Genomic DNA, 72,089 nt, shown 5'->3' with positions numbered 1-72,089 from the left:
GTTCACGAGTACACAGAACTGAAATTTTTACGATTCTACACTACAAACACAATCCATTTTCGTAGGAAATTGGCAGTACAAATACCTGGGACATGCTGGATTCGTCAGCTAAATAAGAAGTATCAGAATATTTCTTTGTTCCGCTGAGCTTTTTATTTGAATGACTTGTTTCAATTCGTCACTATTGGTCAACTTAAACAACATGTTCATCATTAAATGAAAATAATTGTGACCACCCTTAAAGAAGAACACTGGTCTCATTATAGCATCATAGATAGAGTAAAACTGGATCGAGGCAGTCATGTGAGCAGCGCAAACGTAGGGATTGGCAGTGATGTGGTAGGTATGCAGCAGTCGGTTGTAAGGAGTGCATGTGGTAAGTTGAGTCATATGTGACAGAATGACAGAAAGGATCTGTCGTCTTTGGGCGTTCCCATGACCATATCGTGAATGAAATTGCCCGATGCGTTTATTCAGAAACGTGGCGTTTCCAACTTGTCTATAAGGTATAGCACTTGCAGGCATAAAACAGCCTGCGAACAGTAGTCGTAAAGAGATGCTGACTGACGGTGACCAGAGACCGGTGCCATAACTTGTCAATGACAGTCGGTTTTAAACCCGACAACAATGCAGATACGTTTATCAGTTTCCGAGTGAACACTCCGAAAGGAACGGCGTGCTTCGGGCATTTAGAATCAGGTACCTCACAAAAACCTATAACCCATGTTGCTGTTGTGGTCTTCACTCCAAAGACTGGTTTGATGTTCCTCTCTATGCTACTCTATCCTGTACAAGCCTCTTTATTTTTGAATAACTACTGCTTCATACATCCCTGTGAATCAGCTACTGTATTCATCTCTGGTCTTCCTTTACGATTTTTACTCCCCGCCCTCCCCACATTTCTCATAATACTAAAGCGAGTATCCTTTGATGTCTCAGAATCTGTCCTGTCATTCGATATCTTCTTCTAATCAGGGTATGGCCCATATTTCTTTTCTCCACAACTCTATTCAGTACCTCCTGATTAGTCATATGATCTATCCAACTAATCTTCAGCTCTCTTCTGTAGCACGTGGTAGTAGCTGAGCGGTCTAAGGCTCTGCAGTCATGGACTGTGCAGCTGGTCCCGGCGGAGGTTGGAGTCCTGCCTCGGGCTTGGATGTGTGTGTTTGTCTTTAGGATAATTTAGGTTAAGTTGTATGTAAGCTTACGGACTGATGACCTTAGCAGTTGAATCTACATCTACATCTACATCTACATGACTACTCTGCAATTCACATTTAAGTGCTTGGCAAAGGGTTCATCGAACCACAATCATACTATCTCTCTACTATTCCACTCCCGAACAGCGAGCGGGAAAAACGAACACCTAAACCTTTCTGTTCGAGCTTTGATTTCTCGTATTTTATTTTGATGATCATTCCTACCTATGTAGGTTGGGCCCAACAAAATATTTTCGCATTCGGCAGAGAAAGCTGGTGACTGAAATTTCGTAAAAAGGTCTCGCCGCGACGAAAAACGTCTATGCTATAATGACTTCCATCCCAACTCGTGTATCATATCTGCCACACTCTCTCCCCTATAACGTGATAATAAAAAACGAGCTGCCCTTTTTTGCACCCTTTCGATGTCCTCCGTCAATCCCACCTGGTAAGGATCCCCCACCGCGCAGAAATATTCTAACAAAGGACGAACGAGTGTAGTGTAAGCTGTCTCTTTAGTGGACTTGTTGCATCTTCTAAGTGTCCTGCCAATGAAACGCAACCTTTGGCTCGCCTTCCCGACAATATTATCTATGTGGTCCTTCCAACTGAAGTTGTTCGTAATTTTAACACCCAGGTACTTAGTTGAACTGACAGCCTTGAGAAATCGAATTCCAACGGATTTCTTTTGGAACTCATGTGGATCATCTCCCATAAGATTTCACACACATTTGAACATGTTTTGATGTTCTGTAGCACAACATTTTAAAAACTTGCGTTGCCTTCTTGTCTGAACTGTTTATCGTCCATGTTTCACTTTCATGCATGGGAACATTCCATACAAATACTTTTGAAAAAGGCTTCCTAATATTTAAATGTAATTCCACTCATAAATTTCTCTTCTTGTGAAAAACTTTTCTTGCCATTTCCACTCTACATTTTGTATTGTCTCTACTTCGGTCATCATCAGTTATTTTGATGCCCAAATAAGAAAAGCCATCTGCTATTTTAAGTGTCTCGTTTCCTTATCTAATCCCTCAGAGTCACCTAATTCCACTACATTATCCTGGTTTTGCTTTTGTTAATGCTGATCTTATATTCTCTTTTCAATATACTGTCCATTCCGCTCAACTGCTCATCCAGTCCTTGGCTGTCTCTGACAGAATTACGGCAAAGCTCAAAGTTTCTATTTCTCCTGCCTGGACTTTACTTCCATCTACAAATTTTTCTTCGGTTTCTTTTATTCCTTGCTCAATGTGCAGACTGAATAACATCGGGGATAGGTGACAAAACTATCTTACTCAATTCTCAATCAGTGACTCCCTATCATAACTATCGAATGTTACAGCTGCCGTATGGTCCCTGTACAAGTTGTAGATAATAACTTGACTTTCTATGTTGTTTAACATCTGAAATATGCACTCGCGACCGTTCTTTTAGAGCCGTCCCGGTTACTTGACTGTGCGTGTTGAGGAGCTCCTCGTGACTAATACTGTCTTCCCGAAGGACAAGAGAGAACAAGAGAGAACACCCCACCTTTCTCTCTCAGCCTATGAAGACACTTATCTCGTTTCAACACACACACGCACACGCACACACACACACACACACACACACACACACATATATATATATATATATATATATATATATATATATATATATATATATATATATATATCGTGACTAATACTGTCTTCCCGAAGGACAAGAGAGAACACCCCACCTTTCTCTCTCAGCCTATGAAGACACTTATCTCGTTTCCAACACACACACGCACACACACACACACACACACACACACACACACACACACACACATATATATATATATATATATATATATATATATATATATATATATATATATATCGTCTGAAGGTTTATATTATATATATATATATGTAAACCTTCACACGATGGCAGTTCAGAACGCTGTTGCTAAGCGGATCTGACGTCACGTTTGCGGACATTGTGATGGAAGTTTGTTTCGGAACTCTGTCCCAGATTGTAAGATCCTACACCCAAGTAGTCGGATCTTGTCCCTACTAAGGTTGCACAACATTGCCTCCTATTATATCATCACTAATGATCTTGCTGACGCTTGATTGTTAAATGTACATTTTGCCTAGCTGCTACTGAGCATTCCCGATCGCCTAAATGTGCGTAATACTTGGCTCAAGCACGTGAAGGGAATGCATATAGGCATTGCAAGCTGCTATATTCGTTGGTCATGACTGAGGAGATCTGATGAAATTACGACTAAATCGTAAGATGGTTCAGTTTGGGTGGTGATTCTCTGTCTAAGATTAATACACGTGCAGCACAAGAGGGTTCTGGCCAGTATACAATAACTTCTTTCTTGTTTGTTGTTTACAATCATGCGATTTGGAATGGTGCACGAGGTGAACACTCCGTCATCCAACACGATGGCCTCTGGCTGCTGACCCTGAGCCCTGCTGCCACTGCTGCTGCTTTGAACGGGGCTCATGTTCCACGGTCAAAGTGTAAGCCGTCAGGCGGCGGTAGCTGAGTGTACATTCAGCTGTGTCGGTGGCACTATGCTGTGCAGCACCGATTGGGCGGCACAGAAGTATCCTAGCATTTCGATGATAATGAGCTTGTTCAGGTGGGTTCAGATGTTGGATCTTTCAGCATACTTTGCGGTAGTCGCTGCTTCCGTGCGAGGGGCGTTCAATAAGTAATGCAACACATTTATCTGAAAAGAGGTTTCTTTTTCAGTATTCCAATGCACCATATTATTCCCCAATCTTTTGGCTTAGAAACACTGTTTTTCAGCATAATCACCTTTCAATGCGGCGACCTCACCTGCCATCCCACACACATAAACCAGCTGCTCGATGATAATGAGCTTGTTCAGGTGGGTTCAGATGTTGGTGCCTGCAAGGTACCGTTCTACTAACCGATGTTTTAGCTAACGTCTTGCTGCACCAATAATCTCCCCATCATCCGCGTACTCCTTCTCGCGGAGTGCATCCTTCATTGGGCCTAACAGATGGATCCGGGCTGTAGGGTGGCTGAGGAAAAACAGTCCAGTAAAGTTTCGTCAGCTTCTCTCGTGTGCCCAGACCTATATGAGGCCTTGCGTTGTCATGGAGAAGAGGAAATTCGTCTGCATTTTTGCGACGACGAACGCGCTGAAGTCGTTTCTTTAATTTCCTGAGGGTTGAACAATGCGCTTCAGATCTGGCTGTTGCACCATGAGTCCCAGATGACTATCACCATGATTTTATCGACAGCGCAGATCAAATTCAGTCATATTTTTGTAAATGTTAAATAATGAAAATGAGCGCTGTGAATGGGTAGAGAGCTCCCTCCATGTCTCCAAGTCAACGTGCACTCCCAAACATATTTAAACACATACGAAATAGTGGAGTTTATAACATTTCAGCTCCTCAACACCAAATTAAACCGTTCCACTTCAATTTGTTTGCACTTATAGCGATCCCAGCTTCCTCAACCAAATTAAAACGTTGCAGTAGGAGGTGTCTGCTTCGTGCAAAAGGTCTTGAGGTTATATAGACGCAAACAAGTAATTCTTCATTACAGACGCTTATTTGCAAACAGAACTGACAGACTTCACAGACTCAACAACTGACTCTCAGAACTAACCGCACTGCATATCCGAACTGGCAACTGACAACTCCTAGGTGTATTAATGTCTTTCCAAACAATGAGAGTCTTTGACAATGTTTTGTTTACAATACGATAGCAATTCACGACTTAAAACTAAATTAGACATTACAGACTTTTAGTACAGATTAAAGTAAGTAAAAGGATCAGTACATATAAATTCTTACAAGCATAATTTCCAAATAGATTTTATAACATTTTTCTACCAGCTTCTGGATAACCTTCACCAGATTTGTACCGATGTTTCCAGAAATATCTTGACATTTGATTCTGGATATTTCTTGAGTGATTTAGAACAACTATTTATATGTAAAATGATTTAAATCGTGTTTCAAAACGCAAATAAATCTTTTTAGCAATATTTCTTGATACAAATCGTCTTTCGAAATTAGGTTATGAAACAGATTTCACAAGTTTTCGTATTTTTGCGATCATAATATAGAATTTCTCCATAGAAAGTTCCAGAAGTGTGCATTAAACGTTCATTTACAGACTTTCTCTTTAGCTGGTGAGTTTTTAAAAGTATCTTGTCCATATTATACGAAATAATTTAGCTCAAAACTGATAATTTATACAATTAATCAGAGCTACAGCAAACAGTGAGTCTTTCTTTTACAAAATGAATTATAATTACAAAATTGAATGAAAATAGGTTACTAACACTAATATATATTTACATTAATTCTATTTTTGTTCTTTCTGTGCAAAATGTCCTAATATTGACACAGTACAATATTTAAACATCACCAAAGTTTCCCTTTACAATTTGCATATCTGTATCGACATCCCCTAAAAGTCTACAGTATCGAATACTTCAATATGTCCCAATATGTCCTGTAATGTTACAAGTTACATTTAAATAACTTTAAATTAAACAAATATTCCTATGGCTGGACCATAAACACGCTCTAACACACATTATTAGATACATGAACAAATTAAATGAACATATATCACAGGAATGGAGCACACGGTAGGCCAGCAGCCTAATGTCTTTGTGCTTTCTAAAACACAGTAAATATTTAACCAATTTCTTCAAGACTAGTAAATATCGGATATAAATAAAGACATAGATGAATAAATGTATTTACAAGCGTGCTGCTACCGTTTTCTCGTGTCACTGTGGAGTACTTATGGCCTGACGCGATCGATAGTAATCGGCCAGTTTGACCTCCAATTGCTTGTGTACTATTTACGTTACATGCCTGTAATTCATACCAATTTAGGTTTACTCTAATAGCTTTCTAAAGACACGTATATCGACGAAATCGGAAGAATTGTTTAGATTTTGGAATTTCGTTACTGTGTGTTACATGCATAATTTATCACCATATACTAACCTTTGAACTATTAAATATATAGAAAATCTGATTACACCATCAGAATCGTCGTTCAAGTAATACACTCCTGGAAATTGAAATAAGAACACCGTGAATTCATTGTCCCAGGAAGGGGAAACTTTATTGACACATTCCTGGGGTCAGATACATCACATGATCACACTGACAGAACCACAGGCACATAGACACAGGCAACAGAGCATGCACAATGTCGGCACTAGTACAGTGTATATCCACTTTTCGCAGCAATGCAGGCTGCTATTGTCCCATGGAGACGATCGTAGAGATGCTGGATGTAGTCCTGTGGTACGGCTTGCCATGCCATTTCCACCTGGCGCCTCAGTTGGACCCGCGTTCGTGCTGGACGTGCAGACCGCGTGAGACGACGCTTCGTCCAGTCCCAAACATGCTCAATGGGGGACAGATCCGGAGATCTTGCTGGTCAGGGTAGTTGACTTACACCTTCTAGAGCACGTTGGGTGGCACGGGATACATGCGGACGTGCATTGTCCTGTTGGAACAGCAAGTTCCCTTGCCGGTCTAGGAATGGTAGAACGATGGGTTCGATGACGGTTTGGATGTACCGTGCACTATTCAGTGTCCCCTCGATGATCACCAGAGGTGTACGGCCAGTGTAGGAGATCGCTCCCCACACCATGATGCCGGGTGTTGGCCCTGTGTGCCTCGGTCGTATGCAGTCCTAATTGTGGCGCTCACCTGCACGGCGCCAAACACGCATACGACCATCATTGGCACCAAGGCAGAAGCGACTCTCATCGCTGAAGACGACACGTCTCCATTCCTCCCTCCATTCACGCCTGTCGCGACACCACTGGAGGCGGGCTGCACGATGTTGGGGCGTGAGCGGAAGACGGCCTAACGGTGTGCGGGACCGTAGCCCAGCTTCATGGAGACGGTTGCGAATGGTCCTCGCCGATACCCCAGGAGCAACAGTGTCCCTAATTTGCTGGGAAGTGGCGGTGCGGTCCCCTACGGCACTGCGTAGTATCCTACGGTCTTGGCGTGCATTCGTGCGTCGCTGCGGTCCGATCCCAGGTCGACGGGCACGTGCACCTTCCGCCGACCACTGGCGACAACATCGATGTACTGTGGAGAGCTCTCGCCCCACGTGTTGAGCAATTCGGCGGTACGTCCACCCGGCCTCCCGCATGCCCACTATACGCCCTCGCTCAAAGTCCGTCAACTGCACATACGGTTCACGTCCACGCTGTCGCGGCATGCTACCAGTGTTAAAGACTGCGATGGAGCTCCGTATGCCTCGGCAAACTGGCTGACACTGACGGCGGCGGTGCACAAATGCTGCGCAGCTAGCGCCATTCGACGGCCAACATCGCGGTTCCTGGTGTGTCCGCTGTGCCGTGCGTGTGATCATTGCTTGTACAGCCCTCTCGCAGTGTCCGGAGCAAGTATGGTGGGTCTGACACACCGGTGTCAATGTGTTCTTTTTTCCATTTCCAGGAGTGTAGTAATGTACATTTTTCTTTCTGAGGTAGCATGATTCATGTGGCTGTTATTGATTTCTATATGAACTGTGAAATGTCTGCCATTAATGTTTCACAAAGTCCACCACCTTTGGCACTCCCGGCTTACACATCTTCATCGTCGACACAAAGCGCCGTCCTCGTCACAGCGGAATTCCCAGCCACGCGGCCGGACGATGTGCTGGGGCTACCCATCTCGTCCGCCTAACGCTCGGCACCATGTGTTGGCCGCCGGACCCCGGCTGGCCGAGCGACCCCTGCGGCCGCCCCAACTCCGAACATATAATATTTCCGGGGCGCCACAACTCGCCCGTTACCTCACAAGAGTAAACTGACGCTGAAAATGTGGAATGGCTGGCGCAGGAACTTTACTGAGATCCTGTTTCAATGCATCAAAAGCTGACTACTGGGTATCTGATCACTGTAGTCGCTCATAACGTCTAAGCTGTATAGGAAAGAAGGTGTATTTACTAATGCTTTTGTAAAGGGACTGTAATTGCAAAGTTTAAGATGTTGGCTAGTTGGGCAAAGTTCGGAATGAGCTTTCTAAAAAAGTTAACTACTCCAATGAACCGTTCAACTCCCTTCTTATTCTGTGGGCGGAAAAATATAAAAGGCCTTGGCTGAAACTAGAGGACCCAGAAAAGAAATTTCAGCATGTGCTAAATTAACCTTAGTAAATTTCGCGGTTCATCCTGCCTCTCTTAAAACAGTTCAACACCTGTCTAAGATGTTGAAGGTACTCATCAAAGGACTTGCTGCAAACAACCACATCAACATCGAGAAAACGTCATTTCATCCAAGACGGAATCTAGCAGATGAGACAGGATAGCTGCACCGAAAGAAACTCTATTGAAGTCAAGTTCCACTCCTTGCAAAAAGCAGGCTAAGGCTTAAATTCTTCAGCTAGCTGTATCTGGTGGTATGCTTGATTCAGATCCTAAACTGTGAAATAGAGTGTACTCCAGCAACCGAAGTAAAGGACGTGTGGAGATCACCTACAGAATTACTTTCTGGTTGAGCACTGAGTAGTCCACGAAGGGCTTAGTGACATTTCTATTCATCTCACTAAATATTTCTTTCAGTCACCATTCGTACAATAGTGCGGCAGTTGTTCGTACGTATGGTCCCAGTTTCATTAAGGTATCCTACTTGGTGGTTACACGTCATGTGAAAGCGACTTTCGTCTTCCATTTTGCAAACCATTGTACATTAGTGGAAGTGGAACAAAATAACTTACATTTCCGTGTCATGTGGTCAGTAAATACAGTCGAATGTGGTTTATACATTTAATCCGATCTTCGTTGTCGAGTCCTGTATGAATGTCAAATAATAACATCAGTAATAATTACAGAACTTACTTGATGTGGATAACGCAAGAGAAAATAACAAGATCTGTTTGTTCACATCCCAGGATTCAAATACTGTTTATGAGATTTGTGGAAGAATCATTTTCATCACCCATACCATATATAGCCAGCCAGTAATGGTTTTGTCCGATCACAAAAATTCCATCACTGTCGTCTCCAAGTGCTTTGTGTTCATGTTTTATTTTTCGAAATTGTGGCCCGTATTTCAGCAGTGTTCTTTTTCCTTTCTTGTCATTCTGTCCATTCATACTACAATTTTTCATTATTGTCTTCAGTTTTATAAGGAGAATTTTGTGTGTAGATGCTGAGTTGACAGAGCTTTTATGTATATTCAAGGTGTTTCAGACCTCGTGTTACACAATTCTAAAGGTTTAAGAGGTTACTTGGTAGACCAAGTTTTACACAACCAGCGACAAAGCTATAAGCGCCAGGGCGTGTAATTGTTTGTATGTACAGGCTGATTCCGTGGAGAATGATAAATGAATAAATCTGAGGTAAGAGACCCTATACCTTAAACGAATGTGTCTAAAGTTACAAGTAAAAACCTTTCTGATACCTCTGAGAGTGGAATACATGTACTGCTAAGATTGTAGGTTTGGCAACATTCAGAGGTGGGAGTATGGACCAAGGCAATAAAAAATATCTGGTAAACATAGGGTCTGAAATGTATACCTGAGGAGTTATGAGCAATTTTTCATCTTCGATACTATGCAAAACATCATCTCTACAGAACAAATGGCCATAGCTCTTAAGGTATGCATTTTAGAGCCCTTGTTTACTAAAAAAGTTTTCTTCTTTTAGTCCGTACAATCTTAGCAACAACAGTACCACTGCGTGAATTTCACTGTCAGAGATATCCTTTCGGATTTGGCGTATACCTTTGCACTGCCGGTCGGAGCAGCCGAGCGGTTCTAGGCGCTTCAGTCTGGAAACACGCGACCGCTACTGCTGCAGGTTCGAATCCTGCCTCGGGCATGGATGTGTGTGATGTTCTTAGGTTAGTTACATTTAAGTAATTGTAAGTTCTATGGGACTGATGACCTCAGATGTTAAGTTCCATAGTGCTCACATCCATTTGAATCATTTAACTTTCGACTCTTTCATTTCCGGTAGAGACACCCATACCTTAAATTGTTACATCTATCCTTGTCGATCGACATAGGACGTTTGAAACGTCACTACGGAATTACCCTGCATATACTGAACGTATATTTACAGGCGTCGACGCCTGTAAGTTTGACTCTCTGCAGTGTCGCTGGTTGACGTTTACGGATATAAGCTCCAAAACATCCTGTATATAACAGTTCCTTAGAGAGATTATATATATATTCATTTTTTCGCTACTAGATTCAAACTCTAAGTCTAGTTTCAAGTTCTCTTCCTGCTTGAAATTAGGCAAGCTGTCGTACTGAAACCTAGCTGTTTGGTATAAATGGCTCTAAGCACTATGGGACTTAACATCTGAGGTCATCAGTCCCCTAGACTTAGAACTACTTAAACCTAACTAACCTAAGGACATCAAACACATCAATGCCCGAGGAAGGATTCGAACCTGCTACAGAAGCAGCAGCGCGGTTCCGGATGAAACTAGAAGCGAATGTGTTACTGTCGACCAGTCTCTTTTTCGCAAAAATACATATTCTACTTGTTCCAGTATTTGTTATTTCATCTTTCCCGTTAAAAGTCTTCTACTTGTTTTCTTTCGTTCGTTGCGATGGAAATTTAGTGTTCTGGACATTGAGGGCATACTTTTTCTGGACAAGTATAGAAAAGGAAATCTGCTTTCTCTTTTCTAAATGTAAAATCTGGACATTTCTTTAATGGGGCTGGCTCTGAGCAGTATGCGACTTAACTTCTGAGGTCATCAGTCGCCTAGAACTTAGAACTAATTAAACCTAACTAACCTAAAGACATCACACACATCCATGCCCGAAGCAGGATTCGAACCTGCGACCGGAGCGGTCGTTCGGCTGCAGACTGTAGCCCATAGAACCGCACGGCCACTCCGGCCTTCTCTTTAATGGGGAAAATCAAGAAAAACCTAAATGTGGTTTGCTGCTCGGGGATTTGAACATCTCTGGTGACGAATGGGAGTCTCGTTTCCTGGTCATTGATCCACTTACCTATTTTTCCCTTGTCTTCTTATTTAGTACTGCGAACATCACTATCTATTTATGGAAACACATAAAGACGCTCTCTATTCGTGCGGTCTGTCGTTATGATAGTGTTAAACATGTCACATCCATTAAGCAATGTTGTCACTACAATTGCATTAAATATTTTTTGATGAGCATTTATATGGTCATTTCGTTATTTGCTAGATCCATAGTAAAATGGTGCCTTTTATTGTTGAAATATCAAGGAGAAATTATACAGGGGGCGTTCAATAAGCTACGCAACATTTTTTTCTCACCCAGTTTCGGCTGATAAAACGTTAAATTTATTGTGCAACATCGTGGAATATTTCCACTTCAGTTTCAATAGTTTGAGGAAGTTCAGATGGGTGATGGCGCTATCGCTGTGACGGAGTTGCGTTGCAAGCAGAGAGCTACCATTGAGCTTCTTTTGCTGGAAAACCAGAGCATCGCAGATAGTCACCTGCATAAATATCTACGGAGACCTGTCAGTGATTGGAAGATGGTGAGCCGTTGGGCGAGGGGCTGCCATCGTCACAACAAGGTCTCGCAATCCTGTCCTGCGGCTGAACACAGCTGTTACTCCGCAATGTGGGAACGTGTTGGTCGGGAACGGGGTGGTCAATGGATCAAATTCAAACTCCTCGCTTCACAAGTGCAGGTCACTGTTTGTAGTTCTGACACAGTCTTCGTCCAGATGGGGTAGTCCATCGTGTGTGCCCGCTGGATTCCTGGCATGATTTCCAGAGGGCTTTCGACACCGTTCCTGACATTCGTCTTCTAAGCAAACTGTGTGCCTATGGAAAATCGCCTCAGTTGTGCGACTGGATTCGTAATTCCTATCAGAAAGGTCACAGTTCTTAGTAATAGACGGAAAGCTATCGAGTAAAGCAGAAATAATATCGGGCGCGCGTCTTGCCATCCTGATTTAGGTTTTCCGTGATTTCCCTAAATCGCTCCAGGCAAATGCCGGGATGGTTCCTTTTAAAGGGCACGGCCGACTTCCTTCCCTGTCCTTCCCTAATCAGATAAGACCGATGACATCGCTGTCTGCTCTCCTTCCCTAAAAAATACCCAACAACAATATCTGGTGTTCCCCAAGGAAGTGTTACGGGACCTCAATTGTTTCTGTTCTACATTAACGACATAGGAGACAATTTCAGTGGCCGTCTTAATTGCTTGCAGATGATGCTGTCATTTACCCTGTTGTAAAATCACCAGATGAGCAAAACGAGTTGCAAAATGATTTACATGAGACGTCTGTATGATGCGAAAAGTGGCAATTGACCCTGAATAAAGAAAATTTGAAGTTATTCACATGAGTACTAAAAGAAATCTGATAAATTTCGACTGCGCGATAAGTCACACAAATCTGATCGCTGTAAATTCAACTAAATACTTAAGGATTACAATTACAAATACCCTAAATTGGAATGATCACATAGATAATGTTGTGGGTAGAGCAACCAAAGACTGAGATTCAATGGCAGAACACTTAGAAGGTGCAACAGGTCTACTAAATAGACTGCTTACTCCACGATTGTCCGCCCTATTCTGGAGTATTGATGTGCGGTGTGGGATCCGCATCAGATGGGACTGACGGATGACATCGAAAAACTACAAAGAAGGGCAGCTCGTTTTGTATTATCGCGAAGTAGGTGAGATAGTGTCACAGACATGATGCGTGAATTGGAGTGGTAATCACTAAAACAAAGGCGTTTTTCGTTGCGACGGGATCTTCTCATGAAATTTCAATCACCAGTTTTCTCCTCCGATTGCGAAAACATTCTGTTGGCGCCCGCCTACATAGAGAGAAATGATCATCACGATAAAGTAAGAGAAATGGGGGCTTGCACAGAAAAATTTAAGAGCTCGTTTTTCCCCGACGCCGTTCGAGAGCGTAACGGTGGAGACAACTTGAAGGTGGTTCATTCAAGCCTCTGCCAGGCACTTTTTTGTGAATAGCAGAGCAATCACGTAGTGTAGATGCAGATGTTCATGTAAGACTGTGTAGAATTGCTTGGGCGTTATGAGGCCGATGGAAACAATTTTTTTCTCGAAGATCCTCATGCGTTATGAAACTTGGGTTCATCTCTTCGAACGGGAAACAAACCAGCAGTTCATGAAGTGTTGCCACATCACTTCTCCTCCGAAGTAGAAGTTCAAAGGTGCCACCTCAGCCGGTGTAGTCATTGCGACGATCTTCTGAGACTCTGAATGGGTTATTCCGTTTGATGGTGCAACAATCAGCTCTGAAGCGTATTGTGTACCGTCAGGAAACTGAAGAAACCAATCTATCAAGTTCGTCGTCATAATAATGCAAACGAATTTCTCCTTACTCATAACAACGCAAGGCCTCACACACCGCTGCGAAACCGGGAGGAGTTCACATAACTTCATTGCACTGTTCTTACTTATCCACTACCTGGATCTCGCACCGTCGGATTTCCATCTGTTTGGACAGATGAAAGATGCACTTGCCATTAGGGTGACGAAAGGGTTTGGCATTGAACGGAGGTTATATTGAAAAATATGGTTTTGTAGCCAAAAGAGAATGGAAAATACGGTGTACTGGAGTCCTGAATAAAACCAGCCTGCTATCAGAACAAGAAGTGTTGCTTTACTTATTGAACGCCCCTAGTATTTCGGTGGTAAAAGATCGTTGCAATAATTCATATTGCACTGAGTGCACACCGTACTCCTTTATTCACAGTATGCAGGAGGATTTTTGATGTAGTGAATGAATACTTCCAAAACTCAAAACTCGGACTTCATCCGAGGCCACTCCTAATTCGTCCAGTTCACTTACTGGCTAAAACCGATATTACACCTGCCGCACACTCAGGGAAAAGGCTCGGAGTGTCATGTAGAGGCAGGGGCTACTGTTTTCCGGTTGACGTAGCAGACAACGCACATACCGTACCGGTACCCAGTATTTACAGAAGGAAATGGGGCGAAACAATAACGGCTTGAATCTCTGTGAATTCGTGATCTGTTTAGGAGAACCTAAATGGTAGCACGCTGGCTGCAAGAGCTGGTAGTATAATTACAGCTGTACAATTAAACTGTACTGTTTTAATAACTTTGTTACTTTGACATACGCATTTCTTTTGAAAACCACGAATAAAATGTGGGACCTTCTATCGACACAGTACCGTGTGACATTCAATCGAATAGTTGAAACGTAACCCAGTAACATCTTCCATTAATAATTTAAAATTAGCTAATTTAATCACGAGTGGACAACCTTTCGAAAAGGCATATTTAGTTACAAATGCCATAAATGCGGCATTCACTTTCACTTCTTCAATCCATATAGCCTACAGTACATTCATAGCACAGTAATAACATGTCAGCGCAGGGGCACTCGTGCGAAGCTGAGAACAGTAACGAGTAAAAATCGAATTAACGGCTACATTTCGCAGCGCTAAATATCTCTTAACAACACGAGACAGTGAATCTCTCGCTTTTAAATGCGTGTAATGAAAGCGTTTGACATTTATGAATGGTAATTGAAGAGTGCTAGTATTGGGGAGAGGAAAAAATTTAGCTAAATAATCGTACGCCAGCGTTGAAGAACAAAAAGGATGTGTTGTGTCCAGGTCCAAATTTCATGAGACTTAAACATACACAGTACCTTTTGATTAATTAGCGTGGAATTACTTCCCTATTCTCTAATCAAAACAATCAGTTAATGGTAACTACCTGGATGTGATACTGTAAACTGTGTTTCACTGTTGTCCCTGAATTTTTCTAAAGCTATCGGCGCAGTCAAATTTGGGCAGTAGGCATACGATTTCCTTTATCTGTCTTGTTATAGTTATCCTCTACAACAATGAAAAGTTATTGTGAAACTCGCCGACTGGACGTCATAACTTCTGAATCGTGATTCAAATATTTGTTCTGTACATAGTTTGAACTCGTTACACGTAATAAGCAATACTTACACTTAACGGAGAGCAAGAAAATTCCAAATACAGTTCTTCTAATACTTTTTATATTTAGTTTTAATACTTAGTTTGAATTTTTTACAAATAAGCAATACTTACATTTCACGTAGAGCGAGAAAATATCCAACACAGATTTTCTAAGAATTTATGTTGGTTTAAGGGTAGAACACCTGGAAGTTGATCGTTCATTGAAACCATTTCCTTTTATGCTCTTTGGTAGAAAACCAAACAAACATTTTCATCGTGTAGAGAAATTAATCATGTATTTAATATCTCCCGTTACGGTCAAGTCTGTGAAAGGTTGTGTTACATCTCATTAATGTGAAATCTTAGGAACTCTTTCGAGGGCACTGATGCATTTCTTTTGTTACAATGACACAAGGTGAAGCGCAAGTGGCTAAGGAGTAGAAGGATGGACCAGCAAAACATGCATGGTCAGCAGCACTCACAGTTACATACACTGACTTTATTTTAAATCAGATTAGAGTTAAGCAACAACTTTTTCCGTTGATTAGCAAGCAGCTTTAAATTTAAAGAAAATATTCTTCCAGAAGACAATGAATCCTCGACTACTGTATTGAAAATCCAAATAAATAATTATTAACCGCTTAACCAGAGAGTGAGTCCTTTTAAACAGGTAAAGGTTATCGTAGCACTAAGTGGTTAGTGATGTTATTCCAAAACAAAAATGACAAGCCTCATTCACAACATTATGTTTTTAAATAGTGAAGATTTTATCCCAGAACAATAATGACGTAAAGGTGCAATTAAACAGGGAGCTGAAATAATCAATTATTTTTCCCCACACAACAATACAGATAAAAGCCTACGCTAGGTTAGTTTTTAAATAGTTAGAAATTTTTATCTCAGAACAATGGTAATGATAAAGGTGCACTTGAACAACAGGGCTCAAATAATTAAAAATTTTCCCCACACAATAATAATGACAAAATCGTATGTGAATAAGTTTAAATAATTCAAAAAGTTTTATCCTAGAACAATATTAATAGCAAAGCTACACTTAAATAAAAAGGCTCAAATGATTACTAGTCTCACTCCACACAAAAATAATTTCAAGGTTCAAGCAAAATCACTCTTTCAACAGGTAAAGAACTGAATCAGCAAACTAGCTGACAGCGGTACATGACAACAGGTAAGTGCAGAAACAACCCGCCGTCCCGCCAAAAGGCACCCCAAGGTTCTCGCCTCCAGACGATATAGGTCTACAACTACTGGGCACTGGCTTGAAATTTGGAAAGGGGCAACATCTATAACACACTAAGGTTGGCCCGAGCCACTGATACTGGAACATATACCATTCAAACATGAATATCCATACACAGGATGAAATGACGCTAACAGGGATAGGTCACAAAGGTCAGCACACACGACTGTGGAGTCGAAAGGCTAACCCAGCAACACCAGCATCATTCACAGTTTGCATAATGACACAAATTTAACTATCCAACTTCTTTCAGTTACTTTATAGTCATGAATTAAGCCAGTTTCTTTCTTTTAAAACGGCTAAGAAAGAGCAAGAGTCGTACAGAACTTCACCCAATTTATGAAATGGTACACAATGCTCAATTAAAATATTGATTAATCAGCAATATTTTCACCAACATAGATATTAACCAAAATTTTAGTATTCGCAGCAATCTCAAATACGGTAAAATATTTTCCAAAAAGCTATACTATTCATGGAATTACTCATAACTACTTACATGAGCATTGTATTTAAGAGAAACGCGCCATAGCGCTCACTAGAGCAATTTGTCTTCAACAGATTCAATGAAAATTGTATTTACGAACAACACACTACGGTGCTCGCTAGTATAGTTTGTTCATATCATTTTAAATGCCCCGATAGCTGAGTGGTCAGCGTGACCGATTGCCGTCCTACGGGTCCTAGTTCGATTCTCAGCTTGGTCGGGGGATTTCTCCGCACAGGGAGCGGGTGTTGTGCTGTCTTCATCATAATGTCATCCCCATCCAGCGTGCAGGTCGTCCAATGTGGCGTCGAATGTAGTAAGCCCAGCACCAAGGCGGCCGGACCTGCCCCGCAAGGAGCCTCCCGGCCAATGACGCCAAACGCTCATTTCCATTTTCCATAACATTTTGAAGGAATTTTGTGTTAAAGGATAGCACACCACAGCTCTCAGTATGTAGATCATCCATGGATCGTGATCCTGGATAATGTTAAACATGTCCCATATTCCAGCGCTAACATCCACCAAAAATACGGCCAAAATGCTTAAGATACAAGGTAAACTATTCGATGAAATTGTTAGGTGCAGCTTTACAGCTCCTACCTTTAGCAGTTAGCACATCGATTTGATATCACTTGGCCGTTCCAAATACAGCCACCTCGGCCGCCCTCGGCCACCAACGCAGCGCTGCTAGACTCGTGGCAATTGAGGACAGCGGAACACTGCTGAAAACGCTTGCCCTAACGGGCAGACACATTGGACTGAAGTGCAACAGACTTAAATTCTACTAAACTAAGGACTTTTTAATTACAAGGTTGAACAATTTCAAATGGAGAAGATAGGCCAATTTATACCAAAGGAAATCACAACTATGTTCCTATATAAGTTCATACAAATAGTCCCCTTTGCAATTTCGCAGTCCTTAAAAGGAAGTCACAAGAGGTGAAAACGTTCAAACGACAAACCGGGCAATAAATTTGTTCTCGATTATTAGTAAAGGCTACAAATCTTATCGGCGGAATTACAGGCTCATAGTTCTACAGGCACCACAATCAGCCTTAAGATCACAATCGTATAGCATTTTCGCTATATTTTCACTGTTGTTGTTGTTGTGGTCTTCAGTCCTGAGACTGGTTTGATGCAGCTCTCCATGCTGCTCTATCCTGTGCTAGCTTCTTCATCTCCCAGTACCTACTGCAACCTACATCCTTCAGAATCTGCTTAGTGTATTCATCTCTTGGTCTCCCTCTACGATTTTTACCCTCCACGCTGCCCTCCAATGCAAAATTAGTGATCCCTTGATGCCTCAGAAAATGTCCTACCAACCGATCCCTTCTTCTGATCAAGTTGTGCCACAAACATCTCTTCTCCCCAATCCTATTCAATACTTCCTCATTAGTTATGTGATCCACCCAGCTAATCTTCAGTTTCCTTCTGTAGCACCACATTTCGAAAGCTTCTATTCTCTTCTTGTCCAAACTATTTACCGTCCATGTTTCACTTCCATACATGGCTACACTCCATACAAATACTTTCAGAAATGACTTCCTGACACTTAAATCTATACTCGATGTTAACAAATTTCTCTTCTTCAGAAACGCTTTCCTTGTCATTGCCAGCCTACATCTTATATCCTCTCTACTTCGACCATCATCAGTTATTTTGCTCCCCAAATAGCAAAACTCCTTTACTACTTTAAGGGTCTCATTTCCTAATCTAAATCCCTCAGCATCACTCGTCTTAATTCGACTACATTCCATTATCCCCGTTTTGCTTTTGTTGATGTTCATCTTATACCCTCCTTCCAAGACACTATCCATTCCGTTCAACTGCTCTTCCAAGTCCTTTGCTGTCTCTGACAGAATTACGATGTCGCCGGCAAACCTCAAAGTTTTTATTTCTTCTCCATGGATTTTAATACCTACTCCGAATTTTTCTTTTGTTTCCTTCACTGCTTGCTCAATATACAGATTGAATAACATCGGGGAAAGACTACAACCCTGTCTCACTCCCTTCCCAGCCACTGCTTCCCTTTCATGTCCCTCGACTCTTATAACTGCCATCTGGTTTCTGTACAAATTGTAAATAGCCTTTCGCTCCCTGTATTTTACCCCTGCCTCTTTCAGAATTTGAAAGAGAGTATTCCAGTCAACATTGTCAAATGCTTTTTCTAAGTCTACAAATGCTAGAAACGTAGGTTTGCCCTTCCTTAATCTAGCTTCGAAGATAAGTCGTAGGGTCAGTATTGCCTCATGTGTTCCAACATTATATTTTCAATAGAAATATAATATTTCTCAGAACATTGTGTGTCTCAAGAGTTGGCTTATTACGCCACTACTAAATGCTTGACAAGCCTGTCCATAGAATTTCCAAGACTACACGACGTTCTCCTTTATACATGAATATGCTCTCATCAGACAAATGCCTCACCAGATTAAAAAACTGGAACTGGTCGCAGGCGATCCCAAGAATTCCCAGACGGAAACGCAGAACCAGAAGGCTGTCTCTCCTCGCAGCGGTGACACCGTCGACCCAACACCAAACCCGCCAAATCACCAAAGGCTGCTACCGACAGACTACGGCGCGGTGCCTTCCCTCGGCTCGGCGCCTGGAACCCGCTGCATCGCCTGGCAGTCCTAACAGACGTTCTTCCCTGCGAGGAGCTCCCTGTATCTCCCCTAGCCTCACTGGTGTCGCTACCATTCTGACCTCTGGCGAACATTATCCAAAATTGGCGAACCAGCTGGCGAGCGATAAATGGAATCGAGCGGCATGGCTCAAGCCGGCCTTTGTGGTCGAGCGGTTCTAGGCTCTTCAGTCTGGAACCGCACGACCGCTACGGTCGCAGGTTCGAATCCTGCATCGGGCATGGATGTGTGTCTTGTCCTTATGTTAGTTAGATTTAGGTAGTTCTACGTTTCCTGGGACTGATGTCCTCAGATGTTGAGTCCCATAGTGCTCAGAGCCATTTGAACCATTTTCTTGGAATGGCTCCCAGAACACTGCGTCAAATGCTTCTCCTTCCCTTTTCTTCTTTAGGCACTGGACGAAAACAGAAAGGTCCAGAGCGGACTCGATCCAAACGTCAGCTAGCTCGGACCCGGCACCCACATACATAGAAATAATTAGGGCGATTCTAATAACGTTAATGCACACAGCACGGCATAAGGTTCTGCTGCGTCAAGCAGAGCGGTCCATGGGAGCCGGAATCAATATGCATCCACAAAAAACAAATACATACAGAGCCGTTAGAAATGTTTCTAGACCTACGCAGTCTAAATTCGTAACTTGTGGTACGAATGAAGCTAATACTCTTTAGGCAAAATTTAGACTTCAAAACAGCACTACAACACATATAAATAATGTACACTACTGCCCATTAAAATTGCTACACCACGAAGATGACGTGCTACAGACGCCAAATTTAACCGACAGGAAGAAGATGCTGTGATATGTAAATGCTTAGGTTTTCAGACCGGGTGTTATGTGATGTCCTTAGGTTAGTTAGGTTTAAGTAGTTCTAAGTCTAGGGGACTGATGACCTCAGATGTTAAGTCCCACAGCGCTTAGACCCACTTTTTGAAGTAAATTTGAGAGCCTCGCTCGTGTCGACAGGCGTGACCACACAATAAACGCGTATGTCCAAGCCATTACAGTGGAACAGACAACCAATAGCCAGATCAACTACGAGTGACCGGGGAACCACAAAATTCACACAATGAGGGCTCCTAGGTCAACCACTAGGTGCTTGATACGATGGATTCACTTCACATTAAGGAACCGAACCAGCAAACGTCAGTGTGCGGAAATGTTCAAGATAACAATTACAGTGTAAACATGCTTACTAGGTAAGACACTACGTCAGACGGGCATCGCATAACCAGAGTGATCGCTCTCACCCGCTTTCACTTGAAAGAACCAGCCATCAGCAACTTGAGGAGTAAGAAAATATATTCCAGCAAAACACGCTAGCCACTCCCGAGAAGACACTCGGACAGGTCACGCTGGATGTCCATGGCACAGCCTAAGCGAGTCGGCCGTCCAAGAGCCCCTGTCCAGCTGCAGTTTCCTCCGACGCCTACCCGAGCAGGATTAACATCCGGCGCCGTCCGGAAGACGGAAGCGTCCGCTGCTCATCAGTGTCAGTTCCTCCCTCCTTGTGGCCCGGAGTCACTCATCCAAGCTGCGCGAGGTGGCAACAAGCTGGCGCTGCTTGCTAAGCCAAGCGCTCAACGGAAAGATAGATAGAAATTGCACGCAAGGAGATACCATACATGAGTCACAAGGCTCATGTATTACATAACGTGTGGCAATAAGGTGACAAGCGAGGAGCTGGGACTCATAAGATGCAAGTCCACAAAAAACATAACACGAAGGAAGAGAAGAGAAGAGGAGGAGATTAGGGGTTTAACGTTCCATCGACAACGAGGTCATTAGAGACGGAGCTCAAGCTCGCATTAGGGAAGGATGGAGAAGGAAAGTAACCGTGCCTTTCAAAAGAATCTTCTCGGCTTTCGCCTTAAGCAATTTAGGAAACTCACGGAAAACCTAAACCATGATGACCCGACACGGGTTTGAAACGTCGTCCTCCTGAATGCGAGTCCAGTATGCTATCCACTGCGCTACCCCGCTCAGTAAACATATTACGTCACCCGGAAAAGGGTATACTGATTTATATAACGAGTAGTGGAATGCCATTATTTATAACACGGAAGTCAGCAATAAACACTTAGTATCTCTAAATGGTTCAAATGGCTCTGAGCACTATGGGACACAACTGCTGTGGTCATCAGTCCCCTAGAACTTAGAACTACTTAAACCTAACTAACCTAAGGACATCACACACATCCATGCCCGAGGCAGGTTTAGAACTTTCGACCGTAGCGGTCGCTCGGTTCCATATCAGTTTCAAATTGTGAGATTGCATGGAACTTCCCCTCACTTAGGTAGTTCTCACTCGATATAAATTAAATGAAGCATAGTATGAATTCAAGAACTACTTGGACAAACAAGAAACATTTCAGTTTACAAATGCTCCAGGATAATTCGTTAAGCTTGAATAAATATTTAGTTAATAGAACAGTTATCACCTGTATGAACACCAAATAACACCAGGCAATGAGCAACTACAAAAACAGAGTGAAGTACCTAAGCTTTGCATGAATTAGAAGAACATTATTTGATAAATGGGTAGCTGTTGTCTCATTAAAGAAACACTTATACTTAGGAACAAACAGGAAATGAGGTAGAATGCAAACATCAGCGAAGAGAGACTGTACCAGTGCACATAGCTTAATTTAAGTTGTGAACTGGCTGGTTCTATAAAAGAATGTAGAAACAAAATTCAAACATCAACGACTACAGAAAACTGCAGGTAGCAAAAGTGATTTTACATTAATCCTAAGTCCAAAAATGTACACGTAACCAGCACATATAACATTATGAAAAACAGGAAGTAAGCAATGAGCAACAAATAACTGTGCCATAAACAATATTAGTTACGTAGGTTATTCATGCTGGAACCAATAAACTCTTCAAATAAAATCGGATTCGCTGAAATCTACAACATAGGGTTCAAACGGCTCTAAGCACTGTGGGACTTAACAGCTAAGGTCATCAGTCCCCTAGACGTAGAACTACGTAAACCTAACTAAACTAAGGACATCAGACACATCCATGTCCGAGGCAGGATTCGAACCTGCGACCGTAGCAGCCGCATGGTTCCGGACTGAAGCGCCTAGAACCACTCGGCCACAGCGGCCGGCAAACCTAGGACTATATAACATACATAGTTCAAAGAACACTACGGCACAGTGGGTAGCTCGGAATAACTGTTCGTACCGTGTAAACACCAAGGTGATCACCAAAGCCAAACAGCGCCAGTGACTGTGAATTATTAATTCCACTTTGCCCGTAAATTCTTTAGACGCAAAGAACAGCCAAAGTTCGAAGGCAATCTTCCACAAAATTCGAGAAACGAGCTTCTCGGGCATGTAATTTGGTAGAATAGAAGGCATACACTTTCTCAGAGTCATATTCAATGGTAGTTAATTTTCGCAGCATCCTCATGACACATGAATGACTGTCCTCATCCTTGGGTGACAACGCTACTGTTAAAGATATTTATCGAACAAACATTCGTACATAACTGAAAGTGACTGGGAAATAACATAAATCGGGGCATGGTTCTTAACGGGGTGTGTGGTGACCACAGGTGGCAGTGCGTGTTCTGCAACGTGGCAGATGCTAGACACTTGACTGGCAGGGCGTTCGTGTACCATCGCAGTTTACAACTGCTCGATAATCTTTGGTGCTAGTGAAAGTGCAGCAAATCTTCTCTCCAGCTTTTCTCACAATTTCTAGATAGTATTTAATTCGGGAGAATTAGCAAGCCATTCCACCCGCGCATACCCTCTCGTTCCAGAAGGTTCCCTACCTGTGCTGTTTGATGCGGTCGCGTCTTGTTACCCATAAAAATGAAGTCAGGGCTGAATGCACACCTGTAGAGACGCACCTAGGCCAAAAGTACAACGTACAGTATTAAAAAATTTGGAGATCAGTGGACCCATGCATCGTTAATCCTCCCCACACAATTACGACTTGATCTGGACCGCTGAAAGGATTATTACGTGTACCCACCTTTCCTCAAATTACGTCTACAATCTCGCTGGGTCCAGTCCCCATGCTCTTGTAATCATTCCAAACTGTGACGCTGATGTGCGGTTGTCAACGGAACATATCTCACTGGTTATCGGGCAAAAAGACAATCGCCATGCAGGAGGCGTGCCATTGTGGCACATGAGATTGAGTGGCTTTCAGTCCTCCTAAATGTGGTTGCTATTGCACCCTCCCTTTAGCGTGGGTTTCTTCCTGCCTGTTGCCCGATATAGCGGCCATCTGCTGCTGTAGTTGACCATGGTCGACCACTTTGTGTCGGGTAGCAGTGCCCATAGTTCAGAACGCTACCCCATGCACGCGAAACAATGCTGGGACCAATACCAAGCTCGTGGGCTGAACGCGTTACACTTAATTCTTCTTCCAGTTTCCAGAGCGTTCTTCCTCGTGTGAAGTAACCCAAATGTTATCACTGAGTCACGTTGTAGAGAATAGCACCACCACAGTGCATCGTGACTGCTCGTTGATTGACACACACATCGTCTTTTGCCGTTCCTTCAGCTACCTCGTGTTGCAGGGCGATTCTCATATGTTTGAAGCTGTTTTATGCCTGGTAGTTCGATTCTTTGAACAATCAGAGGAGTTACTGGTTACATTGTATAATACAATACGTAATCAAAGGTCACTTTGATGGACAGGTCAGTGGTGGAGAGCCTGGCTATGAATTTACGGATTTCGGCTTAAATCCCGTCTTAATACTCTGACTTTTATCAGTCACTTATCATTTCTATCACATGAGGAAATTGTTTATGTAAAAATTTCTGAGTTACACTGTAGCCTCCCCCCACCCCTCTCCGTAAATGATCGGGTAAATGAGTTCAAAGCTCGAAGGACGGCTACGGCATACCATCTCCAACAGGACTAGCCTAGAAGCCGGCAACGGTGGTCTCGCGGTTCTAGGCGCGCAGTCCGGACCCGTGCGACTGCTACGGTAGCAGGTTCGAATCCTGCCTCGGGCATGGATGTGTGTGATGTCCTTAGGTTAGTTAGGTTCAAGTAGTTCTAAGTTCTAGGGGACTAATGACCACAGCAGTTGAGTCCCATAGTGCTCAGAGCAATTTGAACCATTTTTTTTTACTAGCCTAGAAAATATAGTGGTGTTCAAAACAAACTTCGGACTGATAACTGCTTTACTGTCAAAGATTCATCCAGTTTCACATTACACGAAAAAAATACGAAAATCTGTGTTGAATTTCAAATCACACAGCACAACTATGAGGGCTGTTCGGAAAGTAAGGTCCTGTTGGTCGCGAAAAGGAAACCACACTGAAAATCAGAAATGTTTTCTGTATCTACGTCTACACAGACACTCCACAAGCCACCGTACGGTGCATGGTGGAGGGTACCCTGTGTCACTTCTAGTCATTTCTTTTCCTATTCCACTTGCAAATAGAGCGAGGAAAAAACGACTGTATGTAGACCTCCGTACGAGCGCTAATATCTCGTATCGTATCTACGTGGTCCTTACACATATGTTGGTGGCAGTGAAATCGTTTGGTAGGCAGCTTCAGATGTCGCTTCTCTACATTTTCTCAATAGTGTTTCCCTCCAGAAATACCCATTTGAGTTTCTCCGTAGCACTTACGTATTGTTCGAACCTACCGGTAACAAATCGGGCCACCCGCTTCTGAATTGCTTCGGTGTCTTCCTTCTATCCACCCAGATACGGATCCCAACCACTCGAGCAGAACTCAAGTATAGGTCGCACCAGCGTCTATGTGCGGTCTCCTTTACAAGAGAACCACTCGTTCCTAAAATTCTGCGAATAAACTGAAGTCGACTGTTCGCATTCTCTACCACAGTTCTCACATGCTCGTTCCACCTCATATTGCTTTGTAGCGTTACGTTCGGATATTTAAACGACTTGGCTCTGCCGTGGACGACACTAGTAATACTGTATCCAAACATTACAGACTTTATCTTCCTACTCATACGCCTTAACTTACATTTTTTCCACATATAGAGCTAGCTGCCATTTATCACACCAACTCGAAATTTTATCTAAGTCTTCTTGTATCTTCCTAGTCACTCAACTTCGACTCCTTACAGGACACGACGGCATTATCAGCAAAAACTGCAGATTGCTGTCCACCCTATCCACCAAATCATTTATGTATATAGAGAGCAACACCGGTCCTATCATACTTCCCAGGGGCACTCGTGATGATATACTTGTCTCTGCTGAACACTCGCCGTCGAGGAAACATACTAGGTCCTATCATTTAAGGAGACTTCGAGCCATTCGCACATCTGTGAACATATTCGATATTCTCGCACTTTCGTTAACAACCTGCAGTGGGGCACCGTGTCAAATGATTTCCGCAACTCTAGAACTATGGATTCCGCCTGTTGCCCTTCATCGACAGTTCTCACTATATCATGTGATAAAAGAACAAGCTGAGTTTCGCACGACCGATGTTTTCTAAAACCATGCTGATTAGCGGACATAAGCTTCTCCGTGTCAAGAGAGTTTATTATAATCGAACTGAGAATGTGTTCAAGGATATTGCAGCAAACACAAGTTGGGGTTATTGATCTGTAACTTTGTGGGTGCGTAATTTTACCCTTGTATATGGAGTCATCTGCTCTTTCTTTCAGTGGCTGGGTGACAGATTCACGAAAAATGCAGTATAAGTAGAGTACTCTTCGTAAAATCGAACTGGGATTCTATCCGGACATGGTGACTTATTTTCTTTCAGATTTTTTAATTGTCTACGCCAGGTATAATTATTAGTATGTCGTCCGTAGGGGAATCTGTAAGAGGTCAAATGACGGTATGTTTGTACGTTTCTCCTGTGTGAACGATTTCTTGAACGTGAAATTTAATACTTGAGCTTTCATTTTGCCATCGTCAACTGCCACTTCAGACTGGTCAACAAGGAACTGAATTGAAGCCTTGGACCCGCTTAGCTATTTTGCATGCGACCAGAATTTTGTCCGTTTCTTCAAAAATGGCTCTGAGCACTATGGGACTTAATATTTGAGGTCATGAGTCTCCTAGAACTTAGAACTACTTGGACCTAACTAACCTAAGTACATCACACACATCCATGGCCGAGGCAGGATTCTAACCTGCGACCGTAGCAGTCGGGCAGTTCCGCAGTGAAGCGCCTAGAACCGCTCGGCCACTTATGCTAAGGTGTGACTGTGGTTGTTGTGGCATGCTTCGCGCACTGCTCTTTTCATAAACCCACGATTCTCTATTAATCTTCGCTTATCGTCATTGATGTTTTCCATTTGAAACGAGAGAGCAACAGCCTCTGCTTCCTGAATATGCCCCTATTTTAGTTATTACACCAGGGTGGGTCTTTTCTGTGCTTTATCCACTTATTAGGCACAGAGCTCTCCAGACCATGATTTACAACTTTGGCCATAATTCCTAATTATTGGGAGCTCCAATGTTAAGCGCGTTGTGGAGCCCCTTAGGCTGTTAGGGCTTAGGGCTGCCGGGGGAGGGGGGAGGGTGGGGGGGGGGGGGGGGGAGCTCATCCGTGATGGCTGAGGCGGCCTTCCCTGTGGCTATCGAGCTTGTGTCTGGTGTCTTACGTCGGCATGTACGCCGCCTCTCAAGTGAGTTCTGAGGCGATCCTCAGTTCGTACAGGCGGCTGGCGGCGGTGGTGGTGAAGACTGCTGGCCTCGCGCGAGAGGTGCAAGCAGAGCTCGAAATCTGCAGCATCGTTCCTAAAGCTGGGCAGGGTCCTTTGGTTTGAAGACGAGTGGTGGGTCTCAACCAAACGCTTCGTCAACTTTGTGACGGTCTTGGCTTCATTTGCAAAAGTTTTCCACACCTTCCAGCTACTTCTCTACATAATCACCGTTTCGACTTAGACATTTGTCGTAGCGCTCTACCAACTTTCCAACGTCCTCGCCATAGAATGCAGTCGAATGTGCTTTCCGATACTTGTCCACGTTGGTTCGCAGGTTTTCGTCTGTGTCAAAATTTTTATAGTCGTCGGTTCATGTGAGCAGAGATCAACATCAGAAGGAGCAAAGCAGGGGTGCAAGGTAGATGATCAAACACTTCCCGTAGGAAGCTTTGTAGGGGCGTCCTCATGGCCCCTGCAATATGGGCCAAGAATTTTCATAAAGAAATGCTTGATACTAGCGTTATGTGAGGTTGCATGAAATCACGCGAAAGCTCACAGGGGGCACCTATTCTTGGCGGGAGACGCTACTTCCTATGCATCTTTACGTGCTCACTGTGTGTTCATAACTGAAAAAAGGTATGCAAAGCGGTCGACAGGCATAACTTGGCCACTGTCCAACACATCTTAACGAACCTTCATCAGATTTCTACTCTCGTTTCCATTTCGCCACGAATCGCACCTTACTTCCCGAGTAGCCCTCGTAACGGTTCACTTCGGTGCCAGTCGTAAGTTACCGCTTCTTGTGGTTGCCGATGGGCGTCTCCATGACGCAGCTATGTCGCTGGCCCGATCGTTCATTATCGAGTTAGGTGGTAATAGCGGTAACCCAATAATAATAATAATAATGGCGTGGGACTAGTGCCTCCCGTCGGGTAGCCCGCTCGCCTCGTACAATTCTTTCGATTTGACGACACTTCGGCGACTTGCGCGTCAATGGGGATGAAATGATGATGAATAGGACAACACAACACCCAGTCCCTGAGCGGAGAACATCTCCGATCCAGCCGGGGATTGAACCCGGGCCAGTAGGACTGACAGTCCGTCGTGCTTACCACTCAGCTACCGGAGCCGGACGACAAGACAGTAATAAAAGGCGTCTTAACATGTAGAACGTAATCATAGTTACAACCGTGTGCTGTGATATTCATTGAGAGTACGGCACTGCTCCTACAGTATTCGATGGTGACACGCTAAGACACGTACGTACTTACGTTACACTTCACCTTTGACCTCAAAGGTCACCTGTGCACATTTGCGAAAGATTCCAGAAGCCTCCCCTTCCTAGAACTGCCACGCCGAATAGCAACATCACCTCCGAATATACTCGATAAAGCGACTGTCACCTGGCTATTTCTCGTGCCCCCAGGTGAGGGCAGTTTCAGCTTTTATGTAAGGTAAATGAAAACTTTGATCCTACCGGTAATTTTAAGAAGAACCTGGAGCTTTTATGTGCATGTGTTGAAAAAGAATGTCTTTGTGAAATCGGATAGCCCTCTGGAAAATAAAAGCTGTAGTTCTGTGCATAATTCAAAATTTACTTAATGTCTCTATGGGCGATGGGGCTATCGTCGAAACAACAGGTTTTCGGCTATTTTCTTTCACGTCAGTTTGACCTGGGTGTTAAAACCGCCAGTTTAGCCTGACTATTAAAACCCCGCAGTTTCTAAAATAAACAATTTTCTGTTTTTCTTCTTGTTATTTCCTGTAATAAGCGTGTAAATCGAGCAAAGAATGAAAAATGCTGTCGCTCTTGGTTTCAAGTCACATAGAACCAAAATATTAAATAGGCAAATAAAAGAAAACTTAGGTTCTCCACCATTCGCTGTTTCCCTTGAAAAGTGTCAAGTGGTTCAATACTTGAAAAAGTGTCTAGTGTTATCCTATTGATCCTAATTTCTTGTAAATGTGATTATTAAATATGTTGTAATCGGGGATCATACCTTTATTTGTGCATTACTAATAGTTAGAGCTAAAGGGTACAAACTGGAGTTGTAGAGGTGTTTTTCGTGTGATTTTGTCCGTTTCCAAGGGCTACAAGCACATAAATGCGTATTATGTAGACACAGGTAGCAGATCAGCCACTTTCTATTTTGATTATACTTTGAATTATACATTGAATTGTTCAACGAATTATACAATGAATTGCAGTTACGTTTCCACGTTATAACCCTTACCACAATTTCCCAACTCGTTTAGTTCACAGAAATGGCAGACAAATCTTTGTTTTAAAGCGAATGAAGCATTGTACTTCAGTGTTATGTTACTTCGTAAAAATATTTTTAAACTAAGGTTAGCGCCATTCTGTAATACCAAGGATTCCCCGCGACGACAGTGAGATACTACCGTGAAGACCACATGTGAGCACGTCTCGCACACTCCACATGCACGTGCACCTTTAAGCCACAACACACGGCAACAGAGACATTATTGTCTCAGCAATCCAGTGCAAATTCTTCTGCCGTTTGCTTGTTGCCCGTTTCTATCAGCATTATTATTACAATAGCACTAGTCGCCTGACCATTTCCATATTTCAGACCAATGCAAAAATTTACAAATTAAAATTATTCCTTTTTTTAAAAAAGTTTATTTACAAAAGAAAAAAATTAACGCTACTGCTACGCCTAATTGATATTTCCTTCTTTTTACACGGTTAACAGAAAAAAATACAAAAAAATCTGGAACGACCAACACCAAACAGGCAACAAAAATTGCCGGTTTTCAGGACTAAAATACCGGTATCGGTTTTAACCGGTCTGTTTTTCTCAATCCTAGTCTCTATCTCCAAACATGCCGAATGTCGTATAGTCTTTTGCATCTTTTTCAAACACCGTCCGTTTTGGACACACACACACACATACACACACAGTAATAGCACTTCATGCACGTCGATATTGCAACATGAAACCGCGACCTTTCTAGAGCACCTTTGTCTCGAAGAGGGTACAACGGCACTCACGCTCGGTACTCGCACCGCCTGTCTGCTCGTTTTGTTAATCTCTTTGGTCAGCCTTTTCCGACAGATGTACAGTTGATTGCTTCAACTGCGACGCACTCAGTTGAGCTGCTGCGCCATGAGTCCACAAACGGCGCACGGTCGCACGGCCCTCGGGACACCATAGTGTGTTTAGGTGGCTGTTTGTCGGGACGCCGAAATGCATTCTGCTTTGTGCGAGGCAGGCGGGCGTTCATTCTGAAACCAACGAGGCGCGTGATACTTCATTTTGGCAGCTCCGTGCATCCACATCTCTCCTCTTTTCTCTGTATCTGTTCTCTCCCCCCTCCCCCTCCTCCCCCCCCCCCCTACCCAACCACTCTTCTCTGCATGCAGAAGCCCACCGTCGTCCGCGTGATGAACCTCGCGACCACGCATGCAAAACAACACACACAGCGCATTCGCCTTTACCCAATCTACATATTCAGGAGCTTTAAGTTTCACATCAGTTTTTTTTTTCCGCCGTCGTCATCACCTCAATCGCCGTAGTGTAAGATGTAGTATGCAGAGGCAGGCCGCAATACGCCGTCCAGGGATATAGGGTTTACATGTGAATTGTCATTTACTTTGCCTGTTAGTAAAGAATGAATTCAATTTTCAAGGTGGCTGCTTTATTCATAACGTCTTATGGACGATTTGTCACTATTTGACAAAACAGGTTACAAGCTAACACACTAAATGGCAAATGGATAAATACAATAGCATTTTGACAATAATTATTCTGTCATCTGTTTCACTAACGGTAATGTTCAACCTAGTATGTTACATAAATCAACAATAAATATTATACCATACTTCTACACAAAAATAACTTTTCTCGGTAGAAATGTTTCTTATGTTATCAAAATGGTCAGAAATTCACAGCTTATTAGAGTTTTGACAGTAAACAAGTTTCGTAACACAATAAAAAGGAACATAATAGCAACTCTCTGACGCGAGTGATATTATAACTTCGGTGCATAACACTTTGCTGCTATTACAATAGCACACTTTGCAAGCGTACATTCCACTAGACTTATTGCCGTGTCATGAGAAGGCTTTTCCAATCAGACTATATAATATAGCCTCGTCTAACATATCTGTTGCCAGCCGGTGAGGCCGTGCGGTTCTAGGCGCTTCAATCTGGAATCGCGTGACCGCTACGGTCGCAGGTTCGAATCCTGCATCGGGCGTGGATGTGTGTGATGTCCTTAGGTTAGTTAGGTTTAAGTAGTTCTACGTTCTAGGGGACTGATGACCACAGATGTTAAGTCCCATGGTGCTCATAGCGATTTGAACCATTTGAACATATCTGTTCATCAGGTTACCTTCCATTCAGAAACTTTTGCACTCAGCGACTATTATATTGACTCGTAAGTTATAGATAGCAGCGGTCAGTCGTCCTTTTTAAATTTTATTCTGCAGATCTAGATTTCGGCTAGAAACTAGCCATTCTCAATGCTAAGAACACAAGAAGCACATAGTTAGGTGAGTCATAAAAAGTTACAAGTAATGGCTTAACTCGTATGGCTAGTATATTGCATACCACTATTATTTTCCCTCAATGGATGTAATTCCCTGTTCGTCGGGCTTCATCCATAGTTCACTAAATAGTACTGTTTGCGGAAGGCAGGCTGTATGGAGAACACATCGCTTGGTTACACGGCGCCATCTACGTGAAATACGTATATAAACCTCAAGGGGAGCAAACCACTTCAAATTTGCATGAGAATTACATAAAATGAAACATAAGTAAAATTCTTACATTGTCGTCCAACTTAGTTCACACACTCCTGGAAATTGTAATAAGAACACCGTGAATTCATAGTCCCAGGAAGGGGAAACTTTATTGACACATTCCTGGGGTCAGATACATCACATGATCACACTGACAGAACCACAGGCACATAGACACAGGCAACAGAACATGCACAATGTCGGCACTAGTACAGTGTATATCCACCTTTCGCAGCAGTGCAGGCTGCTATTCTACCATGGATACGATCGTAGAGATGCTGGATGTAGTCCTGTGGAACGGCTTGCCATGCCATTTCCACCTGGCGACTCAGTTGTCCCAGCGTTCGTGCTGGACGTGCAGACCGCGTGAGACGACGCTTCATCCAGTCTCAAACATGCTGAATGGGGGACAGATCCGGAGATCTTGCGGGCCAGGGTAGTTGACTTACACCTTCTAGAGCACGTTGGGTGGCACGGGATACATGCGGACGTGCATTGTCCTGTTGGAACAGCAAGTTACCTTGCCGGTCTAGGAATGGTAGAACGATGGGTTCGATGGCGGTTTGGATGTACTGTGCACTATTCAGTGTCCCCTCAACGATCACCAGAGGTGTACGGCCAGTGTAGGAGATCGCTCCCCACACCATGATGCCGGGTATTGGCCCTGTGTGCCTCGGTCGTATGCAGTCCTGATTGTGGCGCTCACCTGCACGGCGCCAAACACGCATACCACCATCATTGGCACCAAGGCAGAAGCGACTCTCATCGCTGCAGACGACACGTCTCCATTTGTCCCTCCATTCACGCCTGTCGCGACACCACTGGAGGCGGGCTGCATGATGTTGGGGCGTGAGCGGAAGACGGCCTAACGGTGTGCGGGACCGTAGCCCAGCTTCATGGAGACGGTTGCGAATGGTCCTCGCCGATACCCCAGGAGCAACAGTGTCCCTAATTTGCTGGGAAGTGGCGGTGCGGTCCCCTACGGCACTGCGTAGGATCCTACGGTCTTGGCGTGCAGCCGTGCGTCGCTGCGGTCCGGTCCCAGGTCGACCGGCACGTGCACCCTCCGCCGACCACTGGCGACAACATCGATGTACTGTGGAGACCTCACGCCCCACGTGTTGAGCAATTCGGCGGTACGTCCACCCGGCCTCCCGCATGCCCACTATACGCCCTCGCTCAAAGTCCGTCAACTGCACATACGGTTCACGTCCACGCTGTCGCGGCATGCTACCAGTGTTAAAGACTGCGATGGAGCTCCGTATGCCACGGCAAACTGGCTGACACTGACGGCGGCGGGTCATAAATGCTGCGCAGCTAGCGCCATTCGACGGCCAACACCGCGGTTCCTGGTGTGTCCGCTGTGCCGTGCGTGTGATCATTGCTTGTACAGCCCTCTCGCAGTGTCCGGAGCAAGTATGGTGGGTCTGACACACCGGTGTCAATGTGTTCTTTTTTCCATTTCCAGGAGTGTATTTGCCAGCAAGTAACAAAATTTCCATGTTGACCCATTGTGAATTCTTTATTATTATTAAAACAATTAAATAACGTCAGGTGGGTAAAACATTTTTAATTTTGTTTTTCAAATTTATAAAACACAAGAAGGCACGTGCTGTATACACCTATCTGTTCATATCAGCCACGAACGCGCTATAGGGTTTACATCTGGACTTTGAACTGGCCATATCAGGATATTAATCTTTTTCTTCCAAATGTATTATTGGACATACATTTTACGACCCTTAGCATCGTTGTCGCTCTAAAAAAAATCAGACTTTTCGGCATATGCTTTGTAGCATGTGGTAGCGTATCTCAGTCCAAAATATTCATATAAACGGGACTCTGCATCACACCCTGTGTACGTACTAACAGATCTACAGCATTAATGGAGACGAATACTCAATTTTTCCTCCTCCGTACATTATGGTTGGGATCTACAGGGTGACGAACGTTGAATGTCCCATCAGAAGAAATGAAGTTAAATTTGCTTTTGTCATTTAGAAACTTTTGTATATCTGCTGAACTGACTTTTTTTTTTTTTTTTTTTTTTTTTTTTTTTTTTTTTTTTTTTTTTTTTGCAATAATGGTGAGCCGAGAAGCCTTCTTCGCCTAAATGCTTGTTCAGGTTACTAGTTATACGCTGTGTGGACTTCCGAGGATGTGCTACGTACTTTATCTGTCGATTTTGTTGCTAATTTTCCATAGGCGGTCTTGTCGTGGTTTGTTGGTCTCATAACAACGGATTCTATAAATGTTCTAAGCAGACACCAGCCGTCTAGAAACTCAAAAACAGCGAGCAACCTCTGCCTGTGATTCACCTTTTTTCAAGGCACATAGTTAACCTCCTTCTAATTTATGGTTCTTCTGAACTTTTCAGTGTGCCGTGGCTTTTGATTTCTCTGGAAAAAGATAACCATTTACGATTAAGAAAATGAGAGTTTAAAGTATGTCGAAATATTTTTCATTTTCAGTTGCTGTTTCCTCTCTTCCTGATTTCGTACTTACTTTTCCGTGTTGACTCTGTTGTGCCGTGCATTAAACAATGAATTCCATGTACTTGTAAGGACTGACTAAGTAACGGTACATTTTTCCTGAGATGAAGTCTCCCCACAGACAAATGCCTGTCTTTGACAAAACCAGTGATAACGACACTAACATAGCCTGTAAATCAGCAGTACGCTGAAAGAAGAGTGGCGGAATAAATACACTTCCATGGAGAACGCACAAGATTTTTCCTTTATCTAGGTTTGACTGTATTGGGAGCTCGAAGTTTTTTGATAAACTGTGTTTGAACGATAAATATGGCAGCTTTTCCGTAAACAGGCGAAGTAAAAGACATCAGTTTACCCTGATTTACAGACGATGTTAGTGTCGTTATGTCTGGTGTTTGGTAAAAGCAGGCATTTGTTTGAGGGGAGATTTCATCTCAGGGAAAATGAACCGTTACTTAGTCAGTCTTTACAAGTAGTATATATATATGAAGTTAGTACCCGTAGTAATTCTGTATGTACAAATAGAAGAGTTACAATTTAACTTCGAATGTCTATCGTGGTTACTAAGAAGAGTAGCTTAGAGAACCCACAAACAAACAAACAACAAATATTACAGGTCAAGGATATTCTAACGTCTCTTCTATAGAATTTGTGTCGCGTCTTAACCATTCCGTCATCTCACTTGTTCCGAATGTGAATAAATGTCTGTTGTGTACTCCACGTAGATAAAAATGTACCACTACATCTTTATAGCACGTATGGAGTGAATCATGGCATACAATTACCTGAGAGTGTCAATACTTGCGAAAATGTAACTCATGTGGGGTTAGTCGTGTGCAGCGCATATTGAGGTTTAGTATTACTGCCGGAATATGCAGTCGTTCCGTTTACAACAAAAGAATATTTCGAATCCATACAGAGAAGACCAGGATACCGCTGTTTGACTCTGAGAAGAGTGACAAATACAGAAAAATCCGAGATGGCAGACAATTTATTGTTACTTAAAATAACGCCGTGTTTTCCTAATTGCCTTAACTTGCTGTATAACATTCCGTGTTAGAACAAGTTCTCTGTCAGACAAGAAGTCACAGAAAACAATGTATTTCTTGTGTTTCTGCGGCTGAGTCTGTGACTCTCCAAAGGAGAACTTATTTCGTTGTCAGTGGCAAGATGCAAGTTTATTCATATTTGTAGTCGAATCTAATAAGTCATGCTAAATGGATTAGGTAAGTAAGTGAAACGCTCATAGTAATTGACGAGTTTTATTAACTGCCAAGCAAAATAGCTGACGATGGCATTGCCAGTAGGAATTTAAATGTTTTGCAGCAGCAAGGAAGCTTTTCTGAAAAAGAGAAGTTAATATTTAATAGAAATATAACGTCGGAATACTTTTTGGGGGGATTTGTCAGGAGTGCAGCACTGTGCGGACGTGAAACGTGGGCGATAAACAGTATGAGAATTGAAGATTGTGGAGTTTCATTCTACAAAAGAATTCTAAAGATTCCATTGGAGGTCGTACAGCTTACGAAAAGGGACTGAATAGGTTTGTGCAGAAATATTTTTGTTTCCATTTGACTAAAGGAAGGGATTGTTTGATAAGGTGCGCTATGAAGCTTCAGGGAAAAGTTAATTTAGTAATGGATGGGACTCTGGAGGAGGGTAAAACTTGTATAGAGAGAGAGAGAGAGTCTTGACTACAGCAAGTGGGTTCAGGTGGATAGAGGCTGCGTTAGTTAGGCAGATATGAAAAGAATTGCATAGGATAGCCTAACTTGTAGAGTTACATCAAACCGGGCTTCGGACTGAAGACAACAACAAGACTAACAGTATACCACCGTTCGTAAATTTTCCCGGAATATAGCTAAAGTGCTACACAAGTACATACGTTGTTCTGACATGCTCATCATCACATATTTACTGAATGAAATCATTAATCTGCCAATTTTTTTCACTTTTGCGGTTATTCTTACAAATATGGAATAGATAGTCAGTACATCAAGTTGTGAACGTCATCAAAATGCGGAAGAGTAGCAGATGTGTTGCCTATGTACGCTATTGGCAATTTTACTTGCAAGAGTGATATGAAGCTAGAAGGAAGCAAGAAAGATTCGATTTAATTTCACGTCGATGTCGTCATTATGGGAACAGAAATTCACAGCCTCACTTTTAAAGGCTACTCAGGTATTTTCCTGAAGCGATGTATGGGAATCATGAAAATGAAGCTCTAGATGGCCGAATGGGAACTGCACTACCGCCTTCGGTAAGAGAGATGCGGAAAACTGACAGTTACTCTTTCCATATTTCATTAGGTAAAGAGGTGAGAGGCAGTGGTTTCCTTTACATCCGACTTTTTAAAGAATCCAGCTCCCCTTGTAAGACGTACGGAAATGTGCAAGGCTCTACCTCCGGCAATATTATCGTTACCTATAACTTTTCTCTAAAGATTGCAAGGTAATCTAGTGAAACTTTACTATCGGTATCATTAAATCTAACATGTAGCGTTAAGCTTTTTTTCGACGCCAGGCTGCGTCCGACTACGACTCGCGATAACAAAACCTCAGATTGAGAGTTGGTGTATGTGCGCAACAGCAGAATCAGTAACCAACTTTCCAAGAAAAATATGGCGTCCAACTTTCACCCTGCCTAAAACAACTGCAAACAATAACGGATTTAACGTGTTAAATATTTGTTGTTTAACATGTGAAATCTTTCTATTTAAGATGCGAAACCTTAATTATTTAATGTTATTAGTTTACCATTATTTTCCTATAGAATAATGAAAAAGTCAAAACCAACAGTCTATTTGCCTGCCACTGAATTTTACCACATGGACAAAGAATATTTAGTAAGCCATTAAATGTTTTCCTTTCGTTGCTTAGTGGGGTTGTAAGTGATATAAACTGTAGAAATCTTTATAAAGTATGTTTCTTCTTGAAAGTCCCTCATTTCTGTCATCAAGCACTGGTTGAATATAGTCCGAATAATAGGGATCTGTGATTTACGCTGCATCAGTATATGTACACCGAAAAGCCAAAGAAACTGGTACACAAGCTTAAAATCGTGTACGCTCCCCGAGAGAACGCAGAAGTGCCGCAGCACGACGTGGCATAGACTCGTGTAGTATCTAGAGTAGTGCTGGAGGGAACTGATACCATGAATCCTGTAGGGCTGTCCATAAATCCGTAAGAGAACGAGAATGTGGAGATCTCTTCTGAACAGCATGTTATAAAACATCCCAGATATGCTCAATAATGTTTATATCTGGGGAGGCTGAAGTTTAAACTCAGAAGAGTCTGTAGAAATTCTGGATGTGCAGGGTGTCGCATTGTCCTGTTGAAATTGCCCTAGTCCGTCGGAATGCTCAACGGACACGAATGGATGCAGATAATCAGACAGGATGCCTTCGTCAGTGTCACCTTTCAGGGTCGTATCTAGACGTATGAGGGGTTCCATATCACTCCAGCTGCACACGAACCACACCATTACTGAGCCTCCACCAGCTTGAACAGTCCCCTGCTGACATGCAAGATCGATGGATTCATTAGGTTGTCTCCTTATACTTACATGTCCATCGGCTCGATACAATCTCAACGAGACTCGTCCGATCAGGCAACATGTTTCCAGTCATCAACGGTCCAATGTCAGCGTTGACGGGCCGAGGCGAGGCGTAAAGCTTTGTGTCGTGCAGTCATCACGGGTACACGAATGGGCCTTCGGCTCTAAAAGTCCATATCGATGATATTTCGTTGAATGGTTCGCACACTGGTACTTGTTGATGGCCCAGCATGGAACTCAGCAGCAATTTCCGGAAGGATTGCACTTCTGTCACAGTGAACGATTCTCTTTAGTCGTCGTTCGTCCCGTTCACACAGGAACTCTTTCCGGCCATAGCGATAATGGAGATTTTATGTTTTACCGAATTCCTGATATTCAGGGTACACTCGTGAAATGGTTGTACGGGAAAATCCCCACTTCATCGCTAACTCGGAGATGCTGTGTCCCGTAGCTCGTGCGCCGACTAGAACACCACGTTCAAGCTTACCGATATCTTGATAACCTGTCATTGCAACAGCATAACCGATCGAACAACTGCGCCAGACACTTGTCTTATATAGGCATTGCTGACCGCAGCACCATATTCTGCCGGTTACATATCTCTGTGTTAGAATACGCGCGCTTACACCAGCTTCTTTGATTCTTTAGTGTACATCGTTTCTAATGATAACATTTGAGTTAAACGCCTAACCTTAAACTAAATCCTCTTAATGAGTACATTGTGACAGCAATGTAAATTCTGAAATTCAGCCAATAATTACACGAAATACTGAAAATCAAATTTTTTTGTCCCCTGAAAAAATCTTCAGATAGGCAACCTGTCACTAGAATTTAGTGCCGCTTCCGTTTTCAGTAAGATCGACAACTAGATTCTTCAGTAACGCTTCAGTTTGCTGTGGAATGACTGTCAGAAAAGAAACAACTGTCTACGCAGTTACTGATTTTACATTTCACGCGACAGAGAATAAACAGCTACCCAAGCATCTGTTATTTCGGCTGCATGGACTGTGGTGCAGTGAGTGTTCTATTGGTGTGGCTTTGAATGAGCAGAACCTTTCAATAAAGCTTTATTGTGGAATTTCTCGTCAGGCGAGAAATTCCGATACCGTGGATTATATAATTTTTATCTCTTCATCTCAAGTGGACCACAATCAGCACAGATCTTTTGGAAACGTGTCCCATCAATATAGCAATGAACAGGGTACTGACACCATCATCATGCAACGTCCCTACGTACTTTTGACACATATTAATTAACGAGGCAATGCGTCGACAAATGGATCGGTTTCACTTGGAAAAGAATGTTTCCTATTTTACCTAGTGAAATGGATAACACTCTTATTGCTACAACATACACAAAGACTGTAGAGCGTTAATCAGCGAGGTCCTACCTATATATTATTTTTCGCTACACAACAACTGTTGCCAGTTCGTGAGAGCTAATAAGCAATTAATGCAAATGTTGTTTACTTATGAAAAAGAGTAGTGACATGAAATACGATAAGCACTGTGCAAACAGTTTTGGAATTGAACTATTTGTTCACTATTGTTATACGCCCTGAAATTACTGACTGAAAATGAATTGTGCCTTTTATACGGAAATACAGAGGATACTGAATAGAAATGAATCGTGTTAGATCTAGTTGGGATTTCATAGATTGCTTTATGTCATACTAACTTATACTTTGCACAAAGGCTGTTACTATACCATTACAATGACACGTCGAAGTGAAAACTACAATTTTTGTACATCTGGCAGTACTCACAAGTAATATATCAGGACTGACCAGCAAATGGTAGGCAACGTAGAATTAAATACATTATTGAAATATCACGCTATGAAATTATACACTCTAAATATTGTTGATGATAACTGTTCAAAATTTCGAGTTGAAATTTACATGCTGATTAATTAGTGAGGCAGTATCGCTACTTTACAAATCAGATGCAGCATCATGATAAAGGTGTAATATTTTCAGATAGATGAAGTGACACAAATTTAACTTTTGAGCGCGTATTAACGCAGATAAAATTGCCACCTGTCCGTATCATAGCTATCATAGTATGGCGCTTGTCGAACCATTTACATTCCCCTGGTACGATGACGATTAGCGGCACGCAGTCACGAGCTCGTGTTGGTACTATCATCCACATATTCCATAGAATACTCAGAAAAATCTTCCGCTCAAGATTGATGGTGGACATACATAATCCACTGTGGTAATTTTGTCGCATTATTTAGTTCCGCTAATTATTCAGCGAACATTACTACAACCCAGTGTAGCACTACATTATCGTAGAATATGTTTTCCATGTTCTCTCAGCCAGTCATTTCGTAATAGATTGCTTCCAGTTTCGCTCACTTAACCCACTTGCCACATCCTGCCAAGCCCCCTAACCAGATTGCTGACCCTAGCTAAGGTTTCTAATTTCATTTTATTTTAAAACCACAAGGCTATTACTTTTCCTAAACTCTTAACAAAAAGCAATAGTCATACACTGACATCCAAATTTTTCGTGAAGGCATCCTTGCATAAAATGTTCTCGGTGTTCACGTCCAATCACAGTTAAAAGTCGAGCTTTCGAAAATTAACACCGTCTTCTTCATCAGGAGATGACTGCCTCTAAGGCACGAAGTCGGCTTCCTTTGTAGTGGCGTTCAGGCTCGTGATTGGTTAGGTGGCTCGCTAGGAAATCTTAATCCTATTTTCGGTAACATGTCATAGAGAGCAGGGTATATATGTCCAAATGCAGAAAATGTGTAATGTGGCAGTACGCCCCAAATCCGCCACCGGGCCGTGATTGAGGAGCGGAAGGGGAACGGAGACGAACCCCAACATCACCTATGCCCTTAAAGTTATGTTTTTCGGTTATATTTCTTGGACGACGCTATGTCTGAAGATTAAAACCCCATTCTCTCCTCAGAGAGGGTCTGCCGCCTACAATGTGCCATGTGAATATGACGAGGTTGAAGTACGGTAGCCAATCTGCACAGCAGCCGAGCGCTGCACTTACCACAGAAGGTACATCAAGTACTGAAATCTTGAATCAGCGAAAGCGGAGTACAGCCTTATGAAGTGACACAAAGTTAACTTAGAGAAAACGAAGCTCCTCTCCAACGTTTCGAGGTACTGAGACCTACTGAAAAGAAGCAGTAGAAATTCCCATGTGCAGTAATAATTTTAAAACGACGGAGACTACAATCTGAGTAACGCCTGGAGACGAGCACCTGAAACGAAGCAACTTCAAAGAAATATAGCCAAACTCTTAAGGGGAAAGATTATGGCTTGCGGTTGTCCCCGTTCCTCTTCCACCACTCAATCGCGGTCCTCAGGGACAGGGGGGAGGGCTGGGGATGGCTCTTACTGGTATATTACTGATTTCATTCATTTGCGTATGCGAACTCCGCTTTCCATGTAACGCTGTCGGCAATAAGAGTTGCAATTCCAAGCGACATCTCCTGGCCAATCACAAGCTTGAACAACACTGTAAAGAAACCGGACTTCGTTACTGACTGGCCGTCATCTCGTGATGAAGAAGGTGGTAATAACGTTCGAAACCTTTAGTTTTAACTCCAATTTTACATGTTCTAAACAACAAGAAGTTTATACGTAGTACAATCATGATACAGTGCTTGAATAGGTTATTCTTATAATAAGCAGTTTTACAAAGGTTAATAGAAAGAACAGTTTGTAGTTTTAATATCACAGACCCCACGTAGAATTTTATTTTTTATTGATGTGTCAAACATGTCCAGTTACAATGCACCTTTATATGTTTGAAAGTAATAAAATATTATGCACAGAATTTACATAAAGAAAGGGTCATACAGCTCATACAGATACGTAAGATGCTTTACTTTCCAAATACTAAATTAACAAGTAGCTTAAATTACACAGTTATATCTACATGTACAGATCTGCTTCTTCAAGATACATTTAAAATAAATGTTGAAATATTAAAATGTGTACTTCGTGTTGTGAAACAATCTTATAAGTGAGTCAACGGTTGTGCGAGTTAGGAGTACAAGTTTGTTAGCTTCTGACATACATCCAGGTGTTTCAGGGCATGTATGAAGTTATAGTTGAGTAATTATTCTCATAAACAGAGAATCTTACCGAATTACAAAACTTGTGAAAATCTATTGCATAATTGTAAACTAACTGATGGGTCGTCGGCCTTCTTTTCCGTTTATTTGCTTCTTTAAATTACTGCGGTCAAAAAGCTGGTGGTCTGTAGCACAGTGTATTCCATTCCATGTGGCAAGTGCTCCTTCAGTTATTTTGAACTGTTAGTAATAAGCTTCCGGTTTTTCTCGACCTGTTAACTTGACTATAAAATTCAGAGACTGTGGAAGCTCAAACATTATACATTGGCAGATCACAGTACAATACAGTTTCGTGTTCTCTTGTTTTTAGTTATTTGCCACTGAATCTCTCACTTGTTTCTCAACTCGTCTCTATTTTTTTCTTTACTGGTGTTGTAGGTAGTTGGCTGTAATTGACCGTTCGCCGTGCTGTACTGCTCTCTCAACTAGATAATCAGCTAGTTAATTCCCGAACACCTATATATGGGCGTGAATTTATCCTAAATATACCTGCCAGTTGTACTTTTATCGTCTTCTGGTTGTTGATTTATTTCTTCATTCATGAAGTTATTACACTTCGGATTTCGTAAAGATCCAGTGTTATCCTGCTGTCGGTATCGATTCCTGCAGCACTGGCAATAGTCCCTAGATAGGTCGTCTTCTTAGGAGCATTTAGAATGGCTGATTATTCTGAATCGTTGTTCGAGCATTCATTATCCAATTTGAGCGGTACTCGATGAGTAAGCGTAAGGTTCATAGGCATTGCTATTCCTGAGCCCACTCCATCATCTTCAACAGTGTAGTGCCTATTGTCGTCCTTTTCAGCGATTCTGGAAATGTCTGCCATAAGCGGTCCATTCGGTATTTTGTTGGGTCCATTTGTACGGCACTGCATGGTGTCATGGTTACATGGACGTCGGGAGTGAAGGTGCGCATCATGCAGCCTACTGCGCACAGTTTCAGTCGTCACACGACGTCCTGTGGCTGCACTAAAAGCATTATTCAACATGGTTGGGTTGCTGTCAGGGTTCCTCCGAGCCATAATCCGTAGGTAGCGGTCATCCACTGTAGTAACAGCTCCTGGGAGGCCTGATCGACGCATGTCATCGACAGTTCCTGCCTCTCTGTACCACTCTCACGTCCGAACAACATCTCTTTGGTTCACTCCGAGGCGCCCGGATACATTCCTTGTTGAGAGCCCTTCCTGGCACAAAGTAACAATGCGGACGAGATCAAACCGCGGTATTGAGCGTCTAGGCATGGTTGTACTACAGTCAACACCTCCTTCCTGGTGGAATGACAGGAACTGATCGGCTGTCGGACCTCTACATCTACATCTATATACATACTCCACAATCCACCATACGGTGCGTGGCGGAGGGTACCTCGCACCACAACCAGCATCTTCACTCCCTGTTCCACTCCCAAACAGAACGAGGGAAAAGTAACTGCCTATATGCCTCTGTACGAGCCCTAATGTCTCTTATCTTTTTGGTCTTTCCGTGAAATGTAAGTTGGCGGCAGTAAAATTGTACTGTAGTCAGCCTCAAATGCTGGTTCTCCAAATTTCATCAGTAGCGATTCACGAAAAGAATGCCTCCTTTCATCTAGAGACTCCCACCCGAATTTCTGAAGCATTTCCGTAACACTCTCATGATGATCAAACCTACCAGTAACAAATCTAGCAGCCCGCCTCTGAATTGCTTCTATGTTCTCCCTCAATCCGACCTGATAGGGATCCCAAACGCTCGAGCAGTACTCAAGAATAGGTCGTACTAGTGTTTTATAAGCGGTCTCCTTTACAGATGAACCACATCTTCCCAAAATTCTACGATTGAACCAAAGACGACTATCCGCCTTCCCCACAACTGTCATTACATGCTTGTCCCACTTCATGTCGATCAGCAATGTTACGCCCAAATATTTAATCGACGTGACTGTGTGAAGCGCTACACTACTAATGGAGTATTCAGACATTACAGGATTCTTTTTCCTATTCATCTGCATTAATTTACATGTACCTATATTTAGAGTTAGCTGCCATTCTTTACACCAATCACAAATCCTGTCCAAGTCATCTTGTATCATCCTACAGTCACTCAACGACGACACCTTCCCGTACATCACAACATCATCAGCAAACAGCCGCACATTGCTATCCACCCTATCCAACAGATCCTTTACGTAGATAGAAAACAACAGCGGACCTACCACACTTCCCTGGGGCACTCCAGATGATACCCTCACCTCCGATGAACACTCACCATCGAGGACAACGTTCTGGGTTCCATTACGTAAGAAGTCTTCGAGCCACTCACATATTTGGGAACAAATCCCATATGTTCGTACCTTAGTTAGGAGTCTGCAGTGGGCTACCGAGTTAAACGCTTTCCGGAAGTCAAGGAATATGGCATCCGTCTGATACCCTTCATCCATGGTTCGCAAGATACAATGTGAAAAAAGGGCGAGTTGCGTTTCGGAGGAGCGATGCTTTCCAAAGTCGTGCTGATGCATGGACAGCAACCTCTCTGTGTCAATGAAATTCATTATATTCGAACTGAGAATATGTTCGAGAATTCTGCAACAAACCGATGTTAAGCATATTGGTCTGTAATTTTGAGGATCCGTCCTTTCTACCCTTCTTATATACAGGCGTCACCTGCGCTCTTTTCCAGTCGCTCGGGACTTTGCGTTGGGGAAGAGATTCGCGATAAATGCAAGCTAAGTAAGGAGCCAATGCAGCAGAGTACTCCCTATAAAACCGAACTATAATCCCATCAGGACCTGGCGATTTATTTATTTTTTTACCCATTCAGCTGCTTCACAACCCCAGGGATGTCTATCACTATGTTTTCCATACGGGAATCTGTACGAGACTCAAACGGTGGTATGTTTGTACGTCTAATAGGCGCTGCTCATGCATAGTTGTTTAAGTCTTTGGGCGGGTTTAGTGACATCTCTGAACAGTCAAAGGGGACTGTGTGTGATAGAATATCCACAATCAACGCCTGTCTTGAGGAGTTCTGGGAACCGGGGTGATGCAAAACCTGTTCTGTTGTGTGTATAAGAAAGGTTCAAGACTGGAATTGAAATTCAAGTTGAAAGGATATGTATGATAAGTTTAGCTATGTCACTTCATCCTCAGTGAAAGTGAACGGGACTGTCTGTGTGATAGGACATCCACATTCAACGTCTATCTTCAGGAGTTCTGGGAACAGGGGTGTTGCAAAACCTGTTCTGTTGTGTGTAAAAGAAAGGTTCAAGACTGGAATTAAAATTCAAGTTGAAAGGATACGAATGATAAGATTTGCTATGACATTGCTATGCTCGGTGAAAGTGAACGGGACTGTCTGTTTGATAGGATATCCACATTCAACGTCTATCTTCAGGAGTTCTGGGAACCGGGGTGTTGCAAAACCTGTTCTGTTGTGTGTAAAAGAAAGGTTCAAGAGTGGAATTAAATTGTAAGTTGAAAGGATTTCAATGATAAGATTTGCTTTGACAATGCTATCCTAGGTGAAAGTGAGCTAGAATTACAAGATCTGCTGAATGGAATGAACAGTCTAATGAGTACAGAATATGGGTTCATATAAATCGAAGAAAGACGAAAGTGATGAGAAGTAGCAGAAATGAGAACATCGAGATACTTAACATCAGGACCGATGATCACGAAGCAGGTGAAGCTGACGAGCGGCTCAATGCCGCACTGGGTGTCGCAGTCCAGACGCGCCTAACCCGCCACGCACACGCATCCTTGCGTGTTCTGTTGTGTGTAAAAGAAAGGTTCAAGAGTGGAATTAAATTGTAAGTTGAAAGGATTTCAATGATAAGATTTGCTTTGACAATGCTATCCTAGGTGAAAGTGAGCTAGAATTACAAGATCTGCTGAATGGAATGAACAGTCTAATGAGTACAGAATATGGGTTCATATAAATCGAAGAAAGACGAAAGTGATGAGAAGTAGCAGAAATGAGAACATCGAGATACTTAACATCAGGACCGATGATCACGAAGCAGGTGAAGCTGACGAGCGGCTCAATGCCGCACTGGGTGTCGCAGTCCAGACGCGCCTAACCCGCCACGCACACGCATCCTTGCGCGCCAGTGGTCGGTGGCAGGCTTTCATCTCGGCTGGGGTCGACATATCGACTGCCGGCGCCGCCGGCTAATGCGGGGGACGCCGCGAGAACTTTTCTCAGACCGCCCTGCCCAGTCAACACGCTGCTGCGTACACTGTTGCAGCATTCACTGCGTAGGACGCCCGCGTTCTGTGTTGCTGCTCTGGCTCACACAGGGATCCAATGGCAGCTGGGTCATCAGTCTTGATCGGAGGCGTAGATACTGCGAGACGCGGTAATAAATTTTCTCTGGCTGTACGCTATGCACTGCTGCCGATGCTACTGCAGCATTCATACGTCGGGGACGCCCATGGTCTGAGTTGATGCTATCGTTCACACAGCAAATCCGTGACTACTGGGACATCAGTCTCGCTCTACAGCGAAGATACTGCATAGATAATACGTCGTGTTACAAATAAGACTGATGCGATTCCGGAACACTATCTTCTACATGAGGACAGGAACTTCAGTTGATTTTCCATTTATGCAGAAGACTTCAGGAAAATGCTATATCTTATATAATGGTTCACATACAAGCCAGTAATTTTTTTTTATAACTGCGTTTGTGATCATAGTTTTCAAAGATCTCTCAGAAATGTTAGTTGTGACCCGCAACGGAAATATGACAAATACCCAAACAGCGGTCAGACTCGACCGGTGCATATTTCACAGTGTCTCTCGACTTACTGAATTCAATGCTGTTGCGATGCAACGTGTGACCTGCGAACTTACGGCTCCTCAGATTATGTGACTTTATAAATAGTTGTATGGCAAGGTGTCTACGGTACCCCTTCACTTTCGCGTCCACAGACATATAACAAATTTATCAATTAACGGACTACTGATACTTTTCTTAATAAAATGTAATGACAATAATCTTTCAATGAAACAGTAAATTCAAACCACTGCATTGAGTTGTTCCTCAGCTCAATATCAGGCTATGAATCCTGTCAATAACCATTGATCAACGTTCCGTTTGATGTCATATCCTGCTTGACATTAGAATATTCAATGTTCAACTTCGAAACATATTGATGTCCAGAGTAGATGACAAAAGAATCGAAGCTTACAAGTTCGACGACTGTCACAGATAACTGAAAGTTCAGTGGCAGTGTAAAACGTTTCAGAGGCTAACTAGAGTCGCAGTTTTTCTAACCTCCGTAACCTGGAACTATCATAATATCTCTCTGTCCAGTAACAGTCACAAATATTACAAAATCCAACACAACTCAGTAATATAGCACAATTCTTTAAATCCACCCGCGGAGGTTTCGCCACTCATTTCACGACTTTCACTACCGTGACTTTCGGTAACCATGCCCACATAGGCGCTTCTCCCATCATGTATAACCGCAGTGAGTGATTCTCTTTGCTATTCAGTTTCCATGTTGCCTTCATCATTTGAAATTCTTTCAAAAGGCATGTGTGTTGCACATACCGGTTTACGTATGTTTCCGTCGTCCCTGTCTTTATGCGCTTAAGAATTTTACATGATTAACATTTGCATATAAGTCGCTGAGAGCCAAAGTGGTATAACGCGGATTTTCCCACTTCTGAGAGACGAAAGGTTTTGTGTTTCGTTTAATGTAAATTTGAGCTTTACAATAATTTCTGATTCATTTGATGAACTGTACAAATGAAATTTTATAATTACGTTTACTACAGACATTTTAGTGATTTGTACCATAATTTCCTTTGTACAGTCCCTAAAACTTGGAGTACCACATTTTCTCTCAGAAATTTACTCGTAGTGAAATAAAGAGTGGTGTAAATCAGGAATTGTACTACTCTTCTTACAAGAGATTTGGTGAAATTGAATAACTGAGAAGGGATACGCTGTCTTTTAATCTCCATAATTGCAATTTATTTATAACCGTTAACATAATGTGATACAGTAAATGTGGGTCTGTACTTATTACTCCAATTATGCACTTCTGTCTCACGAACTGGGCTAAAATAATTGCGTTATTTTTGTTAATTAATAGAATGTTACCTGCTGAGTCTGTTTAGTAAAATGTAGTTTCCAAATGTCGAAATTCTGGTCATGCTGATATTTCTAGATGCTTTATAATGGAGCTTGTCTGTTTACTCAATGTTACCGCCCATGTTATCTTTTTCACCCAAAAGGTCAACGTGTTCAGGTCTAGATTCCTGAGTCGAATTTTCAGTATTCAGTTGGATGAAGAAAGCGTGGTGCGCCGAAGGGATGGACGGGAAAAGTGTCATTATATCTTTTCTTCTTACCTCGGTGAGAGGTCGCACATCATTGCTGAGAGGGATGAGATTTTCGGTTCATGTATTTAATGTGAGACGTCAGTGCTTGATTGGTGTATGATTTAACCGAGACTTCAACATGGAGTGCAAACTTCTCATAAAAAGACAATTTCTGCTTTAGTAACATCTGGATATTACAGATCTAAAGAAAGAAAAGAGTGCTAATACTAACTCCCGTTACAACACCTCTTCGATCGTAGAGCTTAAAGAAACACGTGACACAACACAGAACAATGTGCTACACAGAGAGGAAGAATGCACTTGGAGCTCTGAAGTGTCTCCGGTGGATGTTATCGTTGTATCACTTCTCCACAATTAATTTCCGTGCATTATGAGTAAACTGAGTGGTATAACTCAAAAACTAAAACTTTTTGACTTAGGCGACTTTGGTTCTCAGCGGCTCTTACAATCTGTGAGCAATGAATTACCTGCTTCGGTATAAACGTTCACACAAAGGCAGGTCACTTCATATTAGTATAAAATTGATATTTCATCATGTGTTGAGGAAGGGAAAATCAGCAGTTTATTTTGTGGTGGATGTCGCTGGGCGATCTCAGCTGCCAACGCGTTTCTTTGATACGGTTTAATGTCGCTTTTCTCGTGTCAGAATGAGTGCATTCTAGATTGCTGTGTCTCAAACGACTGTTATCGCTACTTTTCACCATGCTGTATGTAGTTTTCAATATCTAATTAATGTGAACAATATTTCTATTGAATTTATATGGAGTAACACCAATAGTGGAAAAGATGAGAGAAAACCATCTACAATGACTTACAACAGACTGATTTCAGTTTCTCAATAGGACGATCTGCTGGGGGATGACAAAATTATGGAAACATCACGAACGCAACAATGACCATGGCTAATATAGAGCAGGAAAAACAGTTTACAGTCATCGTGGAATGCATAAATACAGGTCCTGTACGGTCTTGAAGGGAATTTGATAACATTCTTCCTGCAAAATAGTGGTAAGTACAGGTCAAGATGTTGGGGGTGGATAGGCAGTACGCACCCTTCTTGTAAAAGCAGACTATAAAGCCTCATTAATAATGAGACCTAGTGGCTCTGGTGCTCACAAAACAACTCGTGGACGATGCAAGCTGTGTCAACAGAGACATTGCTTTGTTGTGCGCATCACCACCATTGAGACACAAACATCCTACAAGGTGACAGACTTGATCAGCCAAACTGATCACATAGTCCTTGACAATAATGTGACCTTGCATAGTAACCATAGGTCCCGTGAAATACTACATATGGCTTCCAAAATCATCACCAGACCCCCATCACTTTTTACAACATGAACTGAAACTCGGCCAGAAGTTGGGAACAGTGTGAGACAGGACTCGTCCGATCAAATGAAATTCTTCTGTTGCTCCGTAGTTCAGGATTTATGACTTCCGCGCTATGTTTTCCTGTTTTGGATATCTGCATCACTGGTGATTGGTTTCGGAATTAGTGTTATTGAAATAACAACAAGCCCTGTAATTCTCTGCTACTGAAGGTCTCTTCGGCTCTCGAGTATGACCTTCTGTGCTGCAGTGACTGTTTTACCCATCGCCCCTTATCTTCTTCAATGACCGTCTGTCACGACCATTCAACACACGCTTTCGTTGGCGTTATGATTTAGCGGAAGATATTTTTCCTATTTTCCTTGAGTGGTATAAATTTTTTATAGGGCGCCTCTTGAAACACAAAACACTCTGAATAACGTTGTTATGGAAGCACCGACCTCATGAGCACCGACAATCTGTCCACGTTCGATCTCATTTAGCTCGGTCATAACGCACTCACAACTACACAGAACGCTGTTCTGAAAACCACTGACATTTTAACGTGTCGAATACACGGCACATGTGCCGTTCGTGGCCAAATATAACAGGCTTGCTAGCATTTGCATTTATGTTAAAGCACGCTTCTCTCGCGGTGTCTACATATTTTTCTTGCAGCCTCTATAGATAGCGATTGCTTGACAACCTGAACTTTGATATAAGAGTCTCAGACATGCACACTGGTCAGGCAAAAGATGAGATAAAACGGTGACAGACGGGCTAAGCGAGTGGACAAACGCTAATGAAGAAGAATATATGAAAAATGTTAAACAATACTAATATTAACAAATGTTAATTTCTAACTTTTGGTATCAAATTAGCATTCTACCTTAGATAACGCTTCGTTTGAGCTATAGTTTAACTCTGTACCTTTAGTCTCGCAGAAGTTATTAACTGCCTTATATTTATTACAATATCTGCATATTAAGGCCCTGTACCTCCTAAACTACTTGTGGTACGAAGTTGTGCTTTGCTTATTTGTTTCGTCTCGTTGAATCCTTCATTTTGGTATGCTTAGTTTTTTCAGAGCTATCGTGCTTTTTTGCACTTTCGATTGTGGTTTCATAGTAATTTTTAAATGTCCAGTAGGCATGATTTAGCAGTGGATTTGATGAACCATTCAACGCACCGCGTTGTTTCCGGTCAGTCATCTCCAGTTCAGTCTACCGCGACCAACAAGTCCGTCACCAAAAGGCTCTGGACAAACATTTGGCGAATACTGTAGGCTACACCCCGAGCAGTAGTAAGCTGCCTCTTCGCTTCTGATGTCTGACGACTGTGCTCTTCCCAGACCATGCCTGGATGACCACGTCCTCTCAGGTGTCAGAACTTAACGAGTGTGTTTGCATGCGTGATTTTGCTTAGCGCCCAATGGGCGTGTCCTTACACAGTGTTCCTAAAGTGACTGGTACGAGGCGAAGGTAGACGGAGTATTTCACGGAGTCCACAAAATAATCAAAAATCATAAGATCAGACGAACCTGCAAGCCAGTGGCACATTGCATTCATATGCCCCTTCCATCCGGACCATCTCATTGTTACGAAATTCTTCTACATTCATATGGCAACGGTGGTGTTCCGTCTTCAAGAAAAATGATTTTTTTTATTTTCTCTAAATTGTGTAGAAAGCCAGATGAACGAGCTAGCTGCACTGGGGGAACCTCTACCGGCATCTACATGAACCAGCAACTTGGCGCTGGCATCGAGGAATTCTTTTAGTTTCGACGTGTAAGTTTCTTCACGCAAATCGAAGTTATACCTATCTGAAATCGGATGAAACTTTTGGAAACACTGTGGATTATGTGGAAAATGAAAGTGCGTCAAGCTTAATATATGCTATTTCTTCTTATAAACTTACGTTTCATTTATACAAAAACTGAGAGCTATTTTATTGTTCATCCATTGTTTCAAATAAACTGAACTGTATTGGATCACGAGCGACGCCCTTAATCAAGTTTCGTCACTGATTTTGAAAGAGAAGATAGGACACCAGATGACACAAACAAACGCCACATCATTTGCAGGTTCACTGATGGATGGAGCATCAGCGGAGTGGAAATATCGCACGAGCAGAGCTCCGAAGCTGTTGTGTTCTTGGACGACAACACAACACTACCGAAAGCAGCGCTCGCACAGGGTGAGAGAGACGGGATCACCCGGTCTACTGCTCCGATCTTACCCCATCGAGCCACCTCTCCCCTGCATTGAAAGACCACCCTCTCAGGACGTCACTTTCATACCAACGTTGATGTGGAGCAGGTTCTGCGACAATTTCCTCCATCGCAGGGCAGCGAGTTTTACCAGAATGGCTTACGCAAATTGATTGCACGCTATCGCAAAAATCTCAGTGTCGAAACTAGTGCAATATATATATTTCGTGATGCCATGGTATATTTGTTTTTGGAAATAAATTTTCTGTGTGGAAAACAACGATGAAACTTAGTTTTGGAAAGCCTCTTGTACTTAGGACGACCCTGACATCACTAAACGACCTTGATAGGGAACTGCTTAAATACAGATCATTACTAGAGTACTGCAAATGTATGCTAGAAGCGACGCGTCTCAAGACTGGAAATGTTCTTAAGTTATTAATTTGATTGCAAAACTTAGACGCAATAAAACATCTCCAGAGGTTTAAGCTTCTCAACAGCAGCAATAAAGTATAGAATGAAGTCTTTAATAGCTGATTACAAAAATAATAGGAAAGTTATGAGAGGAACAACGTGCCTTTTGAAATAGTCAAAAATATGCTAACAATACAATCACTAATAAAATGATAATTGGGAAAAGGAGAGAACACGATACTACGGTGCAGTGTGCCTACATAAAAACAGCAAAATCATTACACATTGTAAATAGGACGAAACTTCGAGATACTACGAAAAAGGGACTACGTAAAAACATCGTAAGATTCAACATTATAAGTCGGGCTAGCAAATAAAAAAAAAATGCGACTAACAATTGTACAGACGGAATACCATGTATGTTGCTATGTAGGTGCACGCAAATTACTTACGATGTCTGTGGCCAACAGTTGGTTGACATGTGTAACTGTTTGGGTAAAGCCACAATCGCTAGCTCGGTTTTCGTGTTCCATTGTGTGCGCATCTGGAAAGGGCTGGAGAAAGCTCACCAGCGAATCGACGGCAAGGTCGCCAGTGCTACACGCAACAGCACTGTCGCACTGATCGCCGGCATTTAACGCTCGCCTTCCTCCGAAAGAACTTCATTTCATTTGGTTCCAATTAGCAACTTTAATTAAACCAAATGTCAAAATTAATTAATTCGCTTTACAGTAGCAGCCGAGCAACCGGAATTAAGCTGGCTGCTTACAATACTCGCTGCAGTTTTCCACGTCCCATGGCGATCAATAATCGCGTCGTACGCCACACTTCATTAAACTGATTTACGCTCAACATCGCTATAACTATCTCCTCATTCACAAAATATACCACAGGGTATGTAGGCGGCACTTTCTCTTTTACAACTGCAGTATCTAAATACATGCGCTTTCGCGGTCGGTGTCAACCTCATTAAAAACATTTAGATTACTGCCGAATCCTCTTATGACATACTTAAAATGCTAAAATAAAAAATGGGAAAAGTTCATCTGTGTTTTAGCGGACCACGTTAGCGTGTAGAACAAGATTTTGCCGCGAGCAAGGACTCTATAACAGAGTCGTAAAGTGGACCATTTCGGAATTTTAGCCCCGTAAGTATTTTACGGAAAACCAGTATTAAGCAAAGAAGGGAAAGCAGAAAGGTGGAAGGATATAATGAGGGTCTATGCAAGGGCTATGTAATTGAGGGCAAATTATGGAAATGGAAGAGGACGTATAAGAAGACGAGCTGGGAGTTGAATGGAATGGACAGTGTTTTAAAGGAGGATGTAAGATGAACATCAGCAAAAGCAAAACGAGAATAGTGGAATGTAGTCGAATTAAGTCTAGTGATGCTGAGGGAATTAGATTAGGAAATGAGACATAGTATTAAATGATTTTTGCTACTTGGGGAGAAAAAAAAACAGATGATGGTCGAAGTAGAGAGGATATAAAATGTAGACTGGCAATTGCAAGGAAAGCGTTTGTGAATAGTTCGTTAACATCGAGTATAGAGTTAAGTGTCAGGAAGTCTTTTCTGAAAGTAATTGTGAAGAGTGTAGCTATGTGTGGAAGTGAAACATGTGCGATAAACAGTTTAGGCAAGAAGAAAATACAACATTTCGAAGCGTGGTGTTACAGAAGAATGCTGAGGATTAGATGGGTAGATCACGTAACTACTGAGGAGTTACTGAACAAACTTGGGGAGAAAAGGAATTAGTGGCACAACTTGGCTATAAGAAGGGTTCAGTTAGTAGGATGGTATCAAAGGATCACCAATTTACTGAAGGGCAGTGTGGAGGGTAAAAGTCATAGAGTGAGGCCAAGAGATGAATACAATAAGCAGATTCAGAAGGATGTACAGGGTGTTTCAAAAATGACCGGTATATTTGAAACGGCAATAAAAACTAAATGAGCAGCGATAGAAATATACCATTTGTTGCAATACGCTTGGGACAACAGTACATTTTCAGACAGACAAACTTTCGAAATTACAGTAGTTACAATTTTCAACAACAGATGGCGCTGCACGTGATGTGAAAGATATAGAAGACAACGCAGTCTGTGGGTGCGCCAGTCTGTACGTCGTCTTTCTGCTGTAAGCGTGTGCTGTTCACAACGTGCAAGTGTGCTGTGGACAACATGGTTTATTCCTTAGAACAGAGGATTTTTCTGGTGTTGGAATTCCACCGCCTAGAACACAGTGTTGTTGCAACAAGACGAAGTTTTCAACGGAGATTTAATGTAACCAAAGGACCGAAAAGCGATACAATAAAGGATCTGTTTGAAAAGTTTCAACGGACTGGGAACGTGACGGATGATCGTGCTGGAAAGGTAGGGCGACCGCGTACGGCAACCACAGAGGCCAACGCGCAGCTAGTGCAGCAGGTGATCCAACAGCGGCCTCGGGTTTCCGTTCGCCGTGTTGCAGCTGCGGTCCAAATGACGCCAACGTCCACGTATCGTCTCATGCGTCAGAGTTTACACCTCTATCCATACAAAATTCAAACGCGGCAACCCCTCAGCGCCGCTACCATTGCTGCACGAGAGACATTCGCTAACGATATAGTGCACAGGATTGATGACGGCGATATGCATGTGGGCAGAATTTGGTTTACTGACGAAGCTTATTTTTACCTGGACGGCTTCGTCAATAAACAGAACTGGCGCATATGGGGAACCGAAAAGCCCCATGTTGCAGTACCATCGTCCCTGCATCCTCAAAAAGTACTGGTCTTGGCCGCCATCTCTTCCAAAGGAATCATTGGCCCATTTTTCTGATCCGAAACGATTACTGCATCACGCTATCTGACCATTCTTCGTGAATTTGTGGCGGTAGAAACTGCCTTAGACGACACTGGGAACACCTCGTGGTTTATGCAAGATGGTGCCCGGCCACATCGTACGGCCGACGTCTTTAATTTCCTGAATGAATATTTCGATGATCGTGTGATTGCTTTAGGCTATCCGAAACATACAGGAGGCGGCGTGGATTGGCCTCCCTATTCGCCAGACATGAACCCCTGTGACTTCTTTCTGTGGGGACACTTGAAAGACCAGGTGCACCGCCAGAATCCAGAAACAATTGAACAGCTGAAGCAGTACATCTCATCTGCATGTGAAGCCATTCCGCCAGACACGCTTGTCAAAGGTTTCAGGTAATTTCATTCAGAGACTACGCCATATTATTGCTACGCATGGTGTATATGTGGAAAATATCGTACTATAGAGTTTCCCAGACCGCAGCGCCATCTGTTGTTGACAATTGTAACTACTGTAATTTTGAAAGTTTGTCTGCCTGAAAATGTACTGTTGTCCCAAGCATATTGCAACAAACGGTGTATTTCTATCGCTGCTCGTTTAGTTTGTATTGCCGTTTAAAATATACCGGTCATTTTCTAAACACCCTGTATGTTGCAGTAGGTATTTGGAGATGGAGGTTTCACAGGATAGAGTAACATGGAGAGCAAGAATTTCCCTACAGTTTGTAGCCGTAGTATGCTTTATATTAGACCTGCAGTCGATACCTAGAATTTTCACATGATTGACCTCATCTACTCCAATTCTGTGTAAAGATGTTCCATGCCCTACATTCATTATTCGTCATTTAGTTTTGCTTAGCTTGGCACCGATGCAAGCTCGTATTTGCAAATGACCTACAAGCCTCCACCACGTCACTGTCACCGGTCAGCACGAGACCCATAGTATCTGCGTATTCCTGATACTTTGTCCGTGTACGTGCAGCCCCCTTAGTAGTTTCTGCTGAGTGGCTAGCGGGGGTCTCAAAGACAATGGCCACCAAGGTCATCGACTTAGGACAAGCTTTGTCTTAGCAAATTAGTGAACGCAAGTTACCTGGTTAGCTGACCATTAATCTTCATTTTCGATGTGCTGTTGTTCAAAATTGTATCAATGAAGTCGACAAAACACTGAGGAATATCTAGTATTGTCATTGTTTTGAGAAGACCTTGTGGCTCACCCTATGGAAAGCCTTCTCGAAATCAAGCGATGTTGTGGCTAGTTTAAGTTTGAGAACGTCTGCCGTCGGTATTTCGTCCATACATTCGCAAAGGTTTTGGATAATTGAGTTCTGTTTAGCCACTCTAGTTTGATATAGGTCGGTGCCTCATGCAATATCATTTTTAGTCTTCGTGCAAGAATGCGCGCCATAATTTTGTGATCACTATTCAGGAATTGGTCTTAGGGTTTTCTATCGACACCGTGTGTGAGTGTTTCGTAACTAGCCTACAATTCCTTCTAGAAATTTCAGTGAGATTTCTCTGTCAGAATTCATTAATTTACAACACACAAGGAGCAATTTAGATTTCATATGCGCCTGGAAAGCCGTCTGGCCCCAGTGCTTTATTTTTGGGACTCTGCACAGTAGCGGCTACCAGATCCTTATCGTCAATCTCTGCCAGAAGACTTCGAGGTGCCACAGACCTAAGTTTGGCTTGAAGATTCTGTAACAGGTCTCTCCGTGCATCACAATTAACATCAATGCCGGACATTAGGTCAGCAACATTGCCATGAATTTCCTTTTTAACGTCGTTCTATGTTTTGAGAACAGTCCTGCCAATTTTTCTGAGTTCCGTGATAGTTCTTCTACATCCTCCCTTTTCGCGTATTACATGAAACAATGAAACATCCTAGCAGATTAAAATTGTGTGGCGAACCGAGATTCGAATTCGGGACCTTTGCCTTTCGCGGGCAAGTGCTCTACCATCTGAGCTACCCAAACACGACTCACGCTCCGTCCTCACAGCTTTACTTCTTCCAATCCCGATTTCGAGGCTAGGTCCGCCACACAGTTTTAATCTGCCAGAAAGTTTCTTGTCAGCACACACTCAGCTGCAGAGTGACAACCTCATTCTGGAAACATCTCCCAGGCTGTGGCTAAGCCATGTCTCCGCAACATTCTTTCTTGCAGGAGAGCTAGTTCTGCAAGCTTCAAAAGAAATCATCTGTGAACTTTGAAACGTAGGAGACGAGATACTGGCAGAAGTAAAGCTGTGAGGACGAGGTGTGAGTCATGCTTGGGTAGCTCAATTGGTAGAGCACTTGCCCGCGAAAGGCAAAGGTCCCGATTTCGAGTCTCGGTTCGGCACACAATTTTAATCTGCAAGGAAGATTCATATCAGCCCACACTCCGCTGCAGTGTGAAAATCTCATTCTATGGAACAATGAAGTTTTTCACGGGAAATAGCACCCTTGCGTTCTCTCACGTATTTTGAATCCTTCTGTTTTCCACTCAGAGCCAAAAAATTGGATTTGATTCTTTTGTTCGCAACATAATTTCCAATGACAGAGGTGTCCAGTTTTCACAGGTTCCACAGGCATTGGAAACTAAACTCGGATATTTTTCTGTACCAAAAGCTTTTGTTCCAGCGCATAATCATATTTTTTCTGTACCAAAAGCTTTTTTCCAGTGCATGATCAACAAACAGTTTCCTTGAATGCGAAAAAAGTGGTTCAAATGCCCCTCGGCACTATGGGACTTAACATCTGAGGCCATCAGTCCCGTAGATCTTAGAACTAATTAAACCTAAGGACATCACACATATCCATGCCCGATGCAGGATTCGAACCTGCGGGCGTAGCGGTCGCGCAGTTGCAGACTTAAGCGCCTAAAACCGTTCGGCCACAGAGACCGGCCCTTGAATGCGATTTTGCGCGTTTTACCCACTAGGTCAAGGAAGAATTGTAGTATGTGTTATTATTTACGCATTCTGCCATGTTTTGCGGGAACGTTCACGGCATTTGGCACCTTGTAAGTACGCAACGTTTAGATTCCACTAATTTCTAGTGCGGTAGGTATCCTTTTCTCCATGTTAATTGTACATATAAATGCAGCGTGGTGGGTAAAGCTGGTGGGCCACACTTCTTTAACTTTTTAGATGTTTGTATCCTATCCTACCAGTTAGTGATTCTACACAGTTCACTAGCAGGTCTCTTGTCCTGCACTGCTACGTTTAAGTTCGGAGTGTTTAGTACGGGAGGACTCTGTACCCTTCCCTTATTTCCACTCCCCACGGAAAATGAAAATACTTCATTCCATACTACCTCAAAGGTGAACAAAGTGATATTCAGTAATACATTACTAGTTGCCCGCGAGCTGTGACCCTTAGCTGAGCGAAACGTGTGTCTGCTTGCTGCAGTGTCTCCAGCCTATCTGAGGCATCCGCTCTCAGCGGATGCTCGCCAGTACCTGCGTGTACAAAGGACCTGGAGAGTCCAGTCCCTCACGCACACAAAGTTACAATATTTTAGAAAGGAGGCTGATTGAACTGGACAGCCCGTCCCGTCATGTTTGCAAAATGCCGCTAGATGGAACTTAGAATGGCAAGTGAGTTACAGAACTCAACAGCGATTAACGTAAAACTAGAAGCGTCACGTTTTTGTGCTCCCAGATAGTGTTAACTCAATTCCTTAATTGTATATTCTAATTCAGCAGATGAGTTAAAATGAGGGGCTTGATCTTTGGAACGTAGCACGACAGTTAAAACAGGCCGCTAAAATTATATTATTATAATGAAGTCCGAGGAGGGGAACAATTTCGTATTTGAGAAAACTCTGCTCGTTTGCGTCCTATACTGCTACCAGAAGGAGCATACATATTAACTACCTCGGTGTTGTAAGTGGTAAAAGCGATCGCTCTATTATGTACGAGCTTATTAACGTGGTTGTCTACTACGCTCCTCTTCGTGAGTATCGCTGCCCCAGTTTACTTGCAGTTCCAACATTAATTACAGCACTACAACCAAAGACTTAGCGTAATCCAACGCCCGTTATTCTTGAAATAAAATAATATCACTGTAAATGTCTTTCGAGCTACTTAATTTCAGTGAACTGCGTACTTTGTTGATGTTCAGAGTTGCAATTCCGTAGGCTTGAGACCCATTCATAATGTACCAATTTTTATGAGTTCAACTCTTTCATCACACGCAGTCAGTATGAAAGTTGTCAATAATTGACAATAATTGTCAGTAATACATCCGTTCCTGTAACTTGGTGTGACTGAAGTAACCATTCGTGAGAGGACGCTGGCAGTGCCTCTGAAAGATTAAGGAGTTCCTCTCATTTCATCATCTTCCCCTGTCTGATCCTAAGAATTTTTCTCAAACGAAGGTCTAAGCGTGTCTCTTGCAATTGTACCACGGATTTCTGCGTCACATTCGTTGGGAGCTTTCGAGGGTGCGTGCTTCTTCGTGGCTGGTGTGTGAACAGGTGACACTTAAGTACGAATAGAACACTCCCCTGAACTTTAATTTCTGGGCTACTTGTTCGACTTTTACAAGCCTCAAGCTCAGCACCTTGACGTGCAATCTTTGGTTTGTATTTTTCTAGTGGAGTGGCTTTTCGGTGTACTTGCTGATTATTGTGCTGCAATACCCTATCAATTTCAGTGATGTTCCTGTCAGCAGATGGCGCAGCCGATGTCGGAATATCGTCCGGAACTGGCTGGTCTGGTTTTGAGCTTCCATGGGTTGCGAAGGAACTGGAATCACCTTCACTACTACAGTGACTACCATTGGAATATCCGTTAGGGGAGTTACCAGAATTGGCGTGGCCAATGGGAGTCCACTGGCAGCCACCGTTTATTATCGACATAGATATCACCGCAGGTCTAACAGCTTCACCAGTGGGCAGCAGGGACACGCACTGTTGTATACAATGGAGAAACACAAGACCCGTTGAGCCACACCCTGCACACTTTCTACGTTGTCCTTAATACTTGACAGCTCGGAAGCCAAAAACGTTAACATAAGATGGGATGCGTTTCTGTAATGTCTGATACCATTCACGGCCAGAAAGTTATGCGAATTCAAAGGCTTTTATGGAATGTTTCTGACCACTTTCCCATAAGACGAGACTACTGCATTTATTTGCTCACCAGGGCCTTTATATGGCAGTTCTAAATTCCTTCAGTTTTTATACTGAAACCGGAATGGGTAGCACTAATTTCACTAATGTTTCAATCTGAAATTTGATCCACTAGATTCGACACTTTTAGAACAATGATCGGTATACACCAGCCTGACGTAAACAAGAGTACTCATGATCGAGAAAAAGGAACCAACTAAATCAATACAACAGCTTCTTCAATAAAAGATTCACATTCACAGGAGTTCGGTTTAACAAAATACCTATCGAAGGTGAAATTCGTCACTGCATCTTATGCTGTTCATGCAAACACAGACATCACAGCGAAAAGCAGCAGTGAGCGCTCAGACTCGCCGCAAGAAAGCGAGGTGACCGCAGCGGAAGGCAGACTGCTCTCGGCTGATGAATCCTAGAGTACTGGCAACCTTACAAAGAATGTAAGTACGCCCAAAGTTTTTAAACACGAATTTTCTCAAAAATGGTTGTGAGTTACGGCTCTGTTTACACATGTTGAAGTCCAGGTCGTGCTCCACACATCCCGTCAATATCGATCAAATCGGTGGGGCGTAGTTCGTACTGTTCCCTATCAAGCGATGTTTAAGGAATTGGAAGGTCCGAGGACGACCGAAAACGAGTAATTTGGAGCGAGGAGCTATGCTTGGCCTGTGACACTCCGAAGGTTTGACGGATGCCTCGAGAACATAACTATCATCATGTGTATTGCCAACAGTGAAGTACACAGAGGTTGGTGCTACTGTATGGTTGTGATCCCCTTATTATGCTTAAGAAAATGTTTAATACGGAAGGATATGGGCACATTTTACAGAACTGTGTAATGTTTGCTGCATGGTAACAGTTCGGAGATGACTGCTTCAGCATGACAATGCAGCTGTCTTAAAGGAGCATGCGTAAGGCAATCGGCTCTAGACAATAAAATTCTTGAAATGAACTAGCCTGCTTAGAGAATCGAACTGAAGCCTAGAGAATGTGCTGGAGTACGTCTACTCCAGCACACCGGTCGGCACTAGGAAATATTGTATAGCAGACGCTGAACTAAGCGCGCCTATGACAAGAGCAAGACACGCCCCCGGGCTATGCACCAGTAAAGCCTCCTGTGCAGCGTGCATTAAGGCCACCGCCACCGACCGAGCTGTCTCAGTCTCTCAATTTCAGTACCCCAGCACGTCGCATCGGGACTCAGTTCGCGTTGCACCTTAATACGTCGCACTACGTTCTAGTCTTCCACAGTGATAGTCGCTGCCTCGCACCTTCACTGTCTGAGGAAACGTTAGTCAGTGTATATAGTTCTCATATGAACACAGACAAGATATAAGAATTAGTACATCTTATTTGACTGTATTTACTCAGGCAGTGACGGGAGACCAAAATTTAACAGTCATGGGTGACTAGAATTCGTCAGTAGGAAAAGGGAGAGAAGGAAACATAGTAGGTGATTATGGATTGGGGCTAAGAAATGAAAGAGGAAGGCGTCTGGTAGAATTTTCCACAGAGCATAACTTAATCATAGCTAACACTTGGTTCAAGAATCACAAAAGAAGGTTGTATGCATGGAAGAATCCTGGAGATACTAAAAGGTATCAGTTAGATTATATAATGGTAAGACAGAGATTTAGGAATCAGGTTTTAAATTGTAGGACATTTCCAGGGGCAGATGTGGACTTTGACCACAATCTATTGGTTAAAACTGAAGAAACTGCATAAAGGTGGGAATTTAAGGACGTGGGATTTGCATAAGCTGAAAGAACTAGAGGTTGTACAGAGTTTCAAGGAGAGCATAAGGGAACAATTGACAGGAATGGGGGAGAGAAACACAGTAGAAGAAGAATGGGTAGCTCTGAGGGATGTAGTAGTGAAGGCAGCAGAGGATAAAGTAGGTAAAAAGACGAGGGCTGCTAGAAATCCTTGGTTACAGAAGAAATATTGAATTTAATTGATGAAAGGAGAAAATATAAAAATGCAGTAAATGAAGCAGGCAAAAAGGAATACAAACGTCTCAAAAATGAGATCGACAGGAAGTGCAAAATGGCTAAGCAGGGATGGCTAGAGGACAAATGTAAGGAAGTAGAAGATTATCTCACTAGGCGTAAGATAGATACTGCCTAAAGGAAAATTAAAGAGACCTTTGGAGAGAAGATAACCACGTCTATGAATATCAAGAGCTCAGATGGCAACCCAGTTCTAAGCAAAGAAAGGAAGGCAGAAAAGTGGAAGGAGTATATAGAAAATTTATACTAGGGCGATGTACTTGAGGACAATATTATGGAAATGGAAGAGGATGTAGATGAAGATGAAATGGGAGATAAGATACTGCGTGAAGAGTTTGACAGAGCACTGAAAGACCTGAGTCGAAACAAGGCCCCCGCAGTACACAACATTCAATTAGAACTACTGACGGGCTTGGGAGAGCCAGTCATGACAAAACTATACCAGCTGGTGAGGTAGATGTATGAGACAGGCGAAATACCCTCAGACTTCAAGAAGAATATAATAATTCCAATCCCAAAGAAAGCAGGTGTTGACAGATGTGAAATTTACCGAACAATCAGTTTAATAAGCCACAGCTGCAAAATACTAACGCGAATTCTTTACAGACGAATGGAAAAACTGGTAGATGCGGACCTCGGGGAGGATCAGTTTGGATTTCGTAGAAATGTTGGAACACGTGAGGCAATACTGACCTTACGACTTATCTTAGAAGGAAGATTAAGAAAAGGCAAATCTACGTTTCTAGCATTTGTAGACTTAGACAAAGCTTTTGACAATGTTGATTGGAACGCTCTCTTTCAAATTCTAAAGGTGGCAGGGGTAAAATACAGGGAGCGAAAGGCTATTTACAATTTGTACAGAAACCGGATGTCAGTCATAAGAGTCGAGGGGAATGAAAAGGAAGCAGTGGTTGGGAAAGGAGTGAGACATGGTTGTAGCCTCTCCCCGATGTTATTCAATCTGTATATTGAGCAAGCAGTAAAGGAAACAAGAGAAAAATTTGGAGTAGGTATTAAAATTCATGGAGAAGTAAAAACTTTGAGGTTCGCCGATGACATCGTAATTCTGTCAGAGACGGCAAAGGACTTGGAAGAGCAGTTGAACGGAATGGACAGTGTCTTGAAAGGAGGATATAAGATGAACATAAACAAAAGCAAAACGAGGATAATGGAATGTAGTCAAATTAAATTGGGTGATGCTGAGGAAATTAGATTAGGAAATGAGACACTTAAAGTATTAAAGGAGTTTTGCTATTTAGGAAGTAAAATAACTGATGATGGTCGAAGTAGAGAGGATATAAAATGTAGACTGGCAATGGCCAGGAAAGCGTTTCTGAAGAACAGAAATTTGTGAACATCGAATATAGATTTATGTATCAAGAAAGTATTTGTTTGGAGTGTAGCCATGTATGGAAGTGAAAAATGGGCGATAACTAGTTTGGACAAGAAGAGAATAGAAGCTTTCGAAATGTGGTGCTACTGACGAATGCTGAAGATAAGGTGGATAGATCATGTAACTAATGAGGAAGTATTGAATAGGATTGGGGAGAAAAGAAGTTTGTGGTACAACTTGACTAGAAGAAGGGATCGGTTGGTAGGACATGTTTTGAGGCATCAAGGGATCACAAATTTAGCATTGGAGGGCAGCGTGGAAGGTAAAAATCGTAGAGGGAGACCAAGAGATGAATACACTAAGCAGATTCATAAGGATGTAGGTTGCAGTAGGCACTGGGAGATGAAGAAACTTGCACAGGATAGAGTAGCATGGAGAGCTGCATCAAACCAGTCTCAGGACTGAAGACAACAACAACAACATTTGACTGCTGTTAACCACAGAACTTCAGTCTGAACATCACGGAAGTTAAGTACTGAAGTGGTTCCTGTAATAAATGCATTTTAATCGCGTTTGCATTTTGTGTTGTAGTGAGAGGAAACCGGCCATCCAGTCTGGAACCACAAAGAATTACAAGAGGGCACAGCCACAACAGAGAACACCTTTGATGTAACGTAGAATGTCGGCGTCGCTCTAGATTCCAGCATCAAACATCGCACTCTTATGAGGTTTCAGATCTTCGAAACTAATGAGCTATCACTCCTCCACAGGCATTAAAGTACCTCACTGAAAGCGTCCCCAGCAAAGTACAAGCTGTCAGAAAGGCGAAGGATAGACACACACCGTATTAATGTCCACTAATAGAAGTCCGGAACTTCTCATCAGATGGTGTACAGTGAGGCAAGATGCATACAAGCATTTTGGTATTGATTGTTAACGTTGCGTCTGCTTTGTCTTCTAAATTTGGTTTCGGGTGAACGTGATTTAAGTGTTTCATACGGAATCGACATCTTTCCATACTTGATGAATTCGTCCAGGTCATATCTCCGTGGTTAAGAGACAACATTCTTGATATAAACTTATTAATTTAATTTATAACACGGCATCTTTATATCACCTACAACAATTTTGATAAACTCGAATTAGGATAGCTGTAACAATATATTTATTTTTCAAAATGCTTTACTCCAGAAAACATTGTAAACTACAATTTTAAGCTTTGTGTGGGATCAGATTTTATGAGATAGAAGAATGTAAATTTAAGGCGATATTGAAATTTACTGCAATTAAATATATAAGTGGATATGCTTTCCTACGTTTAAATATTTTGTTGGGAGTGGTTTGTATAGTTTCGTTGACACGGATCATCAGAAGACAACACTGTAGCATTGTAACAGTTTAGAACTAGGAGGAACAAATATATTTTTGTTTGATTTCGCTGCAGCCTGTATAAATTCAAAGAAAGACATCTTACCAGCCTTTCTAGTTAAAATAAGTGCTTTATTTTGGACAAATGGCCCTTTTTACAGCTTTAGCTTGTTTTAAAAAACACAAATAACTGTCGACGCACAAGGGAGCCCTGTTTGGCGGAAACATCCCCTACCCGCAGCACCCAGTTAAAGGAAAATTATAGCGCAGTTGGATGTTTTGCTTTCAAGAAAATGATTTAAACGTCAGTATTATGCAGGTCTGTAACACGGTCAGAACAGGGACATCTTTACGGCTACTTAAAAGTCTCATTCACGTGGCAAATACTAAAAATACTCAGTACATCCGGGTCCGCCCCCCCGCCCCCCCCCCCGCCCCCCATTTCCGCCCTACCGTCTTGCTGCAAACTACTTTATTGACACTTTTGTGGGCACCGCATGTTCCTAGTAAGTATGCCCCGAAATGCACATTTACGCATGGCATGGCTGTTGTCGGCCAACACAACCAACAACGAGAAAATAGACTACTGCATCACAGGCCAGTAACTGTAAGTGAAGTAGTAGTTCTTGTAAGCAAAATGCCTGGTGGCAATGAATTACGTCCTTAAACGTATTTCATGCTCGAAGTGTGGCTTGTGGAAATCATCAACAATCAATTCTGGAACAGCTACTTGGAATACATTCTATTCAAGTACATAACTGCACACTGCAGAAGCCTCACTAAAGGTAGTGTAATTTTGTTCCAAGGCAATAGAACATCTATTCCTGAACAGAGTTTATGATTCAGAATAAAATATAGTTTCAGGCATTCATAGTCACAGTACAAGGAACAGATTTTGCTTTCGTATCTAGTGTCCGCTGACGCTGAAGATGGGTCTGTAACTGGATATCGGCCTGGCTGAAATAAAATTAAACAGCCTTCATGAAGTTGAAGAATGGAACCATATACTCAGAGTATATTATTACGTACATCATTTGCCATCGCTTCAACAAAATATCTTTCAAGTTTCGTGAAAGTAGTTTCCTGTAAGAAGCATGAAAAGTAATGACGTACACAGTTCACAGACTTCCGCCATTAGTAATTATATGCAATTGTCTTTCTTTATAAATTAACAGTAGAGCAACGTAAAAAATAACAGACGTAAGTAACAAGGAAATGTCAAGTTTTTGACATCTACTTGTGTTTTGTCTGCATCAAAACGAGATGCCCCAAATCGATAAGAGAACCTAAGTACCATACAAAGGTGTCTGAATTCTCAGTGGTCGCCTCAGGATGCGACCACAACTTAACGGATGGGAGGAAGGTCAGGCTGTGTTTGCTGAAGACTGTTGGTTGCTTCATCCTTTATTTATTAAGGTATACTTATAAACAACAGTAACATATAAGCAAATAATAATAGACGGATTTCAGGACGGCGAACCAAAAGGACCAAACATACAATTTTTTTTCATTTATCAGGACCAGTGACGCCTCATTTAAAATAACATGTTTAATATTCATAAAAATACAGCTCGAATGCCCTTTAGGCATCCGTAAGATTTCAACCAGGCAAATACGACTTCACTACAATTATAGACAGAGCATTACCATAACAATTTGAGAACCATTCGTAAGATAGTAAACTTCAAGCATGAAAGGCGGTCCGTATTTAGAAAACTTTCTAACAATTACCATCAACATAACTTGATGGCGCTTTGGGTGCTAGCAATTTAGCAACTGACATCTTGGATATTCGGGAATCCAGCCGGGTGTTCGCGTCGTTCCCGCACGATATTTCTCTTCAGCCACATGTGAACCCAAGTGCTTTTTTAGGTATGTGGATGGTACCTTTGTCATCTGGCACCATGACAGAGAGAAGTTAGAGGAGTTCCTGCTACATCTGAACTCTTGCCATCCGAACATTCAGTTCACAATGGAAATGGAGAAGGATGGATTACTTCCATTCTTGGATGTTCTGGTGAAGAGCAAGGCAGATGGCACTTTTGGACATAGTGTGTACCGCAAACCTACGCACACTGGCTTACACCTACAACCCAGCAGTTGCCACCATCCGGCACAGAAGAATGGAGTGCTCAAAACACTGGTCCACAGAGCACAAACTCTGTCAGATCCTGATAGTCTGGCCACAGAAATAGAACACTTACAACCAGTGTTCAGCAGGAATGGGTACTCCTCTAGAGATATCCAGAAGGCACTTCAACCTGCCAACCGGCCAAAGGATCCAGAAGAAGAACCAGAAGAGTTAAAGAAGATGGCATACCTGCCATACGCCGGACCTATCTCTGCCAAGATCAGCAGGATTCTCCAGAAATATGACATCAAGAGCATATTTTGCCCACCCACCAAAATTGGGGCTATGCTGGGGAATGTAAAAGATGACCTGGGGCTACGCAAGCCAGGTATTTACAATATACCATGCCAGTGTGGGATGTCATACATTGGCCAGACCACCAGAACTGTGGACATCAGGTGTAAAAAATACCAGAGACATACCAGACTCAGGCAGGCAGCTAAATCAGCCATAGCAGAGCATTATCTGGAACTTGGTCATTCAATGGATTACAATGACACCAAGATTGTGAAACAGACCTCAAGATTGTGGGACAGTGTCATTAAAGAAGCCATCGAGATTAAGGTCACAGACAATCTAATCAACCGTGACTTGTGAAAACTCAACGAAGGACACTCCGGGATTCTACAAGAAATAGAAGTGGAGACCGAGAGAACAGCCGCGAGACAAGGTGTCGGACATTAGAGACCAGATCTGACACACCCCAGTTCATGTACTCGACTTCAGAAGACGGCCAGGCCGGGCGCGGACGGCGTAGGGAACACCGGCGGCTAGAGATGGACAATGTAGCCGCGTCTGGCGGGCGCGGACCACAGGTGGAACACTCGACTCGGCGCGGACCGATTAGGGAACGCCCAGCTCCTCCCAGGCATAAATACTGGACTCGATCGACCCAAGGACCAGTCTCAGGTAGCACCTCAAGAAGAAAGCGAGGCACGCTGTTGAAATATCGTGCGAGAACGACGCGAACATCCGGCTGGATTCTCGAATATCCAAGATGTCAACAGATCGCCGGGAAAGCATGAAGAATTACAATTTAGCAACTTTTCAAACAGGAAAGTTACAATATTCCAACTTTTACAATTTCAGTATTTGACAATAATTTAAAATTTATACGTCCAGTGTTTTAACAAAGTTTTGGAACGACCTATGGCACAAACAATTTTCGAACAGGAGGTAACAACGATTTTAAAATTTACAGCAATGCACAATTAAGAACTGAAAGATCCTCCAATGAAGCATCAATACAAGGCAAGGCAGGGCTGGCGGAGGCAAGGCTTGGCCAGGATGGCTTAGGGTAGCGGACACTTTGATTTAATGCCAAAAGATTAGGCAGTTATGGAGAGATGCCGAGATAAGAGAGAAGGGCACAGTCTTAGTGCTTCCGCCAGACAGGACGAGAAACACCACAACACACACACGTACACAACCGATGACGAGTAGCGAGGCCCATTGAACCAGCGGGTAGTGGATACCTCGCCGCGGCCAACGGCTACAGCACTATGACCAACTCGGGAAGCCAAGGGCAAACGAACAGACATGTACACTCCTGGAAATGGAAAAAAGAACACATTGACACCGGTGTGTCAGACCCACCATACTTGCTCCGGACACTGCGAGAGGGCTGTACAAGCAATGATCACACGCACGGCACAGCGGACACACCAGGAACCGCGGTGTTGGCCGTCGAATGGCGCTAGCTGCGCAGCATTTGTGCACCGCCGCCGTCAGTGTCAGCCAGTTTGCCGTGGCATACGGAGCTCCATCGCAGTCTTTAACACTGGTAGCATGCCGCGACAGCGTGAACGTGAACCTTATGTGCAGTTGACGGACTTTGAGCGAGGGCGTATAGTGGGCATGCGGGAGGCCGGGTGGACGTACCGCCGAATTGCTCAACACGTGGGGCGTGAGGTCTCCACAGTACATCGATGTTGTCGCCAGTGGTCGGCGGAAGGTGCACGCGCCCGTCGACGTGGGACCGGACCGCAGCGACGCACGGATGCCCGCCAAGACCGTAGGATCCTACGTAGTGCCGTAGGGGACCGCACCGCCACTTCCCAGCAAATTAGGGACACTGTTGCTCCTGGGGTATCGGCGAGGACCAATCGCAACCGTCTCCATGAAGCTGGGCTACGGTCCCGCACACCGTTAGGCCGTCTTCCGCTCACGCCCCAACATCGTGCAGCCCGCCTCCAGTGGTGTCGCGACAGGGGTGAATGGAGGGACGAATGGAGACGTCTTCAGCGATGAGAGTCGCTTCTGCCTTGGTGCCAATGATGGTCGTATGCGTGTTTGGCGCCGTGCAGGTGAGCGCCACAATCAGGACTGCATACGACCGAGGCACACAGGGCCAACACCCGACATCATGGTGTGGGAAGCGATCTCCTACACTGGCCGTACACCTCTGGTGATCGTCGAGGGGACACTGAATAGTGCACAGTACATCCAAACCGTCATCGAAACCATCGTTCTACCATTCCTAGACCGGCAAGGGAACTTGCTGTTCCAACAGGACAATGCACGTCCGCATGTATCCCGTGCCACCCAACGTGCTCTAGAAGATGTAAGTCAACTACCCTGGCCAGCAAGATCTCCGGATCTGTCCCCCATTGAGCATGTTTGGGACTGGATGAAGCGTCGTCTCACGCGGTCTGCACGTCCAGCACGAACGCTGGTCCAACTGAAGCGCCAGGTGGAAATGGCATGGCAAGCCGTTCCACAGGACTACATCCAGCATCTCTACGATCGTCTCCATGGTAGAATAGCAGCCTGCATTGCTGCGAAAGGTGGATATACACTGTACTAGTGCCGACATTGTGCATACTCTGTTGCCTGTGTCTATGTGCCTGTGGTTCTGTCAGTGTCATCATGTGATGTATCTGACCCCAGGAATGTGTCAATAAAGTTTCCCCTTCCTGGGACAATGAATTCACGGTGTTCTTATTTCAATTTCCAGGAGTGTATTTGACGCAAGATTCCGAATCAAATAAGTTAATTCCCACGGCCAGGCACAAGAATATCAAAGGTACACCCCGCCCCAGACACCGACTAAAATCTATGTGTTAAAATGATTGCATAATAAAGACGAAGATTAACCAGCTAATCGTTTAACATTAATGGGCCGGCCCCTGTGGCCGTGCGGTTTTAGGCCCTTCAGTTTGGAACCGCGTGACCACTACGGACGCAGGTTACAATCCTGCCTGCTGCATGGATGTGTGTGATGTCCTTAGGTCAGTTAGGTTTAAGTAGTTCTAAGTTCATGACCACAGATTGCAAGTCCCTTAGTGTTCAGAGCCATTTGAACCATTTGAACATTAATGACCAAACACAAGAATTAATTTGATAAAATAGCTAACTACTAACAAGACCTCTAAAGAAACATAGTAACGTTAGTAAGCTTCGAAGTAAGAAGAATTCCTTAAGTGCTAATAGCTAAGCAAGTGATCACAGTAGTAACAAAATATACAACAGTTAAACAATAAATTCTTTCTTTTAAGAGAAGTGCAGTATCCCACCAAGACCTTCCAACGTGAGCATAGAAAACGACTAACATTCATCGGGCCGCTGAGGTCTGCTTGTCACGACATCCTCGAGGTTGAAATTCATACAGAAGACGGGCAAGCAACAACTTGGCGTAAAAGTGAGGCTCGATATTCGACCTCTGTGGTCACTGATACATGCTCTAGAACATATTACAAACAAAATAGTTTCACAATCAAGCAATAATGACAACATCACTGAAATGGTGAACAAACGGCAATGAAAGGAAAACACTGTTTAAATAAACTCAGCTATATCCTTCATAAGGGGAGTTCACACAGACACGGGGACGGAGAATTTAGTAACTTGAGAACGGATTGACGGAGAACAGCGGGCAAACCAGCCTAACAGAAGCGAGTCCACCATCGAAGCACAGGTGCCAAAATACACAAACAGAAGTACCTTACCCAAAAACAAGGTCGGACGGGCGGTTGCCCGGGATAATAAACGTGATCCAGACGCCCACTTCGGGAAACGGTCGAACGCAAATCCGGATAAAATGTTTCAAATGGCTCTGAGTACTATGGGACTTAACTTCTGAGTTCATCAGTCCCGGAGAACGTAGAACTACTTAAACCCAACTAACCTAAGAACATCACACACATCCATGTCCGAGGCAGGATTCGAACCTGCGACCTCAGCGGGCGCGTTGTTCCAGACTGTTGCGCTTAGAACTGCTCGGCCACTCCGGCCGGCAAATCCGGATAGTCAATCGGGCGCAACAGCGTAGAGCTCAACATTCCAACACGCCCCCGTACAACTGGCCTGCCGCATGGATGTGCAACTGCCGATTAAGTCCCGTAATCGTACGCTCGCTATTCGTCACCCGTTCCTCTATCTCACTGCCCAACCATCCGTCGACAACCTACCTCCAACCCCCTCCAACAAAAGAGCCAATTACAAGACGACCGAAGCGCCAGCCGGTGTCGTGAGAGGAAAACGGATCGCTCCAGTAAGCAACCATGTAACAGCTCGGAAAACGCGCAGACACAGCTCAGTGGTGCTCTCAGGCGTTTCTCTTTCATCACCGAAACTCACCGTGACAATGTAAATCCACTCGTTCGTTAGTGATCTCAGGATCCTCTGTTGTCTATAATTTTGTCAAGTATTTGATATAACCTGTATATACCTTGATTTATTTCACATCCTTGAAAGGTTTCCTTCAAGATGCATGAAGGCATTGCTTCCAGTTTTCTAATGGCTGTTAGGAACTCTAATATTCAATTTTGAAACAATCATTTAACACTCTGGTCCCAAGGCCAAAAGCATCCCAGCCATGTTTGGAGGATTACGTTCAGATACAGACAGCAAATGACATTTATGATGGTACTCAGTTACCGTGCATCAGATAAGAACAAGCAAATCCATTCACATTAGGAAAATAACTGGTTGTGGTACTAGCACCAATAATCTAGGGATTCGTCCTACTCTTGAAATTACGTGTAGATAATAAATGCAGTTGGGATCAGCGTACTAC

The sequence above is a fragment of the Schistocerca gregaria genome, chromosome 2 (genome assembly GCF_023897955.1).
Source record: "Schistocerca gregaria isolate iqSchGreg1 chromosome 2, iqSchGreg1.2, whole genome shotgun sequence".
NCBI classification, from domain to species: Eukaryota; Metazoa; Arthropoda; class Insecta; order Orthoptera; family Acrididae; genus Schistocerca; species Schistocerca gregaria.
Note: the sequence above shows the minus strand (reverse complement) of the source record.